Source organism: Phyllobates terribilis, unplaced genomic scaffold (assembly GCF_046119375.1).
Source record: "Phyllobates terribilis strain yellow unplaced genomic scaffold, ASM4611937v1 Scaffold_9__5_contigs__length_417890890, whole genome shotgun sequence".
Classification (NCBI taxonomy): domain Eukaryota; kingdom Metazoa; phylum Chordata; class Amphibia; order Anura; family Dendrobatidae; genus Phyllobates; species Phyllobates terribilis.
Window position 1 is genome coordinate 238,797,783 of NW_027362769.1, and position 72,089 is coordinate 238,869,871.

Here is a 72,089-nt window from a genome sequence, read left to right on the forward strand (position 1 = left end):
CTGCACCCCTCAAGGTGCCCAAAAACACAATCAAGAAGTTGATTAACCCTCCAGGTGCTTTACAGGAATTAATGGAATGTGAAAGAAAAAAATTAACATTTAACTTTTTTTCACTAAAATTTTACTTTTATGCCCAATTTTTTTTTCTTTTCGCAAGGGTTTCAGGAAAAATTGGACTCCAAAATTTGTAGTGCAATTTCTCCTGAACATGCTGATACCCCATATATGAGGAAAACCAAGGTTTGGGTGCACGGCAGGGCTTGGAATGGAAGGAGCACCGTTTTTGACTTTTTAAATGCAAAATTGGCTGAAATTGAGAGTGGATGCCATGTCATGTTTGGAGAGCCCCTGATGTGCCTAAACAGTGTAAACCCTCCCACAGGTGATCCCATTTTGGAAACCAGACTCCTCAAGGAACTTATCTAGATGTGTGGTGAGCACTTTGAACTCCCAAGCGTTTCTCAGAAGTTTATACCGTAGAGCCGTGAAAATAAAAAATCACTTTTTTCACAAAAATGATCTTTTAGCCCTAAATTTTTTATTCTCACTAAGGTAACAGGAGAAATTGGAACCCAAAAGTTGTTGTGCAATTTTTCCTGAGTATGTTCATACCCCATATGTGGGAGAAAACCACTGTTTGAGCACACAGCAGGGCTTGAAAGGGAAGGAGCGTCATTTGACTTTTAGAATGCAAAATTTGGACCTCAAAATCTGTTGTGCAATTTCTCCTGAGTACGCTAATACCCCATATGTGGGAAAAAAAACTACAGTTTGGGAGCACATCAGGGGTCGGAAGGGAAGGAGTGATGTTTTGGAATGCAGACTTTGATGGAATGGTCTGCGGGTGTCATGTCACGTTTGCAAAGCCCCTGATGTACCTAAACAGTAGAAATGCCCCACAAGTGACCCCATTTTGGAAACTAAACCCCCCAAGGAATTTATGTCGATATGTGGTGCGCACATTGAACCCCCAGTTGTGAAAAAAAAAAATCTAATTTTTTCCACAAAAATGTTATTTTAGCCAAAAAAACAATTATTTTCACAAGGGTAACAAGAGAAAATGGACCTCAAAATCTGTTGTGCAATTTCTTCTAAGTATGCGGATACCCCATATGTGGGAGAATACTACTGTTTGGGCTCACGTCAGGACTTGGAAGGGAAGGAGTCATGTCACGTTTGCAGAGGCCCTGATGTGCTTAAACAATGGAAATGCCCCACAAGTGACCCCATTTCGCAACGGATCTACTCTTTTCTGGTATGTTATGTGAATTTTATAATGTAGTGGCATACATGAGTTGTGTAGAGTACATCTGGTTGGTATATGTGAGTTGTGTAGTGTTCGTCAGGTTGGCATACGGGAGTTGTGCAAGTCAGAAATTCTTTTATATACAGACAGGTTTCTCGGGGCAGGTGTCACATTGATAAGTGGTGTCCTTGTGTATCCCCCTGTAGACCGTGTACTGAGGAGGTCTCAGAATACAGCGGGCCGAGGACAAAGGATACTGGCAGACAATTTGTTGGGGTAACACCGTTTTGCTAAGAACAGGAACTGCGTTGCCCCGGCAATGCAAGAAAGGAACACAAATAAACTTCACACACACCTAGCTCAAGACAGCCAGGACCCCTGCGCTGCACAACCGACAGGACCAGGATGTACTGACAGAAGAACTATAATTTGCCTACCCAGTGGTTCCACCTAGTGCGGTAACTGTGTGTTACCCAGAGCAATGATGTAATCAGGTGGGTGCACAAGGTGGTCTGTGCAGTGGTGCAGCGCAACAGTTAACAAACTTAACTTTCTACTAGTGTTGAGCGAGTATGTTCCGTTCCGAGTATGCTCGGGCAGAGCTCCAAGTATTTACAGCTGCTCGGTGATATGTTTGAATCGCTCCCAATTCCTCACATGTATTAAAACTGTCAAACAGTCCAAATCATGCACACGGGAGCGATTCAAACATATCACCGAGCAGCTGTAAATACTCTGAGCTCGGCCCGAGCATACTCGGCGAAAGGGTTAATAGAACATACTCGCTTAACACTACTTTCTACGTTTACATTACTGTTATCCTAACTATACACAATCTCACCACTGAGGGAAGTCTCTAGCTAAGGTTCAACCAAACCTGCCTAGAACCAATGTCTTTAATTGAGAACCTGTGTTTGGCGCCAAACTTTTCCTGCAATTTGGATGCATGCATCCACCAGGGTCCCTGTGGTGGTGCCTGAGCTCAGGACTTACCGGCCGTCAACTGTTCTTTGAAGAAGCTGTCTTATCATCTGATCGGGCACTTAGCTGGGAGACTGAGAAGAGGGTCCTGACCTCATCACAGGAGCACAGTTTTCAGTCTTTCAGACTAGCAAAGGGATCTTCACGTCACTCAGATGCCTTGGGCGGAATCCAACTCTGCTTCCAACCGTAGTCGTCCCCCCAAGGCGATTCTTTCTCTCTGGCCAGAGTCACAGGCAAGGATTCACCTTCACTCAAAGTCCTGTTAAGGCCCCGTCACACTTAGCGACGCTGCAACGATCCCGACAACGATACGACCTGTCAGGGATCGTTGCTGCGTCGCTATGTGGTTTCTGGTGAGCTGTCAAACAGGCAGGCTCACCAATGATCAGGGGAGCAACGACATCGTGGAAAGAATCTTTCCACTCTGCTACAGTGAGCGGGAGGTTACCGCTCACTTTAGCAGGCTCGTAACCATGATAAACAGCGGGTTACTAGGAGCGCGTGTGCCCCTAGTAACCCGATGTTTACCATAGTTACCAGCCTGATCGCTGCTCCCGCTGGTCACACACAGCGATGTGTGCTGAGCAGCGGGAGAGCAACGACCAAAAAATGGTCCAGGACACTTTGCAGCGATCAGCGACCTCACAGCAGGGGCCTGATCGTTGCAAAGTGTCACACATAGCGACATCGCTGGTGAGGTCGCTGTTGCGTCACCAAAACCGTGACACAGCAGCGATCTCGCTAGCGATCTCGCTATGTGAGACGGGGGCTTTACACTTCCAGCTCTTAGGATGCAGCTCACCACAATCTCTTTCCTCTCCCCCAAACTGCTTGTTTTTTTGCTGACTCACCCACCAGCAAGTTTACCATGGAGTCCCTTTTTTTTAGAGGCAAAAGAGACCTCTTGTGGCTGGAGACAGATACCACAGCAATGACAACACATCTCCCTCTCACAACCCTTCTGTAACACTCCGCACCTCTTTTGCAACCTTCCCTTTTTTGTGGTTTGAGGAACCTCCCCCGGGGAATGTTGGCCTGGTATGATACGAGTACCTTCAGTTCCGGAAGTACTGGGGCCAGCTCCTTCCTGACTGCCAAATATCAGGGCCTTAATCACTACCTCCTGGAACTGAAGGTACGACATAGCAGTCTGGCCTGTACATCGTGATAGCAGGAAATTGTTGTACATTGCCATCTGTATGATGTACACGGCCAGCTTCTCTTACCACACCTTGGCCTTTTTCAAGGCACTGTACGGCTGGAGGACTTGATCACAGAGATCAACTCCCCCTATGTTCTTGTTGTACTCCAGTACACAGTTTGGTTTGTTGACCTGTGCAGAGGTACCTCGTACAGTGCTGGGAGTGCTGCCATTACCATGTATGGTGGTCAAGAAAAGGACATCAGGTTGTCGCTACATTGGGCTCTGCTCGCACCCTTTCTGAGCAGCTGCCCAATTAGCATCTTAGGGAGGCCTCTCTGATTTTTGCGGACAGTACCACAGGCTACGGTAGCTCGCGCAAAGAGGGACTTGAAGAGTGGGATGCTGGTATAAAAGTTATCTACATAGAGGTGATAACCTTGATCTAGCAGTGGGTGCACCAAATCCCACACAATTTTCCCACTCACTCCCAGAAAAGGGGGACGTTCAGAGGGTTCAATCCGTTCTTCCCTTCATAAACCCTAAATTTGTGGGTGTACCTTGAGGTACTCTCACACACTTTGTACAGTTTAATTCCATACCTGGCCCTCTTACTGGGCAGGTATTGTCGGAATTTGAGCCTCCCCTTAAAATGGATTAGGGACTCATCCACACAGATGTCCCTTTGGGGCACGTACACTTCAGCAAACTTCTTGCTGAAGTGCTCAATGACCGGCCGAACTGTGAAAAGACGGTCAAAGTTGGGGTCATCTCAGGGAGGACACCATGCATTATCATTATAATGTAGACATTTTTGGATGGCCTCAAAACGTTTACTGGTCATCGCCATTCGGAACATTGGAGTGTTCATTAAAACATCAACACACCAATATTGCCGGAGTTCTGGCTTCTTCAGTGTTCGTCTGAGTGCTCTGATTGGTGCGATTGAGGTCGGTACCTAGCAGGTGACCCAGATCTATGGATACGTCTAAGGTCGGAAAGGGGTTAAATTCTGCTGCTTTTTGTATTTCTATACTCTAGTTATCTTTTTGCGTCATCTGATATAGTGATTGCTCTGAGACTGAGTAGTAAGTTCCAGCTCTTGGCCAGTGAAAGTAGAAAGAATTTCCCTTTATTTGTCAATATTAAAATCTATAGTGAGCACTACTTGAAATCTTATTGAAAATTTGTTGACGTAAAAGACACCTTCCGTTGAGCTGTCCCTCCCCATACCTGTGTATGTAGTGTAGTGTGTGCTAATATACTCATCTGTCACCTTCTTTGTCATCCAGCGCACTTCTGGTCCTCTCGAGTGATGTCATCGCTCTTCAGACTATTCAGATCACTCTTTGGGAAGGTTCACATGAGTGTATTAAAAAAAAATTGGTCATAATTTCATCCAGGAAAGTGGGTCGATTTATTTTCTCTCTTGTCATCCGTATTCAGTCCATTTACCATTAATCATTTACAGTTTCCTATGTAACAGAATTGCAATGTATCTGTGTGAATGAGCCCTTTGCATGCGCCAGAAATCTCTTTTACAATGTAAGCTTATGGCGCCTCGTTCTGATGCAGTCTGACCCGGAAAGTCTGAAGAGCGCTGAGATTACTCAGAAGAGGACCTTAACGGCACTGGATACTGGAGAAGATGGTGACAGGTGAGGAGAATATTAACACATTGGCAATACAATGTATATACACAGGTTCAGAGAAAAACAAGTTAATGAAAGTGCTTCTTTGTTGTTTGGAAAACCTGTTCCCTGGCTGCAGGTTTTATTTTGTTTTGTTGTTTTTAAAACAAAAATCAAACCCTTTGCTTTACCCACCCTCACCAGGTCCAGTGCGGAGACACCTTCGCTGCTCCCGGTGTCTTTTATTGCTTGCAGTGCTAACGTCACGTTGCCAATAACTGAGCGCAGTGGCTTGTGCCATCTACTTGGGCAGAGCTCCTGAGCGCAGTTATAGGCTGCGGCATTGTCAACATGATTAGAGCGCTGCAGACAATAAGGGACAGCAGGAGGAGCAGCAGCGACCTGGCACTGGATCGGGGAAGGTGTTTGCTTGTTTTTTTTAACACAAATGCAGCCAGTGGACAGGGGTTTCTGAAAATGGAAAACCCCTTTAATCATAATTAGTTGGACTTTGCATTTGAACCCTGGCTCCTAGGGTTGGTCCATGCACAGACACCACTGGAAGGAATGGGCAACAGGTGAGCTGACTATACATCTGGCACTATGTAGTTGGCAAGTAGCAACAGCATAGGGATGGTACAGATGCTTTGTCTGCCCCATCCATAGGGTCCATATCTTGACCACTGCATAGCCAGGATCAACGATAACTCTGGTCCTGTCTTAGCTCTTTTAGATGTCATGGTGACCATTATGGGGCTTTTTCTGTTGCCCTATCAACTTAAGAAAGGCCTCCAGGACTACCATCTGTATATGCCTATTCAGCTGTGCCCAGAACGGCAGTCACAAAAGAACTTTTTGTTTTAGAGCCTTATCGACACTGCCAATTTCCCTGAAGAGACTTCACCAAATTATGGATTTAAACTAATTTTTCCTTTTTATTAGAAGATTTGTAAAATGTTTTGGGTTACATGTGCCCCTCACCAGCACAAACCCCTTTGGCGTTAGTGACCTACCACCCTGTGGCTAAAAAGTGATTTTATATTTCACATGCATAGTCACTACTAGTGTTGAGCGAATTTGTTCGGCATTTCAAATTCGGGTTCGTGTTCGGGGTTCCGACTTGTTGCGCCAAAAAATCGGCTCCGCCCAATAACATCCCGGATTTGCCACTCTGTCACGCAGATAAAAATCAGGGATGTTCATGGGCGAAGCCGATTTTTTTGCGCGAACAAGCCGGAACCCCGAACACGAACCCGAATTTGAAATGCCGAACAAATTCGCTCAACACTAGTCACTACGTGTTGCCTCCCACTGCCTATTCTGCTCTGATCAGCACTTCATTTTCGCTGCTTCTCTGCCTTTTCTTCCTCAAAGTACATAACAAGCAGGAGGAACGGACCAAGATTTGAGCAGAGGAGGCAAACTAATGGTACCAAGTAGGGTGACTAATATACATGTGCCATATACAGACACTTTTCAAACCAAATGTGGAGGACAACAGGACAAAACCTATGGCATGGGTTTCAACAGCTACATAAAACCTTACATCATTAAGCACCAGCATTGGATGGATGGATTTAATAAACATCTCCATTGGATTCTGGAGTGGTGTTCTGTGGAGAGACGGATCACACTTCTCTATCTGGCATCTCATGAATGTGTCTGAGTATGACGAATGCCACGAGAACTTTTCCTGCCTGACTGCATTGTGACAACTGTAAAGTTTGTTGGAGGACGAATAATGCTATTAGGTTGTTTTTCAGTGGTTGGCCTAGGCCCCTTAATCCCAGTGAAGGTATATCTTCATACTTCAGCATACCAAGACTTTTTGGACAATTGCTGCTTCCAACTCTGTGGTAACAGTTTGGGTAAGTTTGGTGTGGAAAAATTGACCTCAACTCTATCCAACACCATTGAGATGCACTACAACGGACATTGTGAGCCTGGCCCTCTCATCCAAATTCATTGCTTGGCCTCACAAATGTTTTTCCAGATGAATGGAAAAAATTCTCACTGGTACAATCCAAAGTCTTGTATAAAGCCATCCCAGCAGATTGTAAAACTGTTTTTACATTGAAGTGGAGACCAACCCTATATTGGCGTATTCCGAATGGGAGGTCATAAAAGCTCCAAGTGTGTAGGTGACCAATATTTTTCTCCATATAGTGTATGTATGACATTAAGATATACCAGGGGAATTTCTATGGGGGGTAGGTGGGGCATGTTCCCCAGGGTGCAGTTAGTAATGCTGTGACACTTAAAATTAGTTTTTGGTCATTTTAATATTAACAATCTCTTTTTATACAACACATTTAACACCTTAACAGGCACAGAATTTTTTCATTTTTTTTAAGGGCTCTTTCACACGCCAGTGTCTCCAGTACCTATGTTTTCACACGTACCGGAGACTCTTACACACATAGACCCATTCAAATGAATGGGTCTGCGCACATATCAATGTGTTTCCACAGACAGGCAAAACATGCGTCCATTTTTTGCACTCTGCATGGGTCGCAAAACGTCCAACACACTGATGACACACGGATCACATACAGTTAGCGGTGTCCTGTCACTTACTGAGTTAGCGCAGGTCAGGGACCCACTCGCTGCAGCGCGTCATTCTCCTCTGCTTCTCAGTGTGTGCGGTCGCCTCAAGCCAGGTGAGTATAATGATTTTTTTAAATTTTATTCTTATTTTTACACTTTTTGGAGACAGCAGCAGTAGAACACTACTATCAACATTGTCCCTTGCTCACACTGATTGCAGCGCAAGCAGGGGACAATGATGAGATATTCCTTCAGCACCCAGCGCTTGGGAACAGCGCTAACTGTTCCGCTGATTCCCAGGCGCCGGTACGTGTGATACTGATGCGGCACATGGTTGCCACACGTATGCCACATAGGGACACACGGACATTTCCGGTACTGGTTTTTCCAGTACCGGAAATATCTGGACATTTGAAATAGGACTAAGAAAAAGGCTGTGGAGTTGTAACCTTCTCTTTATTGGTAGTAGATTGTGACAGGAAAGGTGAAACTATAAGATGCAATAACGGGTATTTCAGAATATATAAAGGTACAGTGTATAGATACAGATAGTCTGCAATACACAGTATAGCATGAGGTAATAATGCAAGTTGACAATTATCTATCTAATACAGCAAACATACTTATGAAACACCTGGACAGTGCTCTTACCCACTATGGAGTAGGCTGTTTGCACAGAGCACAAGGTACAAAACGAGTGGTAAGGTGGCTTCTCCATCAGAAGAGAATGGGAAAAGATGGCACTGCCCACGATGCAACAGAAACTGTCCCATAATACAAAGCAAACTGAAACTAGAATGAAGCTATTAAATCACCAGCAGATGGTGCTGTTACCAAACAATGAAAATTAGATTGTATTGTCTGTATTTGAATCCTATGTCATAATTGGTATAAACACAAAGGGACTGAACTCTCTGGATCACTTAATTCTCTGCTGAGGCAGAACAGCAGCAATACCAAATTTATTTCATTTTTGTTTCACTACTTTTACAGGACCATTTGTCTTTTCAGTGGTACTAATTTGGAGTAGATACAACTTTCAGATCTCTATTTATTTAGAAGACAGATAAAAAAAACCTGAAAGCCTTTCCTCTATTTAACCTCTAAGTTGCAGCATTCATTATTGATCATGACATCCCAGCAGTTAAATGGCCACTGTTATGGGAAGTATATATAGCAGGTGAGTAGAAGGGCTTCATTCCACAAGTGGATTTGGATATGCAATCACGTACTTGTACAGAAACTAATACTTTTAGGGTATGTGCACACGATGCAGAAATGAAGCAGAAAATTTCTGCATCATTTCTGCATCTCCCTGGCAGAAAAAAAACGCATGCAGATTGTGCATGCGTTTTTCCTGCGGAATACATGTGGATTCACATGCGTTTCCGCATGTGGATTGACAAGCGCTTTCTAGGCGATTTTAGCATCACCTGGAAAGTGCTTGACAACTAGGTCACACTATATAAATCAATGCAACCGGCATGGATTTATATAGTGTGACCCGAGAGAGTGGTAAAAATAAAAAATAAATATATACTTACCCTCCGATGGCCCTCGGTGTCCCGCTCAATCCGTTCTCCCTCGCCGGCAACTTTGAATTGAAAGACCTGCCGACGTCAGCGTCACGTGACCCGTCACATGACTCTGACGTCAGCCAGGTCCTTCAACTCACTGCAAAGTGCCGGGAACCAAGCAGGAGCGGTGCGCGGGCCAACAGAAGGTAAGTATACATTTATTTTTTATTTTATTCTTTTTTTACAGCTTTTTTAATGGTACCTGGGTGTGGATGAGACTCTCCTCTCCTCCACACCCGGGTACCATCCGCACATTAGAACGCGCCAATTACGCAAGTACAAATGCAGTCTTGCGGAATTGGCGCATACTAATGCAAGTCAATGGCGGCGAAAACGCCGCGTTTACGCAAAATTAATTGACATGCTGCGAATTTTTGAGCGCAGCGTTTACGCTGCGGAAAAATCCGCATCATGGGCACAGCACATGCGGATTTCAATTGGGGAACATTGCTGCCCTTCTACTATGCGTTTTTAATGCGTTTCTGCGGCGTTTACGCAACTGCAAAAACGCCGCGGAAACGCATTAAAAACGCATCGTGTGAACTCAGCCTAATACAGAAGGTAAGTCTCTCTCAGGCTCAAGGAAGTTTAATTGCTTACTCTTAGGGAATGAAAACATGTCCTGGTCATGTGCACATCACACAGATGTGGTGCTGATTACTGTAACCAGTTCTAGTACTGTGTAATCATCACATCAGTAGGAATGGATTTGTATCCAGGCTCGGACTGGCCAACAGGGGAATAGGTGAATCCCCCGGTGGGCCCCCCATGTGAGCAGTGCTTGGACAAAGGACTCCTGATGCACTATATGCAGACAAATGCAGCATACAGCATCTCATTTAACAAACTACCCATTTTATTACTTCACGGAAGAATAGACAGAAATGGCATAAAAGAGCAATTAATTAATATAATAGTTTCATGTAACCAACAAGCGGGCCCCCAGGATCAATATTACTGAGGGGCTCTTGGAACCCCAGTCTAACGTCATCTGTATCCACTTGCAGTAAACAATGTAGGTGCAAGCAGAGAACTTAAATCTGGAGGAATAGATTCAGAAGGTTTATTATAACATTACATACTATAAATAAGCATTTATTATGCCCAAAATGCAGTCAACAAGGTATACGGGCAAAATGAGGGAGAGGTAAGAAAGGCCTCAATGGAAAATTTGGCTAGGGCAATGTGAATACACCGATTGCTTAACTGTTTTTGAACTGAAAATGCCAAAATTGTTCTCTATGTTACATGATCGATTGATGTATAGTCCTAGCGTAACTGTCAATTTTTTTTAAATATTTTTCATAAATCAATAGTACACGTTAAGAAGATATACTGTATTATAAAATTGCTTATTTTATCAAATAAATCAGTTTCTTTTTCCTGGACTGATACTCACTCTCAATTCATGTGCAAAATCTGTTTTCAGCAAAGACAGATTTTCACATTACTGAAATAGAAGATGGCAGTTGGTGTTTTTAAAGTTCTATGGAGACGGGTGGAGCTAGAGGCAGAAATCAATAGAATTTTATGAGCACCAACGGTCATCACCTATCTCCATAATAGTAAAGTCTTTATTCACTGAAGACGGATTTTACCTGTAAATTGAAAAATATTAAAATTTGAGAGTCCTCAGTGGTTGACACCTTTAATGAATAACTGAAAAGATGGTAATAGATAGCAAGCTTTCAAGTCTATTTCAGGTCTCTTCATTAGGTATAGTATAACAGAAAATCTGAAGAGTCACATATTTATACACAACTGGACACAGAATAGTGCAGTACATAAGACAAGTGATGTGAAGCAGAACTATCAATGAGAAACAGCTTTGGCAGTAAATATTGGAGCAGGTCATAGATAAGGAATGTTAAAGTTATATTGTCCTCTGATTAAGGTCTGGTCCAGGATTGTGATGCCCCCAAATGGTCTGAGGAGCACATTCCTTAATTGATGTATGTCATAGTAATATGTGTCATAGAAAATATTAACATCTCTACGCCACATTAAATTGCAGTGGCAATGATAGCTGACAGAGTAACAGAGGATCTGATACCAAACCCCTCTCATTCCTCCTCTCGCTCATTTGCAGTAAGGAAACAGGAGCTAGCAATCTAAAGCTGCCTTTATGTAAAATGGCAGTGTACAAAGAGATGTGAACCATCTTAATTAAAATGCATGGAGTCCTCTTGATGCCCAGATGACTGAAAGAAGATGCCTTTTGTGAGAAAGACAGATTTAAAATAGACAGGAGAACGCCTTTCAAAGAGTTGGACAACAAAAAAGGTACATGTGTTTATACATAAACAGGGCAGTGGAAGCCCTTTTGTTTACAGGAACAGGCCTTTTAAGTTTGAGAGAGGATTAAAGCAGATACCTCACAAGCCATAGAGATAGATATTGTCCTTCACAGGTGCAGGACATCCAAACTTTCATCCAAACTTATTTGCTAGATGCTGAGGCACCAATATAAAAGTATGAATATTGGAGTTTGTATAAACCCAATAGGGATGGGATATACATTTTCAGCACCGGGGCTAACAGGGGAAGAAGACGCATAATTTTTCAGAACTGTAACCTCTGCCAATGAGCCTCAGTGGACAGATAACTAACAACAGCTATGCCATGTTTACTTTCTAAGTAAAGGTAAAATTCTGATGTAAAATATTGCATTGATCTCGAGCTTCTGCCAACATCCAGAGAGGAGTTATCGTATAAGTTGGGGATTTCATAAAATCATGAACGGCTGAGACCAGCCCACAACATGGACCATGTGGCGTCATCACGGGGGAGTGCGTGGGTGGGACTCAGTGGTTGATAAAAGATCAAGCCGAATTATGATCTTTGTTTGTGTAGAGAGATACAAGAATCCTGTTTATTCAACGCCCCCAAAAGAAACGCTCTCCTTCGGCCTAGTTGATTAGTCTCTGTGAGTGGCGTAGAAAGTTTTCTTGTTAATCTCTTTTATTTTCTGCAACTGTATATGCTGTATTGTTTTGTCCCCTTTGTAAAATCTTTTGTACAGTATATTTTTCATTAACACTGCCTCCCTTTGGATTCTATATAAAATGTAATAGTTCTGTTCCTTTTGTTCTGTAACCGCGCGTCGAAGCCATACGCTACCTATCAGGCGTCCAACTGGCCTGTATAAATGATTGGTGGTGGCAACAAGTAGTGTGGAGTTATCGTGGAGTTAGCGGTGATTGTACTGGGGGCATATGCACATATTCCATGTGTTGAAATCTGGAGATGTATATACCATATGCTTACTGTTAGTGCAAACAGCCTGTGGCCTCCTCTGTTGATAGTCGGCCAATCATGTAATTGTCTGGATGATAGGAGGCAGCAGAGAGCTGTTTGCTACAAAAATCACAGCGGGTGGTTCTGAGTGACTTCTGGCCTGTGATATTGGTGAATAGATCCCTGACATGTAGAAACACATAAATCCATGCGACTTATTCATTCCTGCTCTGAATATGTCAAAGGTCATCATAAGTTTGTACTCCTAGACTCTTCTGTCTCTCTCAAAAATATATTTTTCCTGTACTTGTAAATTGAAAATTTTGAAAATGATCAATCCAGGTGGATAAAGGAGCAGGGATTGCTCTGTTAAGATATATTACAAGGTTGCTTATTTTCACGTATATTATTGATTTCTTAAGTAAACAGTAAGCATTATTTTAATTAAGGGAAAAAAGGATATCTATACCAGAGCCAGGTTGTGAATATTTTAGAGCTGAAATTGAAAATATCACAGGTTGTATGGAAGTGGTTTTCTGTGAGGTATAAAGTCACATGTGCCCAAAATTTATCAGGCTTGAATTTTTTTTAAACAGTTGCAACCTGACTCAATCGAACATCATTAGATGTGATGTCCTGAGATCTGCTAGTTAACATAGTGACAGTGTGTAGATACCACCTCACAAAGGTATCTACCGAAACGCACGTCGGGGCGAGCACCACACTTGTTCCTCGGATCCTCATAAGGTATACTGCCATATGCACTGGCTGTTCTCTATTCAATTACTATTTGTGTGATTCATGTCTCTCATGTTACCACAAAATATACATTGTACGATGAATTTCCTTTATCTCAGTCAATCATCAGCTACTATACTTTAATATACATGTTTTATGACCATAGACTGAGATGGTATATAGATGTACAAATAGTATGTGCTGTGTACCTTCATCACTGTATTTACCCTACTAGATATTTTGTTGCAATATATATATACTTCCTATATATGCACCCTTATGTTCAGTACAAATAGTATACCTATACTTTTATACCTTATTGGCTCTCTTTGTACATGTCACTTTATGTACCTGTCTTTTATTGTTTTTATTTTTGTGTGTGCGCCAGTCTTCTGTATTGCCACCACATATCCATTTATGTCTTCAATAAAAAAATTTCAACTTTCATAAGATCACCTTTATTATTGACCATTTTTCTGTTTTTTTTATTGGCTTTATGTTTATAGCTATACCGATTGGTCTAGATACCATTTCCAGCAGATATACATGTATGTGATATTTTATATTTCACGCCAGTATATATAATGTATGCATTATCAAAAATATTCTCTTTATACTTATGTATATGCATAAACATCATCTGCTCGTCCCCTATCTAATTTGTATAGATAACAGTGGACTGTAAATGTTATCTAATTTACAAGTTTAACAGGACCTATATGTTTTATTTCTTTGTCATGTGTCATTTCCAGTATAAATATCTGTAAAACATTGGTTTTCTTCAACCTTAAAGGGAATGCTTAATGAGAAAATGGCTCATCATTTAAATCAAATTGTATGTCAAATGTTTTTTTTAAAAAATTGCAATCGTTTTTTTTTCTGCTTTTCAGATCACTATTAAAAATAGGAAAAACTTGCAATTTTCACATTGGCCACTAGGCCACATATTCAACTCTTATTTTCCGTCTTTTTTTTTTTTTTCATTTTTCAGCAGCCACGTGGACCCAAAGTTATAATCACAATTATTGAACCCTGTTTCAAATTAGGTTTATTAGCAAAATTTACAAACTTTCACCAAATCAATGAAACAAGAACAATTTAATAAGCTCAACACAACTAATAAAACAAGTGGCTTCTCCAAATTCAACACAAAATCCCACTTTTATTGATTGATGCAGTCTCCAAATTATTCACGCCTTCATTGCAAGAGTCTTTAATACCTAGTAGACCACTCTTTGAATATTATAACCTGCTGCAAAACCCTTGTATGACTGTAAAAGACCTGCAGAAAGATTTGGTGGCAACAGGTACTGAGGTTTCCGTTTGCACAAAAAAAGCACATACTAATTGCTGAAGGTCTCCCTGCCTGATCTCAAAGATGTCCACCTCTACTGACTCACAAAGCACAAAAAAAATCTTCTCCAATATACACAGAACCATAGGAATAAGTCAGAGAAGTTTGTCGATTCTGTTGTGTAGAGCGATGAAGCAAAAAATTTACGGATTTGCATCATGACTGCAGGAGGAAGGAAGAAATATATGCTCAAAATAACACCCTACCTACAGTGAAGCATAGCGGAGGCTTGGTGATGATCTAGGGCTGCAGTCTAGACAAAGGGAAAAATTTCCTCTAATTATAGCTGATAAAAAAATCATGTGGCAAGACTAATTAAATTAAAGGGTCGATATTGACTTTTAGGATTGTTACATCCATTAGGTGGCACTAGAGGTCCAGTCTTCTTTCTCTATGAAGAGGTAATTTGCATGATCAATAAAACTGACACTTTTTGTAGCAAAACTGATTAATTTTAACAGCTTCAGTACCATACATTGCATGGAACTCAATGTATCTGTTTAGACTGCATCTTGAATATGAGGCACAAAAATGTTTGGAACTTAAAACTCCAGAAGTGAGCCCCTATTTATGATTATTCCAGTTTGCACCTCCGTCACTGACTCATAGGAAATCTTTCATTTAATATTACACATTTTGTATTAAATGCAATTAAAAGTAATAATATGTTGCATTTATTTATTTGATGGAATTTTGGGGACTTTCAAGAACACTCATAGGACACATGTCTGCATTGCCTATAGGCGCTTGTATTTGTAGATGAGGTGTTTACAGTTGGGACAGTAGTGGTTCACATCTTTGAAGCCTTTGACACAGCAAGGTATTAAGAAGCAGCCTAACACACATCTGAAAGAAAGAAAAATGGTTAAAAAAATGAATTCAAATCCATATGTAAACCCTTCCTGAAGCAGCCAATTTTTGTTTTTGCACTTTCCTTATTTTCTTCCCCTTCTTCCAAGGGCCATATATTTTTTTATTTTTCCACTGACCTACACATATGAGGATTTCTTCTTTGAATGAGGATTAGTAGAAATTAATTTGACAACATACTGTACCGGATTAAAGGGGGAAAACAATTCCAAGTGTGTTGAAATTGCAAAACAAAAATGCAATTCTACCATTGTTTTTTGGGTTTTGTTTTCATGGTGTTCATTGTATGGTAAAAATGACCTGGAATTATGATTCACCACATCAGTGTGATTATGGCAATGCCAGACTTTTTCAGTTTTTTTTTAAATTATTTTAACAGTGAAAGAAATTAGAAATTTGGAAAATGTATTATTGACTGATTGTGTGAGGGCTTTTATTTTGCAGGGCAAACTGTAGTTTTTATTTATGACATTTTAGGGCATTTACCGATCACGCCAATTCATTTTATATTTTGATAGATCAGAATTTTATAGACTTAGCGACACAAAATATGATTATTATTATTTTTTATATCTTTTTTTTTTCATGGAGGAAATTGGGGCTGATTAAATGTTTTATTATTACTACTATTTTCTAAAGTTTTTTTTTTTTTAAACTTTCTTTAGTCTTATTAAGGGACTTGAACCTGTGATCACTCGTGCTATATTCTGCAATGCAAGTCTATTGCAGTATACAGTAAAAATCATGGTCTCATGGTCTTCATAGAAATAATGTCACGGCACTCATAGGTGTCTTCAGCAGGTAACGCCTGAGGAGCCAACGGGCACATGGAATGGTGCGCTCCCCAGATTGTGCCCTTTAAATGTTGATGTCAAAGATTGACAGCAGCATTTAGGGAGGTTAAAAGCAGCGGGTGGAGCTCAATTCCAGTCATTGCTTCTAGAGGCAGCTGAAGGCAGCCATCATCTATCGAGACTGGGATTAGCTCAGTTGTTGAGCCCGTCCCATACACTTGCTCCCGACTAGCATCATACATGTACAGCAGATCTCTTGAAAACCTAATAATGACATATCTGGCAAAACAATTATATGTCAATTACATTAACCAATTTCTTTCATATAATCTCACCAGTAATTGAGCCTGTGACCTGCAGCAGAGAATATGTGATCAGATCATCATCTACATGGCATTACATTAGTAAATGTGAACTGTCCAACTTACCCAAACATGAACAATAGACAGCAAAGAAGGATGGTTAGACAGCCAGATTTATACTGGACGCTCGTAGTGCATGGCACGTTGCAAACAGGGCACACGGCCAGTCCTGGGTTATCGCCCAACTCAGTCTTAAAAATAATTTGAGGAACAATGACTATAGAGGGTGTAAAAATAACATTTATTAACATGAACGCTTTCAAAAACAGATTTTTTTCATACTCAGGATTTTAGGCTTGTGTCGTGCAAACTTACCTGGTTGTGGTTGGCCTGGGATCTCATTGTATGCCGGTGGTGGGGGATAAACCACTGGATTCCAGCCTTTGAGAAAGATATACACTGTCAACTACAATAATAATTAACACTAAGGCCTAATTCAGACATCTCTGACCATTTTCTTTCATGTGTGAAAAAAAACTAGAGTGCCGTCAGGGTTTCGGATCCCAGTGCCATCAGGGTTTAATCTGTGTGTCATTAGTGTTTTTCACATATGGATTAATAGCTAAGTGAATTACAAACCTTCTCCTATCCACTACAATGTTAGTCACGGACACAAAATGGACTGCACATTGACACCGTCTGTGTGCAGTCTGTGATTTTCACTGACCCATAGACTTGTATTGGTTCTTTTCATACATGATGCCAGTAAAAATGGACATGTCTCCCAGGTAATTATTTTTTAGCTCATGTCCAATGAACTCAGCTCACCTCATGTACGTCACTGACAGCGTGGGAGAATTCTCACGCTGAAGCGCTGAGTGCAGGAGAATTTTCCCACGCTGTTAGTGACGTGCATGAGGTGAGCCGAGTTCATTGGACATGACCTCGGCTCATCTGGATGCCGTCACAGCGAGACACTGAGGAGCGCAAGCATGCCTGCGCTTCTCAGTGTCTGCGGGATGACAGGCTGGATGGCAGCGTTCTGCTGCGGTCCAGCCTGTCATCTCGATGTAGCAGAGCTGAAGCTGTCGTGGGAACCATGGAAAGGTAAGGATGATGTTGCTTTACTATTTTTCTTTTATTGCAGGAGATCGTTGGCTTCAGCTGGAATGGGTGTGACGGTAAGCATGGTTCAATTTAGAACAATAAAGAATTGTGTCTTTATTTCAATTAAAGGACTTTTTTCTGGGTGTTGTGTTTTTTTAAAATACTTTACTAGAAATTCATGGCGGTCATGTCTAATATTGGCGTGACCCCATGAATTTTGGGCTTGGGGCCAGCTGATAATGCCAAGCTGGCCCTAACCCCTTTATTACCCAGTGAGCCACCGCACCAGGGCCATGGATGAGTTGGGTACAGCGCCAGAAGATGGCGCTTCTATGAACGCGCCATTTTCCGGGGTGGCTGCGGACTGCAATTTGCAGCGGGGGGGGCCCAGAAAGCTTGGGCCTCCCTGCGCTGCAGATTCCAGCCCCCAGCTGCCTAGTTGTACCTGGCTGGACACAAAAATAGGGCGAAGCCCCACATATTTTTTTTTAATTATTTCATGAAATTCATGAAATAATTAAGAAAAAAAGGCCTTCCCTATATTGTTGTGTCCGGCCAGGTACAAATAGGCAGCTGGTGGTTGGGGGCAGCCCATTCCTGCCTGCTGTACCTGGCTGGACACAAATATAGTGCGAAGCCCCACTTCAATTTTTTTAAATTATTTCAGGAAATAATTTTAAGAAAATTGACGTGGGGCTTCGCCCTGTTTATGTGTCCAGCCAGGTACAATTAGGCAGCTGGGGGCTGGAATCCGCAGAGCAGGGAGGCCCAAGCTTTCTGGGCCACCCCCGCTGCAAATTGCAGTCCGCAGCCACCCCGGAAAATGGCGTGTTCATAGAAGCGCCATCTTCTGGCGCTGTACCCAACTCATCCAGGGCCCTGGTGCGGTGGCTCACTGGGTAATAAAGGGGTTAGGGCCAGCTTGGCATTATCAGCTGGCCCTAAGCCCGAAATTCATGGAGTCACCCCAATATTAGACATGATCGCCATGAATTTCTAGTAAAGTATTTTAAAAAAACACAACACCCAGAATAAAGTCCTTTAATTGAAATAAAGACACAATTCTTTATTGTTCTAAATTAAACCATACTTACCGTCACGCCCATTCCAGCTGAAGCCAACGATCTCCTGAAATAAAAGAAAAATAATAAAGCAACATCATCCTTACCTTTCCATGGTTCCCATGACAGCTTCAGCTCTGCTACATCGAGATGACAGGCTGGACCGCAGCAGAACGCTGCCATCCAGCCTGTCATCCCGCAGACACTGAGAAGCGCAGGCTTGCTTGCGCTCCACAGTGTCTCTCTGTGACGGCATCCAGATGAGCCGAGTTAATGTCCAATGAACTCGGCTCACCTCATGCACGTCACTGACAGCGTGGGAAAATTCTCCTGCACTCAGCGCTTCAGCGTGAGAATTCTCCCACGCTGTTAGTGACGTGCATGAGGTGAGCTCATGTCCAATGAACTCAGCTCACCTCATGCACGTCACTGACAGGGTGGGAAAATTCTCACGCTGAAGTGCTGAGTGCAGGAAAATTTTCCCACGCTGTCAGTGACGTGCATGAGGTGAGCTGAGTTCATTGGACATGAGCTCACCTCATGCACATCACTGACAGCGTGGGAGAATTCTCCTGCACTCAGCGCTTCAGCGTGAGAATTTTCCCACGCTGTCAGTGACGTGCTTGAGGTGAGCTGAGTTCATTGGACATGAACTCGGCTCATCTGGATGCCGTCACAGAGAGACGCTGAGGAGCGCAAGCAAGCCTGCGCTTCTCAGTGTCTGCGGGATGACAGGCTGGATTGCAGCTTTCTGCTGCGGTCCAGCCTGTCATCTCGATGTAGCAGAGCTGAAGCTGTCGTGGGAACCATGGAAAGGTAAGGATTATGTTGCTTTATTATTTTTCTTTTATTGCAGGAGATCGTTCGCTTCAGCTGGAATGGGGGTGATTGTAAGTATGGTTTAATTTAGAACAATAAAGAATTGTGTCTTTATTTCAATTAAAGGACTTTATTCTGGGTGTTTGTGTTTTTTTGTAACTTTGACTATGGGGTTAGTAATGGAGGTGTCTTATAGACGCCTCTCCATTACTAACCTAGGCTTGATGTCAGCTGGCATTATAAGCTGACATCAACCCCAGCCCTATTACCCCACTGCCACCGCTACAGGGCAGTGGGAAGAGCGAGGCTAAGTGCCAGAATTGGCGCATCCTATGGATGCATCATTTCCGGGGCGGCTGACGGCTGGTGTTTCTAGCCTGGCAGGGGGCCAATATTCATGGCACCCTTCCTGGGCTATTAATATCAGCCCCCAGCTGTCTGCCTAGCCTTTGCTAGCTATTAAAATAGGGGGGACCCCACATCAATTTTTTGGGGGGTCCCCCATTTTAATAGCTAGTAAAGGCTAGGTATTCAGCTGGGGGCTGATATTAGTAGCCTGGGAAGCTCCGTGGGTATTACCCCCTTCCCAGGCTTCAAACATCTGCCCCAGCTGTCTGCTTAACCTCCGCTAGAGCCTAAAATTATGGGGAACCCCACGCCAATTTTTTTTTAAAGAAATCCTTTATTTTAACACTAAATGACAAGTACAGTAATCAACACTGTCACTGTACTTCATATATATGTGACTGACATGTTTCTATCTATCTAATCTATGTGTGATTCTCTATTCCTTCTATTCTAAATTGTCGGGTACCGCTGCTGAATTACCGGCCGGCTTTTTTAAAGAGACGGTGCATGAAAACACTAATATTTTTTTTAATAAATCCTTTACACTAAATGACAAGTACAGTAATCAACACTGTCACTGTACTTCTTATATATGTGACTGACATGTTTCTATCTATCTATCTAATCTATGTGTGAAGCTCTATTCTGTCTTATAAATTGTCGGGTACTGCTGCTGAATTGCTGGCCGGCTTTTTTAAAGAGACGGTGCATGAAAACACTAAGATTTTTTTAAATAAATCCTTTACACTAAATGACAAGTACAGTAATCAACACTGTCACTGTACTTCTTATATATGTGACTGACATGTTTCTATCTATCTAATCTATGTGTGAAGCTCTATTCTTTCGATTCTAAATTGTCGGGTACAGGTGTATGCCGCTGCTGAATTGCCGGCTTTTCGTGTTTCACTGTGAGCACTGTTCCCATCGATTTGGGCAATCACTGTAATGCCACAACCACCATGGCTGTGGCATTACAGTGAGTGGCAGACAATCCCTGCATGATTGGTGCTCTAAATAGCGCCAGACATGCAGGACACGCTTTTGGTGCACGAACAGTTATCGAACATAACCTCGAACAGCCGAATTTTTTCCAAATCGTTCGGGTTCGTCGAACAACTCGAACACCGCCCAAAACAGCTCGAATTTGAGATTGGCGAACAGTTCTAGTCGAACAACGCTCATCTCTAATAGGCATATAGTGGAATACACCACCAAAATACTTCTATTGTAATAGAAAAATTATACCATTGGGTGGGCGGTAATACAAACTTTATTGTATTCCTCTTATATATTATTTTAAATTATGCAATAAAATAAAGGTATCCTCTCTCATTTTAAACTTGTTTGAGAAAACACATCTACATAAAAGGATCTGTGATGGCCTGTTTTGCACCTGATTGTAGAGAGGTGCTGGTTCTTTAAAAAAAAAAATATATATATCAGACCCTTTAATCTAATGTAACCCCTTTTTAAGGAAACAATATCAAAAAACAATTTAAACAAACATTTTGATATCACAGTCATATTCTTTTTGATACCATACCTGCTGCCTGATACAGGTAGTTTCCCTCAGCTTGGACGGCATATGGTGGAGCTGTCGTGTTCAAAAGGGGTTGTGGTGCTGTAGCTGTGTACAGTGAAAGCATAATTGTACATGTTAATATCTAGATTCAATTGTATCCATTATTAAGAAGATGTGAATGGATAGATTCAACAGATTCTAGATTTTCTAAATAATTGTGAGTTCCTTTAAGTGGTTATGGTTTGTCTTTCCACCTTACCGCTACTCTGTGGGTGCTAGGGGTATGAAAGGCCCGATTTCCTGTTGTGAATTGCTTTGGTATATCATTTTTTCTTATAATTGTACAGCTTGCCCCCATATCCATTAGGCAGTCTATTGTCCTCCCTTTGGATAATTTCATTTGCATTACTTCTGTTAGGCCGTCCCTACTGGGATCCAGAGTTATAGGACTTTGTTGGGGGCTGCCAAAGTCCTAGTCCGATATGTTTCCTGAATCTCTTGTAGTTGCCACCAAAAAGCTCTTAACATTGCCGATATTGTCATAAAATTAAATTTATTTCAGTTCTTCAATACAAAACGTGAAACTCATTATATAGAGTCATTACAAACGGAGTGATCTATTTGAAGTGTTTATTTCTGTTAATGTTGATGATTATTGCTTACATCCAATGAAAACACAAAAGTCATTATCTCAGTAAATTAAAATAATTAACAAAGGACACCTGTAAAGGCTTTCTACATGTTAAAAAATGTCCCTTAGCCTGTTTCAGTAGGCTCCACAGCCATGGGAAAGACTGCTGACTTGACAGATGTCCAGAAGGCAGTCATTGACACACTCCACAAGGTCCCAGAGTTCCAATTTTCATTTGGAAATCAAGGTCTCAGAGTCTGGAGGAAGAGTGGAGAGGTACACAATTCAAAATGCTTGAGGTCTAGTGTGAAGTTTCCATAATCAGTGATGGTTTGGGGAGCCATGTCATCTGCTGGTGTAGGTGACGCGCCCCCGGGGCAATGAGGTACTCGGCAGCCGAACCTATGGATGCTGGGGGGGGGGGGGTATGTCACAGTGGTTGGCCCGGTCCGTGGCCCAGGGCGGTCAACCAAAAAGGGGATTGTAACTTGATAGAAAATAAAAATAAAGTAAATAGTTTGTGACGCCACCTGTGGTACCTGGTAAGGTTTACCAGCACTGCTATAGACCTCCAGGGGGTGATGGAATGGCAGCTGAGGTGTTTCTGCTCCCCACAGATTGAGAAAACACATCTACATAAAAGGATCTGTGATGGCCTGTTTTGCACCTGATTGTAGAGAGGTGCTGGTTCTTTAAAATATATATATATATATATATCCAGACCCTTTAATCTAATGTAACCCCTTTTTTAAGGAAACAATATCAAAAAACAATTTAAACATTTTGTTATCATAGTCATATTCTTTTTGATACCATACCTGCTGCCTGATACAGGTAGTTTCCCTCAGCTTGGACGGCATATGGTGGAGCGGTCGTGTTCAAAAGGGGTTGTGGTGCTGCAGCTGTGTACAGTGAAAACATAATTGTACATGTTAATATCTAGATTCAATTGTATCCATTATTAAGAAGATGTCAATGGATAGATTCAACAGATTCTAGATTTTCTAAATAATTGTGAGTTGCTTTAAGTGGTTATGGTCTGTTTTTCCACCTTACCGCTACTCTGTGGGTGCTAGGGGTATGAAAGGCCCGATTTCCTGTTGTGAATTGCTTTGGTATATAATTTTTTCTTATAATTGTACAGCTTGCCCCCATATCCACTAGGCAGTCTATTGTCCTCCCTTTGGATAATTTCATTTGCATTACTTCTGTTAGGCCGTCCCTACTGGGATCCAGAGTTATAGGACTTTGTTGGGGGCTGCCAAAGTCCTAGTCCGATATGTTTCCTGAATCTCTTGTAGTTGCCACCAAAAAGCCCTTGGTAGTAACCATCTGAAGCTCTTAACATTGCCGATATTGTCATAAAATTAAATTTATTTCAGTTCTTCAATACAAAACGTGAAACTCATTATATAGATTCATTACAAACGGAGTGATCTATTTGAAGTGTTTATTTCTGTTAATGTTGATGATTATGGCTTACATCTTATGAAAACACAAAAGTCATTATCTCAGTAAATTAAAATAATTAACAAAGGACACCTGTAAAGGCTTTCTACATGTTAAAAAATGTCCCTTAGCCTGTTTCAGTAGGCTCCATAGTCATGGGAAAGACTGCTGACTTGACAGATGTCCAGAAGGCAGTCATTGACACACTCCACAAGGTCCCAGAGTTCCAATCTTCATTTGGAAATCAAGGTCTCAGAGTCTGGAGGAAGAGTGGAGAGGTACACAATCCAAGATGCTTGAGGTCTAGTGTGAAGTTTCCATAATCAGTGATGGTTTGGGGAGCCATGTCATCTGCTGGTGTAGGTGACGCGTCCCCAGGGCAATGGGGTACTCGGCAGCCGAACCTATGGATGCTGGGGGGGGGCGGGGTATGTCACAGTGGCTGGCCCGGTCCGTGGCCCAGGGCGGTCAACCAAAAAGGGGATTGTAACTTGGATAGAAAATAAAAATAAAGGAAATAGTTTGTGATGCCACCTGTGGTACCTGGTAAGGTTTACCAGCACTGCTGTAGACTTCCAGGGGGTGATGGGATGGCAGCTGAGGTGTTTCTGCTCCCCACAGGTGGAGCGGGCCCCCGGGGCAGTGTGGACTTTGGTGGGTGATGGTGGGACTTATAGTGCAGGCGGGATGGGGCAACAGGAGTAATTGACAGAGACAGGGGATTCGCTTCAATACCTTTACTGGTGCGGATGTCAGATACGGTCCAGGGTACTCAGTAGGATGGGTGCACTTCAGGACTTCTCCCCAGTGAGCGGGTATAAGGCCTCCTGGTCCGTGTCTGCCTCTCTGTATGCTCCTGGCCAGCCTGCAACTGGGCCTAGCTTATGTGTCTTGCTGTTCCTTCACCTGTCGCTCGGTAGTAGGACCTTCTGCTGGCAACCACTATCCCTGGACGCCGGGGCCTTCGTGGTTCCTAGTCCTGTAATGGGTCTAGCTTCAGGTCAGCCAGGGACTTGTAGTCCTCCTGGTATGCTGGTGATCCCTACTGGGTATAAAGGACCCTGTAGGCGCGGACCCTGTGTCCAGTTTGTATCTTCGGGGTGAGCCTTATGATGATCCTCTGCCCCTTTCAACTCCTCTCTCCTCTCCTCCTTGCCGTCAGCCACACTCGGGGCCCATAGAACTCAGCAGCAGACGTGCTGCATCTTCGCTGCTCTCAGCGTCAGCACGCTCTCAGACTCTCTGGCTCTGTCTGACTGACTGACTGCCTGGCTCCACCCTCCATATATATATCCCTAACGGGCTCCCTCTGGTGGTGTGAGGTGGATGGGTGGAGGTGTTTGTATGTAGTGAGGGCCTCTTTTGGAGAAGTCCATCCATGCACCCTGGGTCCTGTGGTACCTGTGAACAGCAGGGTGCCACATAGGTCCACTGTGTTTTATCAACACCAAAGTCTACCTGGGCATGTTAGAGCACTTCATGCTTCCCTCTGCCGACAAGCTTTTTGGAGATGGAAATTTCAGTCTCCAGGAGGACTTGGCACCTGTTCACACTGCCAAAAGTACCAATACCTGGTTTACAAACCAACAGTATCACTGTGCTTGATTGGCCAGCAAACTCGCCTGACCTTAACCCCATAGAGATTCTATGGAGTATTGTCAAGAGGAAGATGCGAGACACCAGACCCAACAATGCAGACGAGCTGAAGGCTGCTATCACAGCAACCTGGGCTTCCATAACACCTCAGCAGTGCCACAGGCTGATCGCCTCCATGCCATGCCGCATTGATGCAGCAGTTGATGCAAAAGGAGTCTGGACCAAGTATTGAGTGCATTTACTGAACATACATTTCAGATTTTAAAAATATTTTTCTCGCTGTTAAAAAGTATTCTAATTTACTGAGATAATGACTTTTGTGTTTTCGTTGGCTGTAAGCCATAATCATCAACATTAACAGAAATAAACACTTGAAATAGATCACTCTGTTTGTAATGACTTTATATAATATAGGAGTTTCACTTTTTATATTGAAGAACTGAAATAAATTAACTTTTTGATGATATTCTGATTTTGTGAGATGCACCTGTATCACTTACTGGGATGTGTTTTGCTGTTTTAATAAGATCAGTGTTTTATCCGCAGAAGATTATCACCACTACAGGACAAGCTGCCTTGTGCCTCCTAGTCCAACCTCTCCCCCCAACACTGACTGGCAGTTCTCGGTCACTATACAATGTACACAGAAAGCTAATCAGTGCTGTGGGCAGGCTATACACAGGGCTCAATGTCCTGAGCTCTGCTAGATCTGCATCAGAGAAAACTGTGAATCTATCATAACAGCTGCACCCAGTAAACTAAGTGTTACATTGCTGGAGTCAGTGTCTCAACCCCTACATAATGCTGCTCTCAGATTACATAGCAAAATCCTGCTGAGATTCCATACAAGTCGGCAGCACTCCAATTTCTGTTATGAATTGATGGGCAGGAGACCTGATTAGCAGTGCCATGGTTGCAGGGAAGGTCAATATAGTAGGATTTTTTTCGGCCTGTAAATCACAATTATTTTCTGCAATGGTCTCATGTTGAAATAGGTAAATAGTTGTTACGTTCTGGACAACCCCCTCAACAATCTATGCTTTCTATGTCTCCAGAAGCTCAAGCTGGGTATTATGCATTGTGCACTAAAATGACATATTTGCAATTTTCATTCTGCAACATCACCTGCGCACTAATTTCTGGAAAACAACGGTGGGGTCAAAATAGTCACTACACCAAAGATGAATTCCCTGAGTGTAATTTGTAAAATGGGTAAATTTTATTTTTTTTTGCTTTTTTGGCACTTTAGGGGCTCTGCTCCAGGGAAAGGAAAACTGCTTTTTACTATCGTCTTCCACTACAGTGTTCCTCCCATAAATGCACAATGATATACACAGGACATACACATTGTTAGCTGCCATGATAACCAGCAGTGTAAATACAAACAGTTGCTGTACTTGGGAGAAGTAGTGTACCAAATTACATGGTGCTTTTTTCTTATTAGGTACGGTAAAAATGAACAATTTTGAACTAAATCTACTTATTATTGTAACAAATGTAATATTTCATTTTCAGACAGCCCAATGGTAAAGAAATAGGCGAAACACCTGTTGGATATAAATCTTCATTACATGCCGATATGAATTCCTTGATATGTTTTTCTAGTGATGAACGAGTGACGAGCCCCCTGGGCCGTGGGGTACTCGGTAGCCGGGGTGGTCGTTGCTAGGGGAGATGTCACAGCAGGGGTGACCTGGTCCGTGACCCAGGGCGATCAATAAAAGGGGATTTATAGTTTTTATGTTTTAATGTTCGTGACGCCACCTGTGGTATGCAGCTATAAGGAGCCGCTGCTGCGGAGCAGGTCCTCTGGAGTAGTGTTGAGCCACCCCCATAGTGTTCGGGTTCGGTTCGTCGAACACCGGGATGTTCGAGGAACTGTTCGTCGAACTGTTCGTCGAACACCTTAGAACACCGTCGAACACCGTTAAAACCAATGGCAGGCAAACAAAAACACATAGGAACACATAGAAAACACCTTCAAAGGTGTCCAAAAGCTGACAAACTGCTCAGAAGACGCTTTCTTTAAAAAAGCCGGCCGGCAATTCAGCAGCGGCATACACCGGTACCCGACAATTTAGACATGAAGGAATAGAGCATCACACATAGATTAGATAGATAGAAACATGTCAGTCACATATATATGAAGTACAGTGACAGTGTTGCTTACTGTACTTGTCATTTAGTGTAAAGGATTTATTAAAAAATATAATAGTGTTTTCGTGCACCGTCTCTTTAAAAAAGCCGGCCGGCAATTCAGCAGCGGTACCCGACAATTTATAACAGACAGAATAGAGCTTCACACATAGATTAGATAGATAGAAACATGTCTGTCACATATATATGAAGTACAGTGACAGTGTTGCTTACTGTAATTGTCATTTAGTGTAAAGGATTTATCAAAAAAAATAATAGTGTTTTCATGCACCGTCTCTTTAAGAAAGCCGGCCGGCAATTCAGCATCTGTACCCGACAATTTATAACAGACAGAATAGAGCTTCACACATAGATTAGATAGATAGAAACATGTCAGTCACATATATAATAAGTACAGTGATAGTGTTGGTTACTGTACTTGTCATTTAGTATTAAAATAAAGGATTTATTATTAAAAAAAATTGGCGTGGGATTCCCCGTAATTTTAGTCTCTAGCGGAGGTTAAGCAGACGGCTGGGGCAGATGTTTGAAGCCTGGGAAGGGGGTAATACCCACGGAGCTTCCCAGGCTACTAATATCAGCCCCCAGCTGAATACCTAGCCTTTACTAGCTATTAAAATGGAGGACCCCCCCAAAAAAAATGACGTGGGGTCCCCCCTAATTTAATAGCTAGCAAAGGCTAGGCAGACAGCTGGGGGCTGATATTAATAGCCCAGGAAGGGAGCCATGAATATTGGCCCCCTCCCAGGCTAGAAACACCAGCCGTCAGCCGCCCCAGAAATGGCGCATCCATAGGATGCGCCAATTCTGGCACTTAGCCTCGCTCTTCCACGCTGCCCTGGTGCGGTGGCAGGGGGTAATAGGGTTGGGGTTGATGTCAGCTTATAATGCCAGCTGACATCAAGCCCAGGTTAGTAATGGAGAGGCGTCTATAAGACACCCCCATTACTAACCCCATAGTGAAAGTTAAAAAAAAAACACAAACACCCAGAATAAAGTCCTTTAATTGAAATAAAGACACAATTCTTTATTGTTCTAAATTAAACCATACTTACCATCACGCCCATTCCAGCTGAAGCCAACGATCTCCTGCAATAAAAGAAAAATAATAAAGCAACCTCATCCTTACCTTTCCATGGTTCCCAGGACAGCTCCATCTCTGCTACATCGAGATGACAGGATGGACCGCAGCAGAACGCTGCCATCCAGCCTGTCATCCCGCGGACACTGAGAAGCGCAGGCATGCTTGCGCTCCTCAGTGTCTGACTGTGACGGCATCCAGATGAGCCGACAATGAACTCGGCTCACCTCATGTACGTCACTGACAGCGTGGGAAAATTCTCCTGCACTCAGCGCTTCAGCGTGAGAATTTTCCCACGCTGTCAGTGACGTGCATGAGGTGCGCCGAGTTCATTGGACATGACCTCGGCTCATCTGGATGCCGTCACAGCCAGACACTGAGTAGCGCAAGCAAGCCTGCGCTTCTCAGTGTCTGCGGGATGACAGGCTGGATGGCAGCGTTCTGCTGCGGTCCAGCCTGTCATCTCGATGTAGCAGAGCTGAAGCTGTCGTGGGAGCCATGGAAAGGTAAGGATGATGTTGCTTTATTATTTTTCTTTTATTGCAGGAGATCGTTGGCTTCAGCTGGAATGGGCGTGATGGTAAGTATGGTTTAATTTAGAACAATAAAGAATTGTGTGTTTATTTCAATTAAAGGACTTTTTTCTGGGTGTTCTGTTTTTTTTTAAATACTTTACTAGAAATTCATGGTGGTCATGTCTAATATTGGCGTGACCCCATGAATTTCGGGCTTAGGGCCAGCTGATAATGCCAAGCTGGCCTTAACCCCTTTATTACCCAGTGAGCCACCGCACCAGGGCCCTGGATGAGTTGGGTACAGCGCCAGAAGATGGCGCTTCTATGAACGCGCCATTTTCCGGGGCGGCTGCGGACTGCAATTTGCAGCGGGTGGGGCCCAGAAAGCTTGGGCCTCCCTGCGCTGCAGATTCCAGCCCCCAGCTGCCTAGTTGTACCTGGCTGGACACAAAAATAGGGCGTAGCTCCACGCATTTTTTTTTTAGATTCATGAAATTCATGGAATAATTAAGAAAAAAAGGGCTTCCCTATATTGTTGTGTCCGGCTAGGTACAAATAGGCAGCTGGTGGTTGGGAGCAGCCCGTTCCTGCCTGCTGTACCTGACTGGACACAAATATAGGGCGAAGCCCCACATCAATTTTTTTTTCATTATTTCATGAATTTCCTGAAATAATTTAAAAAAAATTGACGTGGGGCTTCGCCCTATATTTGTGTCCAGTCAGGTACAGCAGGCAGGAACGGGCTGCCCCCAACCACCAGCTGCCTATTTGTACCTGGCTAGACACAACAATATAGGGAAGCCCTTTTTAAAAAAAAATTATTTTATGAAATAATTAAAAAAAAATTGACGTGGGGCTTCGCCCTATTTTTGTGCCCAGCCAGGTACAACTAGGCAGCTGGGAGCTGGAATCCGCAGTGCAGGGAGGCCCAAGCTTTCTGGGCCCCACCCGCTGCAAATTGCAGTCCGCAGCCGCCCCAGAAAATGGCGCGTTCATAGAAGCGCCATCTTCTGGCGCTGTACCCAACTCATCCAGGGCCCTGGTGCGGTGGCTCACTGGGTAATAAAGGGGTTAAGGCCAGCTTGGCATTATCAGCTGGCCCTAAGCCCGAAATTGATGGGGTCACGCCAATATTAGACATGACCACCATGAATTTCTAGTAAAGTATTTAAAAAAACACAAACACCCAGAATAAAGTCCTTTAATTGAAATAAACACACAATTCTTTATTGTTCTAAATTAAACCATACTTACCATCACGCCCATTCCAGCTGAAGCCAATGTCTTCTGCAATAAAAGTAAAATAATAAACCAACATCATCCTTACCTTTCCATGGTTCCCAGGACAGCTTCAGCTCTGCTACATCGAGATGACAGGCTGGACCGCAGCAGAAAGCTGCCATCCAGCCTGTCATCCCGCGGACACTGAGAAGCGCAGGCTTGCTTGCGCTCTGCAGTGTCTGGCTGTGACGGCATAAAGATGAGACAAGTTCATGTCCAATGAACTCGGCTCACCTCATGCACGTCACTGACAGCGTGGGAGAATTCTCCTGCACTCAGCACTTCAGCGTGAGAATTCTCCCACGCTGTCAGTGACGTACATGAGGTCAGCTGAGTTCATTGGACATGAATGAGCTCACCTCATGCACGTCACTGACAGCGTGGGAAAATTCTCACGCTGAAGCGCTGAGTGCAGGAGAATTTTCCCACGCTGTCAGTGACGTGCATGAGGTGAGCTCATTCATGTCCAATGATCTCAGCTCACCTCATGCACGTCACTGACAGCGTGGGAAAATTCTCCTGCACTCAGCGCTACAGCGTGAGAATTCTCCCACGCTGTCAGTGACGTGCATGAGGTGAGCTCATTCATGTCCAATGAACTCAGCTGACCTCATGTACGTCACTGACAGCGTGGGAGAATTCTCACGCTGAAGTGCTGAGTGCAGGAGAATTCTCCCACGCTGTCAGTGACGTGCATGAGGTGCGCCGAGTTCATTGGACATGACCTCGGCTCATCTGGATGCCGTCACAGCCAGACACTGCAGAGCGCAAGAATGCCTGCGCTTCTCAGTGTCTGCGGGATGACAGGCTGGATGGCGGCGTTCTGCTGCGGTCCAGCCTGTTATCTCGATGTAGCAGAGCTGAAGCTGTCGTGGGAACCATGGAAAGGTAAGGATGAGGTTGCTTTATTATTTTTCTTTTATTGCAGGAGATCGTTGGCTTCAGCTGGAATGGGCGTGACGGTAAGTATGGTTTAATTTAGAACAATAAAGGAATGTGTCTTTATTTCAATTAAAGGACTTTATTCTGGGTGTTTGTGTTTTCTTTTAACTTTGACTATGGGGTTAGTAATGGGGGTGTCTTATAGACGCCTCTCCATTACTAACCTGGGCTTGATGTCAGCTGGCATTATAAGCTGACATCAACCCCAACCCTATTACCCCACTGCCACCGCTACAGGGCAGTGGGAAGAGCGAGGCTAAGTGCCAGAATTGGCGCATTCTAAGGATGCACCATTTCTGGGGCGGCTGACGGCTGGTGTTTCTAGCCTGGGAGGGGGCCAATATTCATGGCACCCTTCCTGGGCTATTAATATCAGCCCCCAGCTGTCTGCCTAGCCTTTGCTAGCTATTAAAATAGGGGGGACCCCACGTCATTTTTTTGGGGGGTCCCCCATTTTAATAGCTAGTAAAGGCTAGGTATTCCGCTGGGGGCTGATATTAGTAGCCTGGGAAGCTCCGTGGGTATTACCCCCTTCCCAGGCTTCAAACATCTGCCCCAGCAGTCTGCTTAACCTCCGCTAGAGACTAAAATTAAGGGGAACCCCACGCCAATTTTTTTTTAAATAAATCCTTTATTTTAACACTAAATGACAAGTACAGTAATCAACACTGTCACTGTACTTCATATATATGTGACTGACATGTTTCTATCTATCTAATCTATGTGTGATTCTCTATTCCTTCTATTCTAAATTGTCGGGTACAGATGCTGAATTGCCGGCCGGCTTTTTTAAAGAGACGGTGCATGAAAACACTATTATTTTTTTTTAATAAATCCTTTACACTACATGACAAGTACAGTAAGCAACACTGTCACTGTACTTCATATATATGTGACTGACCTGTTTCTATCTATCTAATCTATGTGTGATTCTCTATTCCTTCTATTCTAAATTGTCGGGTACAGATGCTGAATTGCCGGCCGGCTTTTTTAAAGAGACAGTGCATGAAAACACTATTATTTTTTTTAATAAATCCTTTATACTAAATGACAAGTACAGTAAGCAACACTGTCACTGTACTTCATATATATGTGACTGACATGTTTCTATCTACCTAATCTGTGTGTGATTCTCTATTTCTTCTATTCTAAATTGTTGGGTACAGATGCTGAATTGCCGGCCGGCTTTTTTAAAGAGACGGTGCATGAAAACACTATTATTTTTTTTTAATAAATCCTTTACACTAAATGACAAGTACAGTAGTCAACACTGTCACTGTACTTCATATATATGTGACTGACATGTTTCTATCTATCTAATCTATGTGTGAAGCTCTATTCTGTCTGTTATAAATGGTCGGGTACCGCTGCTCAATTGCCGACCGGCTTTTTTAAAGAGACGGTGCATGAAAACACTATTATTTTTTTTGATAAATCCTTTACACTAAATGACAAGTACAGTAAGCAACACTGTCACTGTACTTCATATATATGTGACTGACATGTTTCTATCTATCTAATCTATGTGTGAAGCTCTATTCTTTCTGTTCTAAATTGTCGGGTACCGGTGTATGCCGCTGATGAATTGCCGGCTTTTCATGTTTCACTGTGAGCACTGTTCCCATCGATTTGGGCAATCACTGTAATGCCACAACCACCATGGCTGTGGCATTATAGTGAGTGGCAGACAATCCCTGCATGATTGGTGCTCTAAATAGCGCCAGACATGCAGGACACGCTTTTGGTGCACGAACAGTTATCGAACATAACCTCGAACAGCCGAATTTTTTGCAAATCGTTCGGGTTCGTCGAACAACTCGAACACCGCCCAAAACAGCTCGAATTTGAGATTGGCGAACAGTTCTAGTCGAACACCGCTCATCTCTACTCTGGAGCTGTTGGTAATGCAGCAGAGTTGGTTCAGCTCTCCACAGGTAGAGCTTAGCTCCAGGGCCTTGCTGTGGTGATTATAGATGAGGTAGATGTTTTTGTGCAGGGGATGATGGCGCAGCAATAATTCACAGAGACAGTGGGGTGCAGTCTTCAGGGTTTTACTCACAGTTGTTAAGTTCCTCAGGTTACACTTTCCGGATTATAACCGCCCACGTCGTCCTGTGTTCACCAAGGAAGGGGTTCAGCAATCCCTCAGATAATTCAAGAGCACTTAACGGGACCCCCTTCTGTGTGCCTTTCTCAGTCTTCTTCCTGAGCTGGCTCTCACCCTCCTGCCCTGCGCCTCACAATTAGTGTCCCGAGCCGGTAGCCTCGGATCTTGTCGGGCGACCTGCAGTCCCCTGGACCCTCTGTGGCCACCTTTTCAGTGATGTAATTGTGGCCGTGGCAACTGCACACAAAAAGTACAGAAGCCTATGTAGCACCCTGAGGATTCGGCTGCTACAGGGGTATTGCACCTCAATCCAGAGTTGTGATATTCCACTCCCGGGTAAGGATGGAGTGTGGATCTGAGCTCGGTAGGCTGCATGCACTACATACATCCCATTTCCGAGGAGCAGACCGACGGTACTCCCACTTAGAAATGTGCAGGTACGACCGAGTCTGTTCCTTGCTGGAGTGGGAGGGGGGTGGTACATCCCAAGTAGTGTAGGGGCAGATAGGGGGAGCAGCCTGGGTAAAGATAGGAGCTCATTGGGTGCTGGTCACCTGAGCTCACACATAGAGGGTGTATATAAGGTGGGCACCATCAGAGAACAGGGTCAGTCTGTCAGAGTCAGGAAGAGGAGCAGAGCAGATCCAAAGAGAGAGAGTGGAGCAGAGAGGAAAGACCCAGAGAGGGGACAAAGAGAGGACTCTGAGAACCCAAATTCAAGCTACGGGTGAAGAGTCGGCATCAGGGTACCGGAACCCAAGCTGGTGGGGGCAAAAACACACCCCAGCCAGAGACCGGAGGCCGTGGGCAGCGTCTGCCACGGCCACCCACCACATCCACCACGAAGGCATACCACGTGGAGGGTCAGGGAACCCAAGGCCAAGGGTCTCCCAACAGAAGGCCCGAGGGAGCTGGACCTGGGTGGATCAATAGTGGGGACGGCCAGAGAAAGGACAGAAGGAGAGCTCAGGGTCACGCTCCGGACTCGCTTGGGGGTTGGCTGGATCCAGGACCTGGTGGACGCAGCATGGCTCGGGAGGTCACTTGAAGCTGGAGTGACCGGAACATCAGCAGTGAGTAAATACCCTAAACTGCACAACCCGACTCTGTCTTCCTTTAACATCTACGCTGCACCACCACAACCCCCATCCTCTGCACCTGACCCCTTGAGGCTATACCCCACCCGTTGGGGGTTATACCACCAAAAGCTGCACCTATACCATCAGCCTCAGCGGACCCTGCTGCAGCGGCGGCCATAGTGACCGCAATACAACGGGTGGCGTAGTCGACAATAAAGAACTTAATAACATCTGTAGGACTGCCACATACAACTGAGTTTGACACCCTGGGCACGGACCGGGTCACAGCCACTCGGAAGACTACAACTCCCATCTGATCCGGCTCCGGATATTCCCCCTAAAGAATATGGCCCAGGGGGCGCGTCAACTTTGGCGTAGTCGGCAGGATTACGTGCCCGCAACACCCGGGTACTGCGTGCCTGAAGAAAAGAACGAGTTTACCTCAAAAAGAAGACTCCTGCCGGTTCCGGAGGGTCCCCGCCATCGGACTCCATCACAGGTCGATTCCCGCCGGTTGTCCGCCATTAACAGCGTTTTCCCGCCATCTGCAGAGTTTCCTGCCACTGGGAAGCGATTCCCGCCTTTTCCAAAGGTTTCCCGCCTTGGAAGAGCGGACGCCATTATGGGCGTGCCAGAGGGTGGTGAGAGGCCACCTCCCATCGTGGGCCAGGACCGAAAATGGCGCCAAAAGTGGAAACCGCCCCCACCAACAGAGACTGTGATGCTAGAGGTGTCTGTCAGCGTGAAAGAACTGCCCCTGGAGCTGACAGTCACCAAGGGGCCCCGGGACCGCCCTCGAAGGGGGAGGAGACGAAAGGAGAGAGCAAAGATGGGTGCCGCCTGGAGCAGTCTAGAGCGAGCGCACCCGGAGGCAAGAAGCCTGGAGAAGAATATCGGAGGAGCTTACCCGGAGATGGCGAGAAAGCAGAGCAGCACCGGCCCGTTGGCCAGGAGCCTGCTAGAAACAGAAGAGGGAGAGCAGAGCAGCACCGGCCCGCTGGCCAGGAGCCTGCTGGAGACAACTGAAGGAGAGCAGAGCAGCACCGACCCGTTGGTCAGGAGCCTGCTGGAAACAACGACCCCACTAGGCCTAGTGGAGGTCCTAGCACAGCTCCCCCGAGACCGGGAGTGTGCACAGACCGCTCTGGAGGGCCTCGCAAGGAGGATGGCCCGGGTGCAGCGAGAGACGTTGGCGGAGTGGAGCCGAGAGATGGCCCAGCAGACCGAGACCTGTCAGCGGAGCACGCCACCCAAGACGAGGAAACAGACCGCCTCTGAGGATGGCGCGGGAGGATTGAAGGCCGGAGACGGCACCGAGAAGGGAGCCGAACGAGTGGAGGCAGGTAAAGGGGACGTCTATACCCCAAACCGGGAAACCGCGAACCTGCCCCAGCTCCCCGTCGCAGAGCCCGAAGTCTATCCTGCCGTGCCCGTCGCTACAACGTCACCGCCGCAGACTAGGCCTCAAACGGGAGCCGCGACCCCTGTGACGTCACACGCCTCGACCCCGAGCGTGACCAAGCAGGAAGTACCACCAGCCTGGTCGCAAGGCCTAGTACCCCCGGGCGCCGCAATACCAACAGCGCCCCCTACCTCCGCGGAGCCCCCGGCCTGGTCGCAGGGCCAAGTAGCCCAGGGCGCCGCCGTCCTTACGGTGCCCTTCACCTTCCAGATACCCCAGGCCTGGCCGCAAGGCCCGGGCAACCCGGGCGCTAACACCACCGCGCCCATAAGACCTAAAGTGCCGCATCTGGGAGAGGACCTGTACGCCCAGCATACGTGCCCGGATGGGCAGCCATTTATATGGCCACCGGAGTTCCACCATCCCCGACTCCGGAGAGAGAGACCCCTGGATGAACCCCTGATCCCGGCTCCAAAGCCCGTAAAGAGGATCTCGCCCCCGCTAGCAGAAGCGCAGTTCGAGTGGGACCCCACCGGAGAAGACCTCATGGGGTTCACTCAAGAGACTCGGGCAGCTGCAGCGGAGCGTGCTGAGTGCTGCCGCCAACAGCTCGAGGACTTTGAGAGAGAGCGGAGAGAGAGGCGGGTCCGGGAACAGCAAGCTCAAGTAAGGAGCGCGGAGCAGAAGAGCCGGGCCAGGAGAGACCCCCGTGCAGCGCATAGTCCCCGCACCACCAGGACTGTGATAAAGTTTAATATGCAGCATGGGTGGGGCTTCATCCGAGACCACCGCACCCTAGGCGACGTCTTCGTGACGAGGAGAGACGTTGAGTCCCACCTACCGGAGGGACACAGAGGTCGTGACCTTTACATCGGGGACGAGGTCACCTTCACCCGGCACAAGTGTGCCAAAGGACCCTACGCCCTCCATGTGCATCGCCTGACGGAGGAAGAGCTGCGGTGTGAGGAGGAAGAACAAGAGGACCCGGACGGGTCTGAAACTAGAGCCAAAGGTAACAATAAAGAAAGAGCAGGAGGACGCCGTCGCTAAGTACAGCGAAGCAGGAGCTGTATATAGTTGCCCGTCGGGGCACAGTAAACTGAAACTGAAACTGTAACTGTTGTTAAATATAGTCCCCGTTGGGACCAGCAAGTGTGAACTGTTACCCGTATTTCCCTAAATCCCACTGACCGAGGACTGAGAGCGGTCATTCCTCCCTAATACCTGGCCGAGGACTGAGAGCGGCCACTACCCCTGTATATAGTTGCGCGTCCTAAAGCGCCCCCTACCGGTTTTATAGGGAAAACCAGTTTTCCAGAGAGACTGTCGCACTTTACCCGGTCACACGTTGCACAGTGACCGGAGGAGGAGCCTGAGGCGACGAGAATGTTTTATCTGCTAAGATATGTTGTTTAATATGTTTTATATGTTTATGAAAAAAAAATGTATGTTTGGTGTTGTTTTTATCTTACAGCCCGAGGACGTGCTGTGATTTACCAGGGGGGAATGTAGCACCCTGAGGATTCGGCTGCTACAGGGGTATTGCACCTCAATCCAGAGGTGTGATATTCCACTCCCGGGTAAGGATGGAGTGTGGATCTGAGCTCGGTAGGCTGCATGCACTACATACATCCCATTTCCGAGGAGCAGACCGACGGTACTCCCACTTAGAAATGTGCAGGTACGACCGAGTCTGTTCCTGGCTGGAGTGGGAGGGGGGTGGTACATCCCAAGTAGTGTAGGGGCAGATAGGGGGAGCAGCCTGGGTAAAGATAGGAGCTCATTGGGTGCTGGTCACCTGAGCTCACACATAGAGGGTGTATATAAGGTGGGCACCATCAGAGAACAGGGTCAGTCTGTCAGAGTCAGGAAGAGGAGCAGAGCAGATCCAAAGAGAGAGAGTGGAGCAGAGAGGAAAGACCCAGAGAGGGGACAAAGAGAGGACTCTGAGAACCCAAATTCAAGCTACGGGTGAAGAGTCGGCATCAGGGTACCGGAACCCAAGCTGGTGGGGGCAAAAACACACCCCAGCCAGAGACCGGAGGCCGTGGGCAGCGTCTGCCACGGCCACCCACCACATCCACCACGAAGGCATACCACGTGGAGGGTCAGGGAACCCAAGGCCAAGGGTCTCCCAACAGAAGGCCCGAGGGAGCTGGACCTGGGTGGATCAATAGTGGGGACGGCCAGAGAAAGGACAGAAGGAGAGCTCAGGGTCACGCTCCGGACTCGCTTGGGGGTTGGCTGGATCCAGGACCTGGTGGACGCAGCATGGCTCGGGAGGTCACTTGAAGCTGGAGTGACCGGAACATCAGCAGTGAGTAAATACCCTAAACTGCACAACCCGACTCTGTCTTCCTTTAACATCTATGCTGCACCACCACAACCCCCATCCTCTGCACCTGACCCCCTGAGGCTATACCCCACCCGTTGGGGGTTATACCACCAAAAGCTGCACCTACACCATCAGCCTCAGCGGACCCTGCTGCAGCGGCGGCCATAGTGACCGCAATACAACGGGTGGCGTAGTCGACAATAAAGAACTTATAACATCTGTAGGACTGCCACATACAACTGAGTTTGACACCCTGGGCACGGACCGGGTCACAGCCACTCGGAAGACTACAACTCCCATCTGATCCGGCTCCGGATATTCCCCCTAAAGAATATGGCCCAGGGGGCGCGTCACCTACGGTTTCTAGCTGAACGTTGCAATTCTCACTAGTTAGGGGCCGGTCCCCTCTGCGGCTTGATCCTTCCACTCCTGGTAGATTCGGGCGCACGGGTGGCCTCCAGTACTTCCCGTACCCCTAGGATCCCCTCTTTCCTTCTGGAGCCTTCCTTCCTGCTCCTCTCCTCTCTTCAGTCAGTCTCACCTCCTGGGCCTCTCACTAGGCCTGCTCCACCTGAGCAGAGCTCCTGCTCCCACTCACTGTCCTCCTCTGACTGGAACCCTTCTAGATGGTTCCATCCCTTTTTATACACCTGCTGAAGTGCTCCCCTGATCTTCTTCCTCCACCCACACCCACTACATGGTTCCCCCACTCCAGCCAGGGACATGGCTCAGCAGAGGAGCAGCACATCTTGCCCCTCCTGCTGGTCTAGAGTAATGTAGTTTTGGATGCAGGTGTTTGGGTCCCGGGCAGTACTCCATCCTTACCTGAGAGTGAGATACCACACCTCTGGGTGAGATGCAGTACCTCTGTGGCGACTGAACCCGCAGGGTCGCCACACGAGTGTGCTTGGTACTGTTAGATACTAGATTGAGCATCGGGTGCTCAAATGAGTAGCAAGCAGTGCAGAGTATAGCATGGTGCTCGAGTGCTCTTATCCCCATTAGTGAATTACCTGAACCGGGTGGGGGGAGAGAGACAGAAAGAGCAAGAACGAATTTTTCTGTCCTCCAGAAAAATGCTTGAGTTTGCCATTCACTTCCATTATGCTCAGTACTCGCAGCCAAAGTGCTTGATTCCAGTACAGAGCATTCAAGCATTTCAGTGCTTGATCATCACTAGTAGTTTCCAAAAATTGGGTTTGGGGTTTTTCTGCTGTTTTTTTGCTTTGAAACTGCATTGTTTCCGAAACGCGTCGAATTTTGGTCCTCTTGGCCATCCGTGGGTGCTCTGTCGCGTCGCTACCACGTGACGTCTCGCCGAGTCCTGCTCGTCCCACCTGCCCCACCATAGGCAGGCGCGCCAACGAGTACTGCACCGCTGGGGGCACATGTCGCCGACTGGGACTCTGCTTCATTCTACAGTCACGCTGAAGGGACTTCAGCGTTTCATTAAAGGAAAACACAGAGCTATCAGGTAACACCACTGCTCTGATCTGGTACCCTCTTCATCTTACCTGCCGCATCCTACTTGAGGTAAGATCTTCTACAAGGGACCTGATATAGCTGAGTGCCTGCGCTCTACCTCCAGACTGCTGCATCAGACGCCATGAACCTCCCTGTGTGTCTCTTCCCCCTCTCTGCAGCAGCCCCACGCTGTTCCTGGTGCCATCAGGACCACGCTCGCTTCCACCACCCGCCTGCTACCTGCTAATACGGGGTTCCTCCCACCCACTATGTGCATCAAGACCCGCTCCACATATCTGAAAGGATCCCTGTGAAGCTTCATTGCACTAACAGTTACCCCCTGGGAGGGAGCTGCCCTAGACATCACCGCACCAATCATCATACGTTATTTCACGCATCCTAGATACTACGAGCACCAAAATTTCAACTACATTACCCATCTCTCCCAAATTATCTAAATAGTTACCTCACTTATTTTTCCAGTACACATGTATCTCCTCAACTCTGACTATCCATCGCCTCATCCTTCTGCCATCCTAACTACCTATCCAGGAGAAAACATAGGATCTCCATTAACCAGGTAAATATTACTTATTAAACCAGCCATATGATTTTTAGTCTCTAATATCCGTTTATTAATTTCAATCTCTCTTGCATACCAGGCCATTCGGCACAACCTCAACAAGCATCACCACTTGTTAGAGACCTCTTTGCCACATTCCGTACAGTGGGTACGGAAAGTATTCAGACCCCTTTAAATGTTTCACTCTGTTTCATTGCAGCCATTTGGTAAATTTTATAAAAGTTAATTTTTTTTTTCTCATTAAAGTACACTCTGCACCCCATCTTGACTGAAAAAAAAACAAATATAGACATTTTTGCAAATTTATTAAAAAAGAAAAACTGAAATATCACATGGTCATAAGTATTCAGACCCTTTGCTCAGACACTCATATTTAAGTCACATGCTGTCCATTTCCTTGTGATCCTCCTTGAGATGGTTCTACTCCTTCATTGGAATCCAGCCATGTTTAATTAAACTGATAGGACTTGATTTGGAAAGGCACACACCTGTCTACATAAGACCTCACAGCTCACAGTGCATGTCAGACCAAATGAGAATCATGAGCTCAAAAGGAACTGCCCAAGGAGCTCAGAGACAGAATGGTGGCAAGGCACAGATCTGGCCAAGGTTACAAAATAATTTATGCATTACTCAAGGTTCCTAAGAGCACAGTGGCCTCCATAATCCTTAAATGGAAGAAGTTTGGGACCATCAGACTACCTTCCTAGACCTGACCGTCCAGCCAAACTGAGCAATCGTGAGAGAAGAGCCTTGGTGAGAGAGGTAAAGAAGAACGCCAAGATCACTGTGGCTGAGCTCCAGAGATGCAGTAGGGAGATGGGAGAAAGTTCCACAAAGTCAACTATCACTGCAGCCCTCCACCAGTCGGGCTTTTATGGCAGAGTGGCCCAACGGAAGCCTCTCCTCAGTGCAAGACATATGAAAGCAAGCATAGAGTTTTCTCAAAAACACATGAAGGACTCCCAGACTATGAGAAACAAGATTCTCTGGTCTGATGAGACGAGGATAGAACTTTTTGGTGATAATTCTAATCGGTATGTGTGGAGAAAACCAGGCACTGCTCATCACCTGCCAAATACAATCCCAACAGTGAAACATGGTGGTGGCAGCATCATGCTATGAGGGTGTTTTTTTAGCTGCAGGGACAGGACGACTGGTTGCAATTGAAGGAAACATGAATGAAGCCAAGTCTTCCTAGACCTGGCCATCCAGCCAAACTGAGCAATCATGGGAGATGAGCCTTGGCCAGAGAGGTAAAGAAGAACTCCAAGATCACTGTGGCTGAGCTCCAGAGATGCAGTAGGGAGATGGGAGAAAGTTCCACAAAGTCAACTATCACTGTAGCCCTCCACCAGTTGGCCTTTATGGCAGAGTGGCCTGACGGAGGCCTCTCCTCAGTGCAAGACATATGAAAGCCCGCATAGAATTTGCTCAAAAACACATGAAGGACTCCCAGACTGTGAGAAATAAGATTCTCTGGTCTGATGAGATGAAGATAGAACTTTTTGGTGATAATTATAAGGGGTATGTGTGGAGAAAACCAGGCACTGCTCATCACCTGCCCAATACAATCCCAACAGTGAAACATGATGGTGACAGCATCATGCTATGGGGGTGTTTTTCAGCTGCAGGGACAGGACGACTGGTTGCAATTGAAGGAAACATGAATGCGGCCAAGTACAGTGATATCCTGGATGAAAACCTCTTCCAGAGTGCCCTGGACCTCGGACTTGGCCGAAGGTTCACCTTCCAACAAGACAATGACCCTAAGCACACAGCTAAAATAACAAAGGAGTCGCTTCAGAACAACTCTGTGACCATTCTTGACTGACCCAGCCAGAGCCCTGACCAAAACCCAATTGAGCATCTCTGGAGAGACCTGAAAATGGCTGTCCACCAACGTTCACCATCCAACCTGACGGAACTGAAGAGGATCTGCAAGAGAATGGCAGAGGATCCCCAAATCCAGGTGTGAAAAACTTGTTGCATCATTCCCAAGAAGACTCATGGCTATACTAGCTCAAAAGGGTGCTTCTACTCAATACGGAGCAAAGGGTCTGAATACTTATGACCATGTGATATTTCAGTTTTTCTTTTTTAATACATTGGAAAAAAAAAACAGAAATGTCGAAATTTTTGCAAGTCAAGATGGGGTGCAGTGGGGGTAGGCATAAACAGGGAATAGGAAATGGTGGCCAGAAATTGACATAATTTGGGAACTATGTGAAAGAGCTTGGAATGGTAGACCTGTGGTGGGTAAGGAATGAGGATGTGGTGTGTTACTCCTGCTACTCATGGATCTCTCTCGCGAATTGATTTGGTGCTGGGTAATGAATTGTTGACACAATTGATTTGTGGTGTGGAATATCTCCCGAGAGTGTTCTCGGACCATAAACCTCTGGAGCAGCTTATTAAAAAGACAGGGGGAGATCTAGACAGGTGTGCGCGTGGAGGCTTCATCCACTATGGCTGGAACATATTAATATGGAAACAATAAAGGGGGAGTTAGACGAATATTGGCAGATCAATGAAGGTAGTGCTGATAGGCGAGTGGTGTGGGATGCCATGAAGGCATATTTGAGGGGTCTTTGAGAAATTTCTAGATGGAAGTCTAAAACTAGATCGGAAGACAGGGCAGTGGTGGAGGCTTTAGAAAGGGCGGAAAGGGAACTGATAGTGAACCCATCAGTGGAGAGTCAGAACGGGCGCAAGTAAGCTCAGAAGGGAGTCAACGAACTATATATAAAGAGAGGAGAGAGGAAAAGAGCTTTCCAGAAGACACAATTCTATGATAAAGTTGAAAGGGTGGGGCATTTGCTATCAGTAGTGGCGGCAGCACAGAGGGAATCCTCATTTGTATAGAAGCTGAAGACGGAAGAGGGGACGGAGGTGGCGGATACGGAGGATATACTGGAAAATTTTAGACAGTTTTATGAGCAGCTATATTCTTCTGAATCAGGAGCCTCATCAGCAGAGATGGAAGGGTTTCTTGGGGCGGCGGGACTCCCTAGGATTGCAGATTGACAGGAGGAGACTGGAAGAGACTAACACAGGAGGAGGTTGAAACAGCTATTATGTCTATGACAAATAATAGGACTCCAGGGGCGGATGGACTCCCGGGTGAGATCTATAAACAGTTGGTTAAGATGGTAGCACCTAGACTAAAGGCGGTCTTTGAGGAGGCTTTGGAATGTGGTGCACTGCCGTTGTCCATGAGGGTTGATGTGGTAGTGGTCATCCCTAAGGAAGGTAGAGACAAGTGAAGAAGGAATGCTTGTTTCTTAAGCATTCCTCACATATATTAAAGCTGTCAAACAGTTGCAATTCATGCACACGGGAGTGATTCAAACATATCGCTGAGCATGCTGAAGATACTCGTACTCGCCCGAGTATACTCGACGAAAGGGTTAACTGAACACTAAACCGTCACTAAAAGTGACGCAAAATTGCGTGAGGGATTAACACTTCAAGAACAAATTTTTTCCTGCATCTTGCCGCTGTTACAAGATAATCAGTGCCATTTGTGTAAACTGCCAGTGGTATTAATGCTATGGTCCATGTATAATCCTATTACATCGTAGTGTTTTACAAAAAAGACATACAAAATGACTGATGTGACTCATACGAATACCTGTTGGTGCTATTGGAGATGAATAATCCATATTAATGGTTGCTGCTGGATATTCTGGAGCTGGGCTTAGCTTTTCTCCGGCAGACATGTTTATGAGGTTACTGTGGACATAAGGGAATTATTAAAACAGAAGATATTTTTCCAAAGATTAACCCTGTAATAACCTATCAAATGGAAAGCATCTTACAACATTTATCAGAGGTCTGTAAGAGAGGAGTAATAGAGCAACCACAGGATCCTCTAATGATCGCCTTGGACTTCAAATTGTCAGTGAAACTAACTAGGCTTGAATATTTTGAAATGATGAGCTTCACCAGTATTTGCCAAATATCTGCTTAAAAGGATTAGGTCACCAGGTCTTTCCCACCTAATCTGAGAGCTGCATAATGTAGGGACAGAGACCCTGATTTGAAAGATGTATCACTTAATGAGCAGCTTAGCATAGTTTTGATATTATCATTGTTTTATGAGCAGGAGATTATCACTAGAGGACTAGTAAACCTGTTACCAGGTAGTCCTCCATATTCATGAGCTTTGTATAAATCCATTCCCACCACTGATTGGCAGCTTTCGGCCTATGCACAGTGTACACAGAAGGTTGTCAATCAGTGGTGTGGGCGGGGTCATACAGAGCTCAGCATTCAGAGAACTGCTAGATCTGCAGCAGAGAAAACTTATCAAAATGACAGCAAGGTAGGTGATACATCACTGGAATCAGGGTCTCTGCCCCACCCCAACATTATACTGCTCTCAGATGGGATAGCAAAAATCTGGTGACAGATTCCATTTAAAGCCTTATTCACTTACTTGTAACATCAGGGTTTTATGAACTCGGTTTTGAGAGGATAACAGAATCTTGACACTGCATACACCACCCAAGAAGGGAATTAGGGTGGGGTTGGTATGCTTATCTACAAGTGAAGCACATGTCTTTATGACACATTGCTTATCAACCTGTTTTTTCAGATAAGTACAAAAAATACCTCCAATAGTTCATCTCAACCTGAGTAAAGGTCCTTTTACACTGCGCGATAGGTTTGGCAACATTTGCTGACTGGCGGTCATTTAATGGCCTGTTTACACAGGCGGACCTTAATTCAGATGCACGCTGAATGATCAGTAATAGATCGTTCAGTGTGCATAGGCTGCTATTGTTCTCTGCAGCACAGGATGATGCACTGTGAGGACGATGATCTTTTGTGCAAACTAAAAGATCATTTCACCAGAAGAACGAACATTTTACTTGTTCGTCGGAAGAATTGCAGCCTATTTAGACTACACGATTAATGTGAAACGAGTGTTCCTAAGAATGATCATACAGTGTAAATTTACCATAACGTATATTAAAGGTTTTCTTTTGTATTTGACTCGCCCCCTGGGCCGTGGGGCACTCGGAACCGGGCTTCAGTGTGATGATGGGGGTAGTAGTGGCAACCCGATCCCGTGGCTCAGGGTGGTCAGACCAAATGCTGTGGCAGTGTATTTGTAGGTTTTGAATGTCCGACTACGCCACCCGTGGATTGCGGTCAGGGAGGACCGCCGCTGCAAGGCAGACCGCTGAGGCTGATATAGATATGCAGCACAGGGATAGGATAACTCCCCACGGGAGGAGTGTAGCCTCAGGGCAGTGAAGGTGGATGCTGGGGGTGATGGTGCAGGCACAGCATAAATAACACAGAGTCCAATGATGCAGTCCAGGGTTTTTACTCACAGTTGTTATCCATGTCACTGCCCAAGCCGTGCTGCGTCCACCAGGTGAGGGGCTCGGTCAACCCCCAGGCAATTCAGGAGTATGGCACAGGACCCCCTTCTGTCCTTTCTCTGGCCTCTCGTGCCCCACCAGTGACCAAACTTCTGTCCAGCTGCCGCGGATCTATGCAGGCAAACGTGGGCCCTGTTTCCCGCTATCCTGTATGGTGCTTTCCTAGCAGGTTTGGCGGGGGGTCGCACCAATAGATGATCACGGCCTCCGGTCTTTGGCTGAGGGATGATTTACCTCCACCAACTTGGGAATCCGGTACCCTTATTCTGCCTGACCCTTCACCCGATATCTCGTGGGTTCTTAGGGTCCCTTCTGCCTTCTTGTTTCTTGAGCCTTTCTACTCCTCTTTCTCTCCACCTTTCTTCCTTCCTTCTCCTTCTCCTCTTCTCCCTTCTGGCTCTGGCCTTCACCCCAGGCCTGCCTCGTGGAGCTGAGCTCAGACTGAGCCTCAGCTCCCTGTCAGCCCTCTCTGGCTGAACTTCTTCTCTGACTGAACTGACACCCTCCTAAGATGGCCCCCACCTTTTATCTGCTTTACTGTGTCTGAGCTCAGGTGACCTGCACCCAATGAGCTCCTTCCTATGCTCCATAAATCGTCCCCTTCTGCTCCTACATCACTGGGTTCTCTCCCCCTCCCCACTCCAGCCAGGGACATGGTCAGTTGTGCATGCATATATATAAATGGGAGCACCGTCGAGCTGTCCCCCGGAAATGGGGTGTGTGATGCATGCAGCTAACTGAGCCCTGGTCCATACTCCATCCTTACCTGGGAGTGGAATATCACACCTCTGGTTGAGGTGCAATACCCCTGTAGCAACCGAACCCTCGGGGCGCTACATATTTTTCTCATGGGATCAGGTAAAGCAGAGTGAAGTGCACTATTCGCCTCTCCCACCAAGCCCTTTAATCTTTCTAGCCTTTTAATATTCCTTGTGATCTATCAGATAATTTACACTCTTGTAGCTGAAAGAAATACAGGAATACATTTATTTTCCTCATCTATTCCCTTTTTAAATGTCTTGTGTGGTGTCATGGCCATGCGGCCAGTTACAATGGTGGCCAACTGATATTTATAAGTAGTGACACAAACTTTTTAAAAATTAAAACTGATACAAATGGAGAAAACATCATATTTGCGGAGTTACCCAAGTTTTATGTAGGTTTAAACTGAAATGCTGCATGTTTAAATACTGAAGTCTTCAACTTTTTAAAGGGGAACTTTCACAAAATATTTCATGTTGAACTGGACACACGATGTAATAGGTGATACATTTTTTATTTTTATTTCACCTTTCCGTTGAGGAAATGTTAGCAAAGTATTTTGCACCTAAACAGTTACATTTTTAAAGTCCAAGTGGGCATTACAATGGAGATTTCACTGGGAGTGTACTTCTTCCTCTTTCTAAAGCTGATTAACCTTAAAGAAGCACTGCCATCCAGGTTTTGTATCCTCTTAATATATTGCAATCATCATATTATATAGCACTGTGTACTTACAATTGCTCATTTTGACTTTCTACCCAGCTAATTCTTCTTTTCTCTGCTCTATGTAGAAACAGGAAGTCTCTTGTCCCTTCATTTATCATTTCCCTCTTCAACTCTTGACCAAGCTACTCCACTCCTCCCCCCTGCCAGGGAATTTTGCAGTGACTTATGACTCATACAGTGAAAATTGACCTCCAGTTTCTACATAGAGCTTAGAAGGATTCAGTTAGTCAGTTTTTAATCACGTGATGTCACAGACCTAATGGGAAACAGAAGAATTAGCTGGGTAGAAGGGAAAAATGAGCAATTGTAAGTACACAGTGCGGTACAATATAAAGATTGCAATATATTAAGACAATAAAAATTTTGATGGGAGTGCTTCTTTCAGCAGCCAGCAACACACTGGGGAAAGAAGAACATGCTCTACAATAGCATTGACAAACAGTCTGCTCTCCTCACCACAGAGTGATAATATGTGCTGGAGCACAGCAGATATGAGTGTCATAGATAGCTTTCAGCTTTCCTCTCCAGCAGTCAGTGTGGAAGGAGGGGCAGTGCTATAGAAATTGAGTTTCATTACAAACACTTCTAATACATCTCTCAAATAAAAGCAGCTTTATTGGCAGGACCAAATGCACATTAGAATTCTCAAAGCAAGTATTGTGCTGCCAACTCTGATGTACTGCACTTCCCCCCACACTGACTGCTGGACACAAACGTTATTAATCACACTCAGGTCTGCTGTGCTCCAGAACATGTAATCACTCTGTAGTGAGGAGAGAGACTGTCTCACATGTCTCACATAGAGCCTGTTTCAAGCTATAGTGGACGTGTTCTTTTTTCCCTCTTGTAAGTGGATGCCTGCTTAGATTGGCAGAGCTGGCAGTAGTATGAGAGGAGAGCTTTCAGAAGTGTTTGTAATGAGACTGCCGGAGATGAGAGCTAAAAGCTGCCAGTTAATTCCACTCAGCTCTGCTGTGCTCCAGCAAGTCATTACACCACAGTGAGGAGTGCAGGCTGTTCGAAAATGCTATTCCACAGTGTGTTGCTGCCAGCTTATGATTGGTCAGCATCAGAAAGAGGAAGAAGTACACGCCCCCCATCCCCCAGTGAAATCTCTCTGGTAATGTACACAAATTAACTGTTTAAGTACCAAATACTTTCATTGCTAATATTTCTGCAATGGGGAGGTGAAATTTAAAAAATGTGTTTTATTCTGCACTTCAGCCACCATTACATCATGTGTCCAGGTCAACATGAAAAATTTGATGAAAGGTCCTCTTTCAGCACGTAGTATTAAGCTATAATAAGTATTTTAAAGTGAAAAAGTACATGAAATGTTTAATATTTTACTTTTACAAAACATCCAAAATACAAGACTACACAGTAAATGTCATTCATATTTAACTTTAAAGTATATGGACCCTTTAATAAAATGTAATAACATTTCACTAAAGTTCAGTCTCTAATCTTCATTCCTTCATTTATTTCAGGGCCAAACTGTCTGTAACCTGATCCAAGTTTAATTTTTTTCATTTATGGGAGTGTCTCTTCCAGTAATACAGTCTGGATGTTAGCTCTATGTGTACCCAGAGTATGGCTGTCTTCATTAACTCACCTATCATCATTGCTTCTACTGTGTACCTAATTTCACTTCATGTGCTTTCCTCAATATCCCTGTAGCCTGTTTTCTCTGCCCTCCATGAGACTGTACTTGCATTCCTCCCTGTCCATACCTTGGTAATCTGTGTAAAACCCGTTATCCATCCATGCTGCTATATCTTCCATTGAGAAGGAAAGTGGCAGCAGATAGCCATCAAAACCTGGCGCAGCACTGACAGAGTTGTAACATTTTTGCAAAGCAGACACTATGCATCAAAATGGTAGATACTTTTTAATGAAGACTATTTAAGAAGTTGGTTAATGTTTTTTTTCATTTAGGATGCAAATGAACAATATAAATAAAAATTCTATTTGAAAGGGTTCACAGCCTTTAAATTTTTGACCTGCCCCTCCCTACATGTGTTAATGCAGCTATGTGATATCCATGATACATCACCACGTACCCTAAACCAGATACCCTAAATGCAAAAGGCTTGATCTAATATTGATTTCCATCATCATCAAGACTCAGCCTTATGTTGGGGCTCTTTACATAATACATTAGGTTAGGCAATATACTGAAGACAAATGAAGCAGATACAAGGAAAGCCGTTGACGTAATTTGACTTCTTAGTTATATTTCTAAAAATAACTCTAAAGTCCGGTCGCATGACTTTTATGGCAACTCTATCTGACAGCAACAACATTGTAATTGTCAGGTCAATTCCAAAGGTTTATGACCATCTGTCACAAGTTTAATAATATAAAAAATGGTAAAGATGCCCATATACATTAGATAACCATCAGGAAAACTCTTGTTCTATCCCCAGCATTATCTCCCAGATCCCCCAATATTTACGCCCTCTTGGCTTGGCTGCATATTTACAAGTGTTTCTCACTAAATTAGAATATCAACAAAAAGTTAATTTATTTCAGTTCTTCAATATAAAAAGTGAAACTCCTATATTATATAAAGTCATTACAAACAGAGTGATCTATTTCAAGTGTTTATTTCTGTTAATGTTGATGATTATGTCTTACAGCCAATGAAAACACAAAAGTCATTATCTGAGTAAATTAGAATAATTAGCAAAAAACACCTGCAAAGTCTTCCTAAACGTTTAAAAAGGTCCCTTAGTCTGTTTCAGTAGGCTCCACAATTATGGGGATGACTGTTGACTTGACAGATGTGTAGTGTGTCAATGACTGCCTTCTGGACAAGGAGGGTAAGCCACAAAAGGTCATTGCTAAAGAAGCTGGCTGTTCACAGAGTGCTGTATCCAAGCATATTAATGGAAGGTTGAGTGGAAGGAAAAAGTGTGGTAGAAAAAGGTGCACAAGCAACCGGGATAACCGCAGCCTTGAAATGATTGTTAAGAAAAGGCCATTGAAACATTTGGGGGAGATTCACAAGGAGTGGACTGCTGCTGGAGTCATTGCTTCAAGAGCCACCACACACACAGACGTATCCAGAACATGGGCTACAAGTGTCGCATTGCTTGTGTCAAGCCACTCATGACCAATAGACGACGCCAAAAGCGTCTTACCTGGGCCAAGGAGAAAAAGACCTGGACTGTTGCTCAGTGGTCCAAGGTGTTGTTTTCAGATGAAAGTAAATTTTGCATTTCATTTGGAAATCAAGGTCCCAGAGTCTGGAGGAAGAGTGGAGAGGCCACAATCCAAGCTGCTTGAGGTCTAGTGTGACTTTTCCACAATCAGTGATGGTTTGGGGAGCCATGTCATCTGCTGGTGTAGGTCCACTGTGTTTTATCAAGACCAAAGTCAGCACAGCCGTCTACCAGGAAATTTTAGAGCACTTCAGGCTTCCCTCTGCCGACAAGCTTTTTGGAGATGGAAATGTCATTCTCCAGCAGGACTTGGCACCTGTCCACACTGCCAAAAGTACCAATACCTGGTTTAAAAACAACAGTATCACTGTGCTTGATTGGCCAGCAAACTCGCTTGACCTTAACCCTATAGAGAATCTATGGGGTATTGTCAAGAGAAAGAGGAGACACCAGACCCAACAATGCAGACGAGCTGAAGGCTGCTATCAAAGCCACCTGGGCTTCCATAACACCTCAGCAGTGCCACAGGCTGATCGCCTCCATGCCACGCAGCATTGATGCAGTAATTGATGCAAAAGGAGTCCCAACCAAGTATTGAGTGCATTTACTGAACATACATTTCAGTAGCCCAACATTTTGGATTTTAAAAACATTTTTAAGCTGTTGTTATAAAGTATTCTAATTTACTGAGATAATGACTTTTGTGTTTTCATTGTCTGTAAGCCATAATCATCAACATTAACAGAAATAAACACTTGAAATAGATCACTCTGTTTGTAATGACTCTATATAATATAGGAGTTTCACTTTTTGTATTGAAGAACTGAAATAAATTAACTTTTTGATGATATTCTAATTTAGTGAGAAGCACTTGTGTTCTGAATAGGGTAAGAGGAATAAGCAACTGACAAACTCCTTTGGCAGTGGCTTATCTTGTTGGAGAACATAGGAATGAGCTATGAAATTCAACATATAATCATTTCATCATGACTGGGGGAAGAACAGAACGCTCCCATATAAATTAGATGTCTACTGCCTCTCTAATATCTAACATGCTCTTTTCATATATAGTCATGTGACTTAGTTGAAAATTGACCCTCCAGCTGTTTATTCATTAGTACCACTTTTTTTTCCAGCCTTTTCTTAACCCTGCCCCAACTTTTTTGAGATGTGTTCCTGTCAACATTCTAAATTAGACATTTTTTCCATTTCATTTGAGAAAATTAACTATCGTTCACCTTCTGATACATGCTCAATGCTTTGGCTAAGAGATTTCCAAATCACTGCATTATTGTTTTCTTTACATTCTACACATTATCCCAGCTTTTTTGCAATTGGCGTTGTATTTTGGGAAAAAGTTTTTGAGAACACAGAGGAAATAACTAGGAAAAAATAGAAAGCGATCCAGCGGGAACTGCTAAAAAGTTAGTAAAACTTATGTTTTAAAGGCTAAATAAAAGCTAATACTCCACCATATGTTGGCATTAGTGCACAATAAGAGTTACGACCAAGAGGAAATAACTAGTTTCTTGGGTTTTTGGTCTTGCGTTACAATGGTCATTCTGGAACAAATATTTGTTGCTACACTAATTTTGCCCAAGGGTTTGCGTCATTGAGGACAGTTTTGACCATCCACTGTGACCTACATATCTCAACTCCACAAATCATTGTTCTGGAGTCCAGTGCATATAGCGCGAGGATTGTATTCTATCAAAATTAGTCATGACATATGGAGTTTAAGGTGATAAGGCAGAAAACTCAAATATATGAGGGATTTGTGGCACCAATTGAACATTGAGTCAAAAAGTTGACCAACCCTACTAAGTTGGTGGGACTGGTTGGCCATCTAATGTTTATGGTAGGCTCCAGACTGTGCCCAGATAGAGGTTATAGAAGACAAGGTTTGATAAACAGAGATGGGAGAATCTTTTGAAGTTTGAATTTGCCAGCTTTTCCCCCAAAAATTCGATATGCAGTGAATACATTCGTGTGAATCCTAATACTGGAATGCTTGTAATTGCTTGGAAAATACACGTGGAGGAAAGAGAGAACCTCGCTGACCATAGTAAGCCCACATAGAGCTTACACCATAGTAAGCATAGGCCATTAATGTACTGTCCTGGAAATTCAACCAAACCAAGATATTTGCCATCTTACATTATTTCCAAGTTAGTACTGAATAGAAGTGGACTAGGGAACAAACTGGACAAAACATGCTGCATGTCTCTGCTACCAGGGCCTGCCCAATGTGAATGTTTTCAAAATGGTGGTCCTGTACTCACTTATTGTTTTCTTATTTTTACAAAAAATGCTGCTTACATACAATATGAATATCTAAGAGCGGAGGGGCTGGATAGATGAGTGGTGAGGTGAGTATCAGGATTATTATTTTTTTTTTTTTTTGCATCTACGTTTATTCTGGTGAGACCCCAGAACATAATAAGGGACATTAAATTTGAGAATAAATTCTCCGCTAATCAAATTTCCCAACAAATCTAATTTGAATTTTGCTTGACCCACTCATCTCTACAACTAAAGATCTAAAAAGTTTGGGTAAGACAAGGACTCGATTAATGAATAACAGCTGTTTTGTTGAGTCTGACAAATATGTTTATGACAAGTGCACTATAACAGATTGTGTATTTTCAGCATACAGTATATATCATAATTACATATTATGTAGGTTTACAATAGTTTCCTTTGGGCTCACTAAAGTATTGAGTATTGTAAATGGCAGCCCTCCACCCCCAGCGCACCAGTCACTCATTAATAGTCATTAAGAACTACTAATACTTGCTGTTATTTAATAAGTAAATGTAACACTATTGCTCCAAGTGAATAAATTATTAAATACTCGTACCTGTTAATATCCTGATCCTCTATCCAAACAGTCTCCTCAATGATCTGAAGACACAAACATATGATACCATAAACCAGAGGAGAGGCGAGTCAAAGTTTAACCAACTAATCAGATAACTTAATAAAGGATGGAAAGAGTGACAGGGTATTACACAACTTATTACAGTCCCTTTACATTTGTCACGTTATGACCACAGTTCACTGCAGAACTCAGATGTCACAGTGTAGTGAATAGGATTTTTACCTTTCCAAATCCCAAGCATAGAACACAATGGTAGCATACTTTGCTAAAACACAATATTTACATGATGCCCTTCTGGTTGTAGATGTGTTGGAGTTTTCACAGAAGCTGGTGCGACTTTCTGTCGGATCTATAAAGATAGATTATAGATATATAGACATACAATTGCACAACCAGGGGTGTACATAGCAATCATGGGGCCCCATAGCAGAAGTTCCAATCCCCCCCCCCCCCCAAAAAAATGAAATAATTGTCAGGGTCACAGAAGACCATATCTCACATCTTTCCAGCCTTTACATAGTAATTTTCCTCCTGCTGAAGCCCTAGATTCCGCTTTCATTGCCCCCATAAAGTATGGTGCACACAAAAGTTTCCCCCAAACACGGTATGATACCGCCATGGTAAATTCCTCCACATGCACAGTATAGTGACCCTACTGTACCCCACGTCAACTCCCAAGGCAAAGTATAATGACCAAAACACAGTATGATCCCCCAACTGTGACCCCCCCCACAGCACTCCATGCACTATAATGGGCTTACATACAGTATAATGGTCCACACTAGCCCTCCAAACAGTATAATGGCCCCCGCACAGTATGATGGACCCCACACAAACCTTCACATTGTATAATTGCTTGCATAGAGTAGAATTGTCCCCCACATATTATAATAGCCCCACATAGCCTTCCATATAGTATAATGCGCCCCCCATAATTCTCCATAAAATATAATGCACTCCCCATGGTACTCCACACAATTCATTATGCTGTATAGAGGACCATGGGAGGTACATTATATTGTGTGGAGGACCAAGGTGGGGCATATTATACTTGTATAGAGGACCATGGGAGGTACAAGTATAATGTCCCCCCCCATGGCCCTCCATAAAGCATAATGCACTCCACTATGGCCCTCCATGAAGCATAATGCACCCCCCCATGGCCCTCCATACAGCATAATGCACCTTCCCCTCCATGGTCCTTCATGCAGCATAATGCACCCCACATACTGTATTATGGCCACTGGTCACTGATAAAAAAACAAACAAAAAAAACAACAACACAGTACTCGCCTCTCCTGGTTCCAGCCGATGCTCCAGTCTCCTCAGTGTGTGGTGTGAAGCGCCGGACATCTCAGAGCAGCAAGCGACCTGTAATGACGTCATCTCACCCGTGGCTCTGAGACATCAGACACTGCGGAAGAATGATGGGGGTGGAAGCATCTGTTGATGCTCCCTCCTCTATCATTGCTCGCACTGGGGGATGGGGGGAGGATGGGGGGGTTGATGATGGATGATCTCGGCAGATTCTTCCACCCCCATCATTCTGTGCAGGTGGCCGGGCAGAGCGGGTGCTAATAGGCGGAGGCGGGGCCTGCTGCTGTGAGGGCCCGATACAGGCGCCCTAGAGCAGTGGCGTGGCCTGCTGCCTTTGACGGTACGCCACTGTGCACAACTCTCCCACCATTATAATATTGCATCTTTTTTTCATTTATCTAATGCGCTGTTTCCCCCCCATTTTTGGTAACCAAACTAAAAGGTAACCAAAGGTAAAACAGACAGCTGAGAGCTGATAATATCAGGCCGGGAAGATCCCTGACATCAAGCTCTGGTGTTAGTAATGGAGAGTTGTCTATTAGACACCCCTATTACTAACCCAGTAAGTAGTTAAAAAACAAAACAAAAAAATACAAAACACATGTAGAGGACATATTGATACTCATGCTATAGCAACTCCATTTTGTCTTCTCGCCTTAAAATCATGTTATTATCACTCCATGCATAACATACATTCCATTCTTTCTTTCTCTTCCCATAGAACTTATCTCACACTAACTTTTTCTCAAGAGAACATTTTGTCAGACACTCTGTTATCATCTAACTTGTTTAGGCCAGGTTTGACCTTGTAAAATTTCCAGAGTGCTTCAAACTAACAATAATAATATGACCATATATGTGTTTTCCGTAATAATTGTACTAACATCAATTAGCCTATAGTATTGTATATGGCTGTAGAGTTGATTGGCTATTGGATATACTCAAAACAATATAAAATGCTAGGCAAAATAAACGGGATTAGAGATTCCTTGAATCCTCCCAATACAGAACATTGTTTCCGTTTGGTTTTCTGTGGATTGCAATCAACATAATAATTTGACACTCACTTGGTCAACCGTGAAGGGTTATTGCCCTCCCTTAACAGTTGGTGCCGTGACTCGGATCCCTAACCAGGGATGCCCGTCCACCTCTGGACGTCCACAAAGAGAGACCTGCTTTCAGCCTCCCCCACTGGAATTGGGACTTATCATCCCCCACAAAAAGCCACGGTAAGTGCACCGGTTCTTTACTAGTGATACTGACCGTTTGGCGTGGTTTCCACGTGGTGTGTGGTTGTTTGCAGTGTCTTTGGACGTCCTGGTTGGATATAGTCAAAGGTGAGACTATAAGGGGTGTAGTCCCATTAGGGGTCTGATATTATTTAACATCCAAGCGGTATCACCTCGGATTGACAAGTGAATATTGTGCTAATGAATCTTTCCTTCTTTAATTTCCAACAAAGATTCCTAGAAGACTGGACATTGTTAGTTTCAGTCGCGGCAGGTGATCGAAGATTGGGTAGGACACGTAAGTAGATATACGTATATCGAGTGTCCGGAGCGCTGTTAAGTTGCTAAGAGCTGCAATGCTGATGCAAAAGGTGCTCCTCCTTTCATTGTGCTGTGAAAAAATTCCCCCGACGGGTGTGAGTTAATAATGGAACAGCTGGGGGCTCTGGCCAGACTCCGCTGTGCACGAGCATTAAGAATCTTTGTTGGTTGTGAAGCGGCAGTAGTGATTAATCAATGTTTCCGTGGAGCAAAAAGAATTTGTCTTCCCCGCAGGAGGGGGAGACTGTGATGAATATCATGATCAGTCGAGAAGGGAAAAGATTATTTAAGCACGCGCCAAAAGTGTTTAAGGTGTTACATTTTCCTGTCGAGGGGAGGCTTAGCCTGTGTTGTGGGATGAAGGCATCCGGCAGCAAAAGGGTAGATTAGTTGACTGTGGATTGTTGGAAGACGCTGAGAAGTTCAGGAAAGTGGCACATGAGATTTGTGATGAAGGATATGTTGAAACAGAGGAGGAGATGAAGCCTGGTTATTTCAATTACTTTTATGTCAAGAAAGGCAAATTATCTAGCACTGTGACAAAAACTGGTTGTTTTGTGCTACAAAATGAAGCTGATGGGGAAAAAGTACAGGAGGAAGTAGATTCCCCTTCCCAACTTATGTGTCCACAAACCGAATCTAGAGCCCCTAAAGAAGCATCCCCTACCCCCACAAATGTAGCAGTACCCCAGCCCCTGAATCTGGAAACTGAGCAATTTATACCTTATGAGATTAAATACCCTGCACTTCCCACTGAGAGTCAGCCACCATCATATAACCCAGACGGTTGGCTCTGTAATGTGTGTTGGGTCACTAATCCAGGATGGCGCAGGACGTGCTATAATTGTGGAGCACGTAAACCCGGTGTTGTAGCACCAATCTGCCCATTACTTAATGTTGACGGGGGGTATTATAAACCACCACCCCCACCTACCCCTGCCATGGTCCATACTCCATTCAGAGAGACCCAGGGTCCTCTGAACTATTCCCTATTCACCCTCTCCCAAACTGGGGAAATAGAACATGGACACGAGTATCAGGAGTATCAGGAGGTGGCGTCTGTTTTACTGAATGGTCCTTCGGAATTCTCCACTATACTGAGAGTAGGCATGGGGAGTATACCACAACAGCAGGTTGGGATCATTGTAAACGCAGCAAATGCGAAACTGCAGCATGGCTGGGGGCTAGCTGCAGAGATATGTCGTATTGGGGGACCTACAATACAAGCTGCATCTAATGATTACATCCGTGACCATGGTCCGTTAAGAGAAGGAGAGGTGGTGGCTACAAGAGCCGGACAGCTATCATGTCAGTTTGTTATACATGCGGTTGGACCAAAATATGATCCCCAAGATATACCCAGGTCACAACACCTGCTTAAAGAAACAATCCAAAACACCCTAGCATACGCATCACAGCATCATGCGGCCCCAACCCTAGCCCTGCCATTCATTTCCACTGGTATCTTTGGATACCCAAAGAGGATGCGGCCAAAATAATAGTCGGGGCTATAAAGCAGTATATTGCCATGCATCCAACTAAATTGAGAGAGATAAGACTCTTGGCCATCGACAGGGATCTTGTTGATTATGCCGCTCAATTAATCAAACCACCCACAATCAAACCCGATATCTCGTCTCCTCCAGTGTTCCCCTACCTTCAAGATCTCCCCACAATCAGTACTCATGCTGATTTCCCTCCACCTCCGCCTCCCCCTCTGGAGGAGGAGGCGGACCAGAATACAAATACCAGATCACCCAAATACACCCCGTTTACCCCAACACAGACGGATACTCTGTGTAACCGTCTCCCGGATCCCGGACATTCCCCCATGGCCTTTTACAGAGCCATGGCTGCAAATAGAGAGATATATTCAACAACAAGGCAAGATCTTTTACACCTGCTCCGTGTAAAAGCCGGTGAAGTATATTATCCCATGATAGAGACTGCTATCCCATATAACAGAGCATTAGACTCCAATATGTATGAGAGTGGGATTGATTTTTGTAAAGCCCTTAAAATATGGGCTCAGGATAAGTTGACTGAACAATCCACTACCCTTACAGATGTCACTCAAGAGAAGGGAGAGAGTCGGCTGAAAAGTTTTATGAGCGCCTTATGCAGGTCTATAAGGACCTTGGGTTTTCCTTGCATACTAAAACTCATTGCCAGCTGTTAGTATCCGCTTTTATCCAGGGGTTACGGGCTGAAATCAAGGACGCAATATTGGCTGTACGACCAGATGTTGAGTCAGCCACCCCAGGAGATGCCCTAAAGGTAGCTAAAAGCTTCCAGAAAAGTGTTGCCCGGACCGCTTCTGCGGTTAAGTCTAAATCCAAACCTGCTGCAATGGCAGTTGCTGCACCCGCAATACCCATAGCACAGTATCCCCCCTTGCACCCCCAGTATCCTCCTCCCCCCTTACAGCCCCATTATTACCCCATGGTGGTACCTGATCAGCGAGTAATGTATCCCAAGAGAAGACCAGTAGTGAATTCCCGTCTTCAGTGTTGGAGGTGTGGCCGAGCAGGACACCTCCAAAGGGAGTGTCACACCCCTGTTGGTCAGTGCACCACACAAGCTCCCGTATTCAGAAATAGAACGCCCGGCCCCCCACGGGACTTGTCACGAGAAAACGTCCCCCAGGGACATTTGGACCGCCCATTCTGAAATGAAGGCCAACCAGAGTCTGCCATCATAATGCCCGTAACCACCCCCAGGCTCTGTTCATCTGTAGTTTTCCCAGTGGGAGGGAATCCGGTGAAGCTCATGGTAGACACCACTGGGGCGGCCAACTCCATTTTAAAATCCACTGAACTGACCCTGGGTCTCCCAGTCCAATTTTCTAACGATAATCTAATATTGATCGGTGTAGATGGCAGACCTAACAAACTCTCACCAAACCTATTCCAATTGGCCCATTTCCAGAAGTAATGGCACAATTTGTCATATCCCCGACCTGCCCGGTAAATCTTTTAGGAGCAGACCTCTTGTCTAAATTCCGATCCCGAATTCAATTCCAGGACAATGGTCAGATGATCCTTACTTTAAAAGATCCAAACTCTGATGCACACATAGAGGAGGTCTGCATCTTACGGGCACTACCCACGGTTATGATTAACATATTAGATACCAATGGAAATCTCCCAAAAGATCCCAGGTTAGCTCCATACATAGAGGAAATCCCTTCCCATCTATGGTCACAAGGCCCAGACGACATTGGGAGATTGCCGGTAGAACCAATACAGGTGTACCTCAAGCCTGAAGCTCCCTTTCCCAAGGTCCGCCAATACCCGCTCACACATGCACAAGAACAAGGTCTACACCAACAAATTCAGACCTTGTTAGAGAAAGGGGCACTAATTCCCTGCGTTTCCCCGTGCAATACGCCGTTGTTCCCCGGAAAGAAAAAATCCCAACCGGGGCAGCCACCCGCTTATCGATTGGTGCAGGATTTGAGGGCAGTAAATGCAGCGACAGTCTTGGAAACTCCCGTGGTGCCTAACCCACATACACTTCTCTCACAGATACCATCCACTGCTGCCTGGTTTACAGTAATTGATTTAACAAACGCCTTTTTCAGTATTCCACTACACAAAAACTGTCAGTTTCTGTTTGCATTTACATATCAAGGCAGACAATTGACTTGGACAGTGATGCCGCAGGGTGCGCAGAATAGCCCTAATCATTTGCAAAAAACATGTCTAGCTGTCTGCTGCCGTGGCAGCTGGACAACTCTGAGGTAGTACTATTACAATACGTGGATGACCTTCTTTTGTGTGCCCCCACGGAGCAAGTGTCCATCAGGGCCAGTGTTAGCCTCCTCAAGCCTCTAGCAAAACTGAATTGTCGAGTCTCAGCCTCGTAGCTTCAGTTTTGCCTCGGTCAAGTGGTCTTCTTAGGCCACTGCATTACTCAGGGTGCCAGACATCTCACAGAAGAAAGGCCATCTATGCATTACCATTCCCAAAAGATCCCATAGAGCTGCAACGGTTCCTCGGACTATGTACATATTGCAGACAATGGATCCCAGACGCCTCACGTCTGATGCAGCCCCTATATGATGCATTAAAAGAAGACACTCTGGCTGATGTAAACAAGGAGCACCAAGAACTGTTGCAACAAGCCTTTGAGCAATTAAAGTCAAGGATAATGACAGCCCCTGCCCTTGGAAATCTGGACTATGCTCAACCTTTCCATTTGTATGTCTCTGAGACAGGAGGACATGCAGCCGGGGTACTCACACAGAGACACTGTACAAAGCAGCGCCCAGTCGGGTATTACTCAGCACATCTGAACCCGGTAGCCAGAGCCTCCCCCAGCTGTCTACGAGCGGTTCACGCCACACAGCAGTTACTTGAAAAAACGGCAGACATCATCCTTGGACATGAGACTCACATTTATGCTCCGCACGATATTGCGACTGTTCTGACTTTACAGCAACCTAAACATCTGTCCACACAGAGACACCTGCGGTTGCAGTGTTCGTTGATGTTGCCAGAAAATGTGAGATTACATCGGTGCACCACCATCAACCCGGCCACCCTGCTACCAGCGCCTGAAGGAGAGGGGAAAGAGGCTCCACCGCATGATTGTCTGGAACAAATTACTGCGGAGTCAACTCCACTTGTTTTAGTGGGGGAAGTACCCTTGGACGACCCAGAACTCACGTTATATACGGATGGATCCAGATATGCTGATACCTCTGGCAGGTTTCATACTGGATATGCTGTCACAACTGAAGACACATTGGTAGAGGCTGCAGTCTTACCTCCCAGTATGTCAGCACAGGAAGCCGAGCTCAAAGCTCTGATTGCTGCTTGTCAACAGGCCAAAGGAAAACGTATGAATATATTTACCGACTCGAGATACGCATTCGGGATTGCATATGATTTTGGGGAAATCTGGGCAAGGAGAGGCTTTGTCATGACTGCAGGCTCACCAGTGAAAAACGCTGAAAGTGTCAGACAATTGATGGAAGCGGTGCAACTACCAAGACAGTTGGCTGTCATAAAGGTAAAAGCTCATACCCGACCAAATGCCCCTGAAGCAAGAGGTAATGCACTTGCTGATCTCCATGCTAAGCGAGCAGCTCTTCTTCCGACATTCATGTCCATGGCTGTTACGCGGCAGCAGGCCAAACAGCTACATTCTGTGCCAACCCAGGATCAACCTGCAGAAGAGCATCAACCGGTCCCTCCAATCACAAAGCTACGCTCCACACAGCAAAAAGTCTCTAAAGAAGAACGCCAGTCCTGGAAGGAAGCAGGTGCTAAGTTGATAGATGGGTTATGGAAGAAGGAACAATTGTATTGTTTGCCTCGACTTCTATATCCAGAAGTTGCAGCCTGGGCCCATGGAACGGTACATCGAGGGAAGAATCAAGCTTTGCTACTGGTACAGAAACTCTATTGGGCTCCAGGAATTTCCACCGTGTTGAGTGCACAGAACAGAGGTTGCACAATATGCCAAACCTGCAACCCAGGCAGATTACAGAATGTACCGACAAAACACCTTGCCAAACCAGAGTATCCTTTCCAACGATTGCAAGTTGATCACATCACTCTCCCTAAAGCAGGACGATATGAATACTGCTTAGTGGTAGTGGATATGTTTTCCAGTTGGCCAGAAGCATTCGCCGTTCCGAACATGACTGCCAAGACTACCTCCAAGAAGCTGATCTCTGAAGTTGTTTGCCGGTATGGAGTCCCGGAAGTTATCGAAAGTGATCAAGGACCAGCTTTTTCCTCAGGTGTGTATCAAGAAATACTTACCATGATCGGATCAACAGTGGTGCTGCATGCTCCTTATCATCCACAATCAAGCGGCAAGGTGGAGAGATTGAATGGCACACTAAAAAGGCAGTTGACCAAAATGATGCAGGAGACTACGGCCCAGTGGCCTGAGCTCCTTCCCATTGCACTATATCACATACGCACCACACCCATAGGGAAACACAAACTGTCACCCTATGAGATACTCTTTGGGTCACAACCAGCTATAGCTCGATTTACCCCACAACAATTGTCAGAAGAAACAGATCATGTTGTGCAATATGTGATTCAGCTTGCCAAAGCACTAACACCCATGCATTAGTATCATCGTCTATTCCAGATCCAGCTGATGCAGAAGGTTGTCATACCCTCAAGCCTGGAGATTATGTATATGTGAAGAAGCATGTTCGGAAACACATACTAGACCCATTGTATGACGGACCATACCAAGTGCTCCTGACGACCCCAACAGCAGTAAAACTTGAAGGGAAGTCAACATGGATCCATGGTTCACATTGCAAACGTCAACCATCCTGAGATGTTTTATGATAGTATGTATAGTTGGACTAGTCAATACCTGGAATAGCCTACAACAGAGTACTGACCCCTTTAATAACAAGTTCATTACTCACCATCAGATTTTGGTACAAGAATTGAGTAAATTAGAAAACAACCAGATCAGTGACTGTTGGATATGTTCTCACTCACCAGTTTCAGCCGCTAGTATGCCCTTTCTGGCGGTCCCAGTCACTTTGGAAGAAATACTAAACTGGCCAAACTGTAGTGACGCCCTTGCTAAAAACACTACTAAGTTTATAAATTATGGAACACCACTGTAGGTATACCAGTAGTTGGGTGGGTGAATCTCCCCTGGTGGCAAGGAAATCTTACTGCCACTAGTAAACACCTGCAATTTCTTGCCCTTAATGGAAACATATGGGTGCCCAGAAACAAGTCTTCCCTGACTAATTTAGGCTTCATACCAACTGAAGGTTTACAGATTAGTTTTAATGCCACCTCTAATACGGCAGATGCTTTTAAACCGTCATTGTTGGAAAGATACATTCTTAATCACTCATGAGTACATACAAATCTGTTTATAAAAGGCACCAATGACACATGTTATAAAATATCCCTTGTAATGAATCCTCTGACTATAAGCCTAGTAATCCAACATGTGGCAATCCAAATGTTGGATATTGTAGCCCCCTGGGACAAATGCCTTCATGGTGTATTTTATCAAATAACACAGTTTTTATTGATTTGGTACATAAATTAGTATTACAGCATTCTGCTTTATGGGATCTGCCATCAGCCACATATTGGGTCTGTGGGAATAATGCGTACAAATGGCTCCCAGTCGGAGTAGGGGGGACTTGTACGCTGGCCCGGCTAACTCCAGCCACTTATCTTATTCCCCATAGTAAAGTAGATATGAGAGCCATCCCTCTTCATACCATTTATAAACGAGCCAAGGACAACACCCCACGCCCATCAGGAAGACCTCATTTAGTACAAATGAGTATACCCAATAAGATAGTTAGTACTGTCTTTCTCTACCCTATGGTAACACAAATGTGGGACAAATTAGTGGAAGTCACTGATTACTTAGATGACCAGAATTTGGAATATTTTGGAAGTAATTAATACTACTGTTGCGGTGCAGAATCAACTTATCATAGTGGCTAATCAACATACTTTAGTGCTGGACTATTTGACAGCAGCTCAAGGAGGGATGTGTCAGGTTATAGGCCCAGCCTGTTGTCACTATATTGACCCCGACTCTACCATACGGTTAAAGACTAAAATGGAAGACATTAGGAAACTCAGAGAAGAGTATAACAAACATAACGAATTGACCAAAGACAGTTGGTGGTCTGATACATTTTCCTTTTTAAATCCTGCTAATTGGTTTAAAGAGATTGGTGGATGGATTGCTGGAATATTACAAGGAGTGTTGCATGTTGTTGCTTGCATCTTGTTAATATATGTTTTACTAAAACTAGTCTTTTTTGTATTCCATTCTGCATGGGGAAAACCTGCCAGTCATCGGAAAGCAAGGAGGACACTGTCAACCGATATCCAGTGTTACTATACACGGACCTCCCAGATGTAACCAGCATTGAGGACCTGGATGACAAGGGAATGATGACCTTTACCCGCATGCCCCAACCAACCTCACGTCTGAAGATCTGAGCTTTGTGATTATATCAACAAACAAGGGGGGATGGACATGCCGCAACAGCCTCAATTGGTAACAAGGGCACTAATTGAGTGAAGACCAATATCCCTCAGGCTCAAAGCATGACCCTGAGATAGCACCTCTATTGTTGATAATAACATAATTTTTAGGGGGGAATGTAGAGGACATATTGATACTCATGCTATAGCAACTCCATTTTGTCTGCTCGCTTTAAAATCATGTTATTATCACTCCTTGCATAACATAAGTTCTATGGGAAGAGAAAGAAAGAATGGAATGTATCTCACACTAACTTTTTCTCAAGAGAACATTTTGTCAGACACTCTTATCATCTAACTTGTTTAGGCCAGGTTTGACCTTGTAAAATTTCCAGAGTGCTTCAAACTAACAATAATAATATGACCATATATGTGTTTTCCGTAATAATTGTACTAACATCAATTAGCCTATAGTATTGTAGTATGGCTGCAGAGTTGATTGGTTATTTGATATACTCAAAACAATATAAAATGCTAAGCAAAATAAACGAGATTCCTTGACTCCTCCCAATACAGAACATGGTTTCCGTTTGGTTTTCTGTGGATTGCAATCAACATAATAATTTGACACTCACTTGGTCAACAGTGAAGGGTTATTGCCCTCACTTAACACACATACAGGTGAGAGTGCTATGAGAGCTGACAAAAGGCTTTGTAATACGACATAGCTAAACTCAGCTGTGCTGGCCCTCCCAACACACAGACTGCTGGGACTTTATCTGAAAGGTGTTAGTCTTCTGTGCTCTACTCCCAGAGCTTTCTAAGCATGCTGGAGGTTAAGACCAAGTAATCAGAGCTGTATCATTACATCTCTCACACTGAGAACCAGCCCCCACTATAGCTTAGGGCTCTTTCACACGTCAGTATTTCCGTTACGTGTGGTGACAGTTTCCATACATACCGGAGACAGACATACGTAGACACATTCAAATGAATGGGTCTACGCACATGTCAGTGTGTTTCCACGGACCGTGTGTCCATGTGATCCACATGCTGACATGTCCGATCAGCACCAGCAGAGATTAATGATGAGAGTAGTAGTCTGCTCCCATTGTCTCCACCTGTAAAAATAATAAAATAAAAAAATCCTTATACTCACCTGTCCTTAGTGTTCCCAACTGTAATCCATCCGACCGCTCAGCAGAGGAGCCAGGGAGAATGACTCCTGCAGTGAGCAGTGTCCTGTCACTCACTGAGTGCAGCTCTGGGGCCCGCTCGCTGGAGCGAGTCAGTCATTCTCCCCAGCATCTCGACGTGAGCGGTCAGGTGTATTACAGTGGGGGACGCTTCGGACAGGTGAGCATATAAAAAGAAAAAAGAAAAATCCTTAATTTTATTCTTATTTTTACAGGTGGAGACACCAGGAGCAGACTACGATCTATCATTATCACCTGCTGGTGCTGATTGCAGCGTCGGCAGGGGACAATAATGAGGGCAGTGTTCAGCACCCGGCGCTTGGGAACAGCGCTAACTGTACACGGATTCCCAAACGCCGGTACTTGTGCTCTTGATGAGGCACACGGACATCTCCAGTACCGGAAATATCTGGACATGAGAAACCGGCCTTAGAGCAGCTTTCTTTCTCTAGTGTGTTGCTGCCCGCTTATGATTGGAACAGTGTCATACAGAAGGAAGAAGTACATGCTCCAGTTAAAACTCTAATATCACCCACTTGAACTCAATGAAAATTACATTTTTTATTAGGTGCCAATTACTTTGAGAATATTTCCGCAAGAGGCAAAATATATATATATATATTTTTTTAAAGTTTTGTTCTACACCGCAGCTTCTATTAAATCATGTGTCCATTTCAATATGAAAAATGTGATGGTCTTCTTTAAGTCTACATTCACACATACCGTACATGTAACATTTCCATGTGCTGTCTCTTTTCTCTGAAGGCACACAGAACCATAAAGTTTCATGTATCTACAGGTTCACCTCAAAAAATTAGAATATCAAAAAGTTAATTTATTTCAGTTCTTCAATACAAAAAGTGAAACTCATATATTATATAGAGTCATTACAAACAGAGTGATCTATTTCAAGTGTTTACTTCTGTTAATGTTGATGATTATGGCTTACAGCCAATTAAAACACAAAAGTCATTATCTCAGTAAATTAGAATAATTTATAACAACAGCTTGAAAAATGTTTTTTTTTAAAATCCGAAATGTTGGCCTACTGAAATGTATCTTCAGTAAATGCACTCAGCACTTGGTCGGGGCTCCTTTTCCATCAGTTACTGCATCAATGTGGCGTGGCATGGAGGCGATCAGCCTGTGGCACTGCTGAGGTGTTATGGAAGCCCAGGTTGCTTTGATAGCAGCCTTCAGCTCGTCTGCATTGTGGGATCTGGTGTCTCTCATCGTCCTCTTAACAATACCCTATAGATTCTCTATGGGGCTAAGGTCAGGCGAGTTTGCTGGCCAATCAAGCACAGTGATACTGTTTTTAAACCAGGTATTGGTACTTTTGGCAGTATGGACAGGTGCCAAGTAGTAATGAGCGAGTATGTTCTATTAACCCTTTTGGCGAGTATGTTCGGGCCGAGCTCCGAGTATTTACCTCGTGCTCGGTGATATGTTTGAATCGCTCCCGTGTGCATGATTTGCGACTGTTTGACAGTTTTAATACATGTGAGGAATGTCTATTTCTTACACATTCCTCACATGTAATAAAGCTGTCAAACAGTTGCAAATCATGCACACGGAAACGATTCAAACATATCACCGAGCAGCTGTAAATACTTGGAATAGATCACTGTTTGTAATGACTCTATATATTATATGAGTTTCACTTTTTGTATTAAAGAACTGAAATAAATTAACTTTTTGATGATATTCTAATTTAGTGAGATGCACCTGTATATACACATACATAAATTAAAAACACATGAGTGTGTGAGATCTAGAATCCATATTTGCAGATTAGTTTAAGCCATTTAAAGTCTATGGAGACCTGTGAAACCGATGAAAATTGGAAGATTTCCGATTTGCATTTGTGACTCACGGATTTCTAGCTTTAAGATAAATGTGAACAACCTGTGACTTTCCAGTAGTCTTTATGGGCTTGGGAACAAAGTTTTTTTCTCTCCCTGAAAGACACATAAGAGAAAGGTCCATTTTTTTCCCAGATGGTAAAATTCACACAAAGGTGGGGAGACAGCCTTTGTTAACTCATCTTGCAGCCGGCAGTGTGCAGGGAAATCGCCTAAGAATCCATCATCAGCGCTCTGAGAGTGCTTGCAACTTTTTTTTTTTTTCTTTAATCAGTCTTTCCATAGCTCCCCTGTGTGGCTCAGACCACAAACCTTCTCAAAGCAGAGCGAACCTTTTTTATGTTCACAAATTAGCACAAAAAAAAAGGTCATAAAAAGGAACAAAAGAATTACAACTTCAGTGTAAACATGTATGAGGACCTTAAGGCTGTGTGCCCACGTAGCGTTTTTCAAGCGTATATGCTGCGGAATTTCCACAGCGTAAACGCTTGAAAAACGCATGTATATCCGCACCCCATGGTCCCCAATGGCATTCCGCAATGTCAATGCCCATGCTGCGGATTTTTCCGCAGCGTATATGCTGCGGTCAAAAATACGCAGCATGTTCATTAATTTTGCGGAAGCGCAGCAGAATCAATGTGCGGATGGTACCCAAGTCTGGATGAGAGGAGACTCTCATCCAGACCTGGGTACCAAAGAACCTGTAAAAAAAAGAATAAAATAAAGTTTATACTTATCTTCTGATGTTTTCCCTCCGTCACGCTGTTGTCTGAAGGACCTGCCACGTCATGGAGTCATGTGACCCACCACATGACTCAATGACGTCACCGCAGGTCCTGCACACAACAGCGTGAGCCGCTCAAGCCTCCGGACGGGGCAGAGAATGCATCAGAAGGTGAGTATAAAGTTTATTTTTTAATTTTTTACCATTCTGAACAAGTTGTCAAGCACTTTTCCAAGTGATGCTTGGAGAAGTGCTTGATAACCCGCATGCGGAAATGCATGCAAAGACGCCTCACAAACGCTTCTACCTGGCGGGAAAACCGCATGTAATATCCGCATGCGATTTTCCCGCCAGGGAGAAGCGTAAAAAATATGCTTCAGGTCCGCAACATGGGCACATAGCCTAAGAAGCATAGTATATGTCAGTGAACTTGCTCTGACAAAGGTCAGCTGATTATGGCCAATGGTCTTATGTGAATGGGGGCCTCCAGACTCTCTCTCTCTCTCTCTCTCTCTCACACAATAGGGAACGTTAGGGCAGATAAGAATCCAAACAAGAGCAACTCAATATATTTTCTCTGCAATAAGCAAATTAACAATTGTGCACAATAGGCTCTCATTGAAACAAAGTATTCACAAGCAATGGTGGATGTCAGTCTATAGCAGGTGTCTCAAACACGCGGCCCCTCCGGCTGCTTCTTGTGGCCACAGGCACAGACCCCATAACTGTCGCGGCTCTCTCCAGCAGCCGCTGACATCAGCGTTGTAATGCAGTGTATTGTCGTGCAGAGACCGGCTCTCTGCACAGCAATACCAGTGTCAGCCGCCGGCCTATCAGAGGCCAGTGTGGCGCCCTGCAGCACGCCGGTGCCACAGAACCCAGTAGGGTGCATGGATGAACTTCTCCACAAGAGGCCCTCACACATTCACACACCTCCACCCTACCACCTCACACCACCAGAGGGAGCCCTGATAGGGATATAAAAATGGAGGGTGGAGCCAGGCAGTTCAGTGCAGTGTTTAGTCTGAGAGTGTGCTGACGCTAGGAGATCAGTGAAGAAGCAGCATGCAGGCTGCTGTGCTTAGGCGAGCCAAGGCCTACAGCACGAGTTGAAGCCTAGTGAGGGCCCTGAGTGTGGCCGAAAGCGAGAGTGGAGAGAAAGCAACGAGGGGCAGAGGAGTGTACCAGGCTCACCCCGAACACCGGGTCCGCGCCTACAGGGTCCCTTTATACCCAGTAGGGACCACCGGCTACCTGGAGGACTACAAGTCCCAGGTTGACCAACGCTGACTACCGTACCAGGGCTTGGAGTCACGGAGGCCCCAGCGACCAGGGAGAGTGATCTCCAAGAGAAGGCCCTACCACCAGGTCAGCAGGTGCAAGAGAGGGAGAGAGACCGTAATAAAGCCAGGCATAGCTCCAGGCAGGTCAGAAGCTTAGCAAGTGAAAGCAACGGATCAGGAGGCCCTATACCCGCTGACTGTGGAGAGTCCTGAAGTGCACCCTTCCTAGCAAGTACCCTGGACCATACCTGCATCTACACCAGTAAAGGTACCGAAGCAAACCCCCGTGTGAGTATCTGTCATTTCTCCCTGAACAGTCCTGGCCGTATCTCACCTGTACCACCATCCATTCCCCCACGCTGCCCTGAGGCCCGCTTCACCTGTGGGGAGCCGTTCCATCATAAGCTGCCCTAACATCTGCCTCAGAGGACTGTCGCAGCGCTGGTAATGCTTACCAGACACCACAGGTGGCGTCACGAACTTTAGAAATCCCCTATAAATATTTCCCCTTTTTGTTGACCGCCCTGGGCCGGGCCAGCCACCGTGATATCCCCCCACCGGCACCCAGAGGCCCGGCTGCCGGAGCACCCCACTGCCCTGGGGGCGCGTCACCAGCAGCTGATGTCTGCATACCAGCGCAGCGGCGTATGACGTCACTGACATGCGCAGATGTCAGCTGCTGGCCTCTGATAGGCCGGCGGCTGACACTGGTATTGCTGTGCAGAGAGCCGGTCTCTGCGCGGCAATACACTGCATTACAGTGCTGATGTCAGCGGCTGCTGGAGAGAGCCGCGATCGTTACAGGGTCTATGTGCCTGTGGGCCACAGGTGCAGAAAGGACGCCGAGGGAACGGAGGACAGGTGAGAATCTTTTTTTTTTTTTTTTTTCTCTCTCTGTCATGTGAAATACAGCACAGGGGACCTGTGCTCAGTATAGGGTGGGGCACTGTGCGCACTATGGAAGGGACGGGGACCATGAGCGCTGTATGGGGTTGTGCGCAGTATGGGGGGGGGGGGGCATGTCTGCAACATAAGGACTGGGCACTGTGCGCACTATGGAAGGGACGGGGACCATGAGCGCTGTATGGGGTTGTGCGCAGTATGGGGGGGGGGGGGCATGTCTGCAACATAAGGAAATCCCCTATAAATATTTCCCCTTTTTGTTGACCGCCCTGGGCCGGGCCAGCCACCGTGATATCCCCCCACCGGCACCCAGAGGCCCGGCTGCCGGAGCACCCCACTGCCCTGGGGGCGCGTCACCAGCAGCTGATGTCTGCATACCAGCGCAGCGGCGTATGACGTCACTGACATGCGCAGATGTCAGCTGCTGGCCTCTGATAGGCCGGCGGCTGACACTGGTATTGCTGTGCAGAGAGCCGGTCTCTGCGCGGCAATACACTGCATTACAGTGCTGATGTCAGCGGCTGCTGGAGAGAGCCGCGATCGTTACAGGGTCTATGTGCCTGCGGGCCACAGGTGCAGAAAGGACGCCGAGGGAACGGAGGACAGGTGAGAATCTTTTTTTTTTTTTTTTTCTCTCTCTGTCATGTGAAATACAGCACAGGGGACCTGTGCTCAGTATAGGGTGGGGCACTGTGCGCACTATGGAAGGGACGGGGACCATGAGCGCTGTATGGGGTTGTGCGCAGTATGGGGGGGGGGGGGCATGTCTGCAACATAAGGACCTGGATGGGGGACCTGTCTGCAACATAAGGACCAAGATGGGGGACCATGTCTGCAATATGGGAGACCATGTCTGCAATATGGGGGACCTGGATGGGAGACCATGTCCACAAGATGAGGACCAGTTCAAAAGGTGTATAGAAAATAAAATGGTATCACTAAAAATATGTCACTTTGTCATGCAAATAATGCGGCCCCCCAAATTAAATGTTTTTCTGTGTGCCGCCCATATGCCCAGCTGAGTTTGAGACCCCTGGTCTATAGCAACAATATATTCTCTCTGCAATAGCTATAAATTCCCAACTGTGAATGTATGGACTTCACTTGCCCCAAAACAAATGCAACAATGCTCGATTACATTTAGAAGTCAAGGAATACTACAAAGTGATTTAACTCGTGTTTAGAGACATCTACCTTTATAAGTAATAATTTACTTAAATCATAAATAAAAAAAAAATGTCCTGCTTCTATTGTTGTGATTTAATGGCACTAATTGGCAGATATCGAATTTCATACTTTAAATAAAGTCATCCTCAACTTAATTTCAATAATTACACATCTTATTAATAAATATGATATTTTTGCTGACCATGATACAGACAGACATAGTTTGATGACATTTATCTGGGAAGCTTTCAAAAATTAAATGTTATTAAAATAACTATCAACTGTACTAAAATCAGCATGACCATTCGTTAAATATTCAGCAACTCAACTAATTACAGTATGATTTTTTTTTCTTATAATGTATTTATTTTTTTCGCTACATGGTTGTCTACGGGATACATGTATATCTGTGATATCCCATCCTAGGGTTAACAATTTGCTTTTCAGATGCTGTCAATATGTGATGTCCTCTAATTAGTGGGTATTATGTGTTTTCATACCAGTAGTTTTGTCATTTTTGACCTGTGTCTACGATTAAGAGTAAGGCTCAAAAAGCGCAATTTTTTTTATGACTATGCTACTTCTTAATGGAGTTGAAAAAAACTTTTTGATTTAAATTTACACTGCTGGATTAAAAATTATTATTATTATTTTTTTTAAAGGATCTAAACATGCTTGATTTCGGACTGACTATCCTTCTACCCTTGAGATGCAAAAGGACTGATCATATGACTTATTCTTTCCAAAGACCTTACACAGGACCAGGGGGCATTCATTAAGTGTATAGGAAAGGGTTCTTCGTTCTTAACAGTTAGAGCAGTGAGACTGTTGCAGGCCTGACCACAAGAGGCAGTAATGGAAAATACTATTAATTTTTTTTTTAAAAAGTTTACAAATGGGCTGGATGCTTTTCTCCCAACAAATGGCAGTGTATTATTTTTTTTTTTTTAGCCAAGAAGAAATCAACAGTAAGAAGCTTAATTGTGCGCTCTTTATTTACATCACCAGCAAATGTGAATGTGCAGTTTATAAATGGCAATCATAAAATATTTTTTCAGTTCATACAATCTGTTAATTTTTAAATACACTGATTACAAGTCATAATAAATAACAGTACACCCACCCAACATAAAAGTCAAAAACAGTGCCTAGTATATAAAATCCTAATAAACTACTGTATATACCGAGTATTTACATATTTAAAAAAAGGCTAGGCACCTCTCTAAATGGCACCAATGTGACTCCGGGAGGTTATGTAGCAGTAGCTAAACTAGGGACGGCTTAGATATTGGAA

At 44.7% G+C, this 72,089-nt stretch overlaps 1 protein-coding gene and 1 long non-coding RNA gene across 3 annotated transcripts in view; both read right to left on the reverse strand.

Annotated features, from left to right (window-relative positions):
• Positions 1-15,119: 15,119 nt before the first annotated feature.
• On the reverse strand, positions 15,120-52,943 carry LOC141162068 (lipopolysaccharide-induced tumor necrosis factor-alpha factor homolog). Of its 2 annotated transcripts, XM_073647754.1 has the most exons (7): positions 52,815-52,943; positions 43,538-43,638; positions 22,731-22,814; positions 21,303-21,386; positions 16,797-16,862; positions 16,548-16,698; positions 15,120-15,301 (listed from the first exon to the last, which is right to left on the reverse strand). In XM_073647754.1, exons 2-7 carry the CDS (start codon positions 43,623-43,625, stop codon positions 15,193-15,195), a joined length of 582 nt encoding a protein of 193 aa, XP_073503855.1. In that variant the 5' UTR covers positions 43,626-43,638; positions 52,815-52,943; the 3' UTR covers positions 15,120-15,192. The 2 variants fall into 2 exon arrangements, with proteins under 2 accessions (XP_073503855.1, XP_073503856.1); XM_073647755.1 differs by lacking the exon at positions 22,731-22,814.
• An 18,862-nt stretch (positions 52,944-71,805) lies between these two features.
• LOC141160945 (uncharacterized) overlaps positions 71,806-72,089 on the reverse strand; it is a 10,154-nt gene continuing 9,870 nt past the window's right edge. Inside the window, exon 3 of the long non-coding RNA XR_012250588.1 lies at positions 71,806-72,089. This exon is cut by the window's right edge and continues 383 nt beyond it. This is a non-coding gene — a long non-coding RNA (uncharacterized lncRNA).

Excerpts from the sequence above, each read along its gene's own strand:
- LOC141162068 (XM_073647754.1), bottom strand. The coding sequence starts at position 43,625 with ATGTCTGCCGGAGAAAAGCTAAGCCCAGCTCCAGAATATCCAGCAGCA. Across the intron at positions 21,387-22,730 it reads CTACCTGTATCAGGCAGCAG|CTACAGCACCACAACCCCTT; the intron begins GTATGGTATCAA and ends CACTGTACACAG. Across the intron at positions 16,863-21,302 it reads CTACCTGTATCAGGCAGCAG|GCTGGAATCCAGTGGTTTAT; the intron begins GTATGGTATCAA and ends TCTTTCTCAAAG.